At 47.9% G+C, this 70,226-nt stretch overlaps 4 protein-coding genes and 2 pseudogenes across 7 annotated transcripts; 1 reads left to right on the plus strand and 5 right to left on the minus strand.

Annotated features, from left to right (window-relative positions):
* Window positions 1-7,181: 7,181 nt before the first annotated feature.
* Window positions 7,182-8,055, minus strand: LOC136536025 (cytochrome b561, DM13 and DOMON domain-containing protein At5g54830-like; annotated as a pseudogene).
* Window positions 8,056-15,702: 7,647 nt separating this feature from the next.
* Window positions 15,703-17,302, minus strand: LOC136537786 (uncharacterized). Its single transcript, XM_066529752.1, has 2 exons — window positions 16,434-17,302; window positions 15,703-16,171 (listed from the first exon to the last, which is right to left on the minus strand). The coding sequence occupies exons 1-2, from the start codon at window positions 17,097-17,099 to the stop codon at window positions 16,052-16,054; spliced, it is 786 nt and encodes a 261-aa protein (XP_066385849.1). The 5' UTR covers window positions 17,100-17,302; the 3' UTR covers window positions 15,703-16,051.
* Window positions 17,303-18,320: 1,018 nt separating this feature from the next.
* On the minus strand, window positions 18,321-21,508 carry LOC136516001 (5'-adenylylsulfate reductase-like 5). 3 transcript variants are annotated; one of them, XM_066509431.1, is made up of 4 exons: window positions 21,195-21,508; window positions 19,793-19,974; window positions 19,545-19,669; window positions 18,321-19,100 (listed from the first exon to the last, which is right to left on the minus strand). In XM_066509431.1, exons 1-4 carry the CDS (start codon window positions 21,366-21,368, stop codon window positions 18,685-18,687), a joined length of 897 nt encoding a protein of 298 aa, XP_066365528.1. In that variant the 5' UTR covers window positions 21,369-21,508; the 3' UTR covers window positions 18,321-18,684. The 3 variants fall into 3 exon arrangements, with proteins under 3 accessions (XP_066365528.1, XP_066365530.1, XP_066365524.1); XM_066509433.1 differs by lacking the exon at window positions 21,195-21,508 and adding an exon at window positions 20,625-21,184 and having other exon boundaries at window positions 19,545-19,657; XM_066509427.1 differs by lacking the exon at window positions 21,195-21,508 and adding an exon at window positions 20,625-21,184.
* A 183-nt stretch (window positions 21,509-21,691) lies between these two features.
* LOC136516019 (uncharacterized) lies at window positions 21,692-26,884 on the plus strand. 2 transcript variants are annotated; one of them, XM_066509447.1, is made up of 11 exons: window positions 21,692-22,058; window positions 22,601-22,631; window positions 22,723-22,736; window positions 22,850-22,900; window positions 23,024-23,093; window positions 23,851-23,917; window positions 24,026-24,093; window positions 24,460-24,583; window positions 25,874-25,913; window positions 26,380-26,447; window positions 26,610-26,884. In XM_066509447.1, the coding sequence occupies exons 1-11, from the start codon at window positions 21,933-21,935 to the stop codon at window positions 26,614-26,616; spliced, it is 666 nt and encodes a 221-aa protein (XP_066365544.1). In that variant the 5' UTR covers window positions 21,692-21,932; the 3' UTR covers window positions 26,617-26,884. The 2 variants fall into 2 exon arrangements, with proteins under 2 accessions (XP_066365544.1, XP_066365539.1); XM_066509442.1 differs by having other exon boundaries at window positions 21,767-22,054.
* Window positions 26,885-27,617: 733 nt separating this feature from the next.
* Window positions 27,618-30,199, minus strand: LOC136537787 (protochlorophyllide-dependent translocon component 52, chloroplastic-like). The gene is made up of 6 exons (XM_066529753.1): window positions 29,362-30,199; window positions 29,143-29,242; window positions 28,840-28,983; window positions 28,538-28,729; window positions 28,219-28,406; window positions 27,618-28,139 (listed from the first exon to the last, which is right to left on the minus strand). Exons 1-6 carry the CDS (start codon window positions 30,054-30,056, stop codon window positions 27,881-27,883), a joined length of 1,578 nt encoding a protein of 525 aa, XP_066385850.1. The 5' UTR covers window positions 30,057-30,199; the 3' UTR covers window positions 27,618-27,880.
* Window positions 30,200-31,395: 1,196 nt separating this feature from the next.
* Window positions 31,396-33,308, minus strand: LOC136537788 (protochlorophyllide-dependent translocon component 52, chloroplastic-like; annotated as a pseudogene).
* Between the last annotated feature and the right edge of the window lie 36,918 nt (window positions 33,309-70,226).

Here is a 70,226-nt window from a genome sequence, read left to right on the forward strand (position 1 = left end):
GCAATATTTGATTTATTCATGCCTCAATTTCATGGAAAAAAACAACAAATTTCAATCGATTCTAGGCTCACAAATCCACACTCCCTAAGCCCAATTGGCCAATTTACAGTCCAATCTCCATTCTATATTCTCCAATGTTCCAAATCAAGTTCAGAAGTAAACACAAGCACTCACGACAAGACCCTGGAAGGATCTGACAATAATCTGAGATAAAATAGAGATGATTTTGGGGATAGGTGGGGAGGAGAAGGAGGAGAGGAGTTTAGGCTACGAGAGGAGATAGATCAATTGTTTTTCCTCAGTTCTTTTCAACCGGCGCACCGGACCTGCTAACAGATAAGCTCCATTGTACTAACCTCTCACCAACCCATTAACCAGTGGCGAATCCAGCCCGAGAAATGACCTAGGGCGAACTTGTATTATAAAATTTTGACTATAAGTAATCAAATCAATAATTAAGCACAAATTTGACAATACTAGTTTGTTATAGCGCTTCTTGCATAGTGGAATTGAAGATGTCTACCTAATCTGCAGACTGCAGCTTCATCTCCTCCATAACCCACAACGGCTTCATCTGCTCTCCCATCAATCACCAAATGACCAAAATTCCAAAATCCCTCAATCCAAATCCGAAAACCCTGCAGCAGCCTGTAGTGTGGAGCTGCAGGCCTGCAACCAGCAGCCAGCAGGGTCAGGGCCCGCTGGGTACTGGTGGCCGGCCGGTGGCTGGGCGCGTGGCTGGCGCGTGGTGTGGCCGCGTGGGGGCTGGCTAGCGGCCCAGCGGATGTGGCGCTGAGCCCTGGCCGCCTGGGAGCGCCCAGCGGCCGGCGGGAGGCGGGCTGGTGCGTGATCCGCCGGCCGGTGCGGAGGTGGCGAGAGCAAGGCGGTGAGCGGGGAGGGGGGCGGCCGGAAGAGGCGAGGCGAGGCGGGCAGGCGGCGAGCGGAGCCTGGAGTGCGGCTCAGCGTAGTCGAGCGACGAGCGGGTAGACAGGAGTTGCGCGATCGCCCAGTCGCCCTATCTGCGCCTGGTCTAGACTGGCGGCTGCTAAGCCAGAGACAGCCGCGGCCCAGTCCAACCAAGGCCCACGACACGGATGAGGCTGGCTCGGGGCCTTGCTGGCTTGTTGCGTGCAAGCGGCTTGTCAGTCGTCTTCACCGCGGCCGGCAACGGCGTTGTCCTCGCCTCCTCGTCCTCGCCACTCGCAACTCCAAGGGTGGGGATCGGGTGCCCAGCCAGGGCAGTAGTGGCGACCCAGGATTTGAGACCAGGGTAGTCCTAGTCAAAAAATTCCATGTGACGAACGATAAAAGTCAAAGAAAAAGTTCGAATAAAATGGCTATAAATTAACAAAATTGCGATAATACATTTTTAAAAGGTTCAAAACTTACATAAATAGGTTCGAAACTTGCACAAATAGATCACACATAAGATTATAATCCAATTTTTGTACCATTTTTCACAAAAAAGCTGTATTTCTCTTGAGCAAACTTGTGTATAAGTTGAAGACTCATGTTTGCCCAGTGATTTAGTTCTCAATTTTCCAATTATACCAGCCATTCGTAATAATTTTCCACTTTCTTACCAAACAAATAACAATAGAAGCAATATGTTGCATCCTTTTCTACGCTATATTCAATCCAGTGGTACTTATGAATCCAAATAAAACTAAAACGGCGATCTTTACCAAACAAATAACAATAGAAGCAATATGCTTCTGAAAAAGAAATGCAATATTTGATTTCTTCATGTCTCAACTTCCTGAAAAATGACAACAAATTTCATTTAATTCTAGGCTCACAGATGATAGATCCACAATTCCTAAGCCTTTACGGTCCCAATCTCCAATATCCAAACCCTAAGGCTTAACTGCATAAAAGAATGGGATTTGGGAGAAAGAAGTGGAGAAAACTCACAGAGCAGAGGCCACCAGGGGACGTGGCCGGGACGGCCGCTGGCCCGCTGCGTGCCTGCGTCGGCCGGGCCCGGCCCACCTGCTGGCCGCGGGCCGTTCTGGGAGAGACGAGGCGCAGGTTGCGCGCTAGCTGGCCGCGCGCTGCTGCCCCGGCGGGATGGGGCTGGCAGGCTGGCGTCGGGCGACCGCTGGCAAGGTGCCCAGGCGGGGGAGGCCGGTGGGGGTGAGCCGGTGAGGCGCCGGCGGCCAGGCGTCGGGAAGCCTCGCTGCCTCGGTCGTGCTCGCGCATGCGTCGGAGGGAAGGGCGGCAGGCTGCCTCGCTTGCGCTTGCGCTCGCGCTGGCCGCAGAGTGGGAGAGACGAGGAATGGGCCAGATTCTCATGGGCTGCACAGACTACTTAAAAAATATTTGGACTAAATTTTAGGGTAGTCCTGGACTACCTGCACTACCTGCTGGGCCGCCCCTGAGCCAGGGGACCTAGGGCGGCCGCCCTAGCTCGCCCTAGTGGTGGCTCCGTCTCTGCCATGAACAATACAAATCTTTAGTTTCGTCATAAACTCACCTGACAACTCACCAGGGACCGGAGTAGGCTAGAGAGGGGCCAGAGCACACGGCGAACTGGGACACTGGGCGCCCGCCAGCTATCCCGACCAGCTCCTTGGCGCGCCCGCCGCCGCCGGACTGGCGGAGCACGGCCACGCAGGGCCGCGGGGCGGCGTTGCGTCGGGGCTGCCGCTTGGCGAGGTGGGCAGCCGGCGGCAGGGGGCGAGCAGCCGGTGGGCGGTGGCCGACGGGGGATCTTGGCGCCGCTCGACCGGGGCTTGGCCGGGGGGGGGGCGGCGGTCGCCAGTATGGAGTCGCGGACTCGCAATCGTGGACTCACGTCTCGCGCGGGAGTGGCTGGTTGCTGCCTGGGCGGACCGCAGACGATGTTGCTGTTTGGGCCCAATTTTTTATGGGCTATGAAGTAGTAAACTTTTGCTGGCCCAGATTTCAGGGTAGTCCTAGGCCTATCTGAACTACCCACTGGGCCGCCACTGAGTGGAGTCGGGCCCGGTCGGCAGCCTCGAGGGCTCCGAGGGACCACGCTAGATTTTTCCTGTGCCGTATGATGGAACGCCTAACGGTCTAGATCGATGCTTCCATATGAAAATTGCATATTTATAAGGATTTACAAGAAGAAAGCTCAGAATCCGCTCCCGGCGAAATCTGCTTTAGGCAATCGTGGCCATCCGATGAAAGATTGGACGGACAGTAAAATTTGGGGCGATGTGGGTAGTGGTTCTAGGCGGAAGCTCTCCTTTGTCTTCTCAACTTGGAGGGATAAATTCACAAAACTAGTTCACTTTTACAAGGAGGGGATGAGAGATTGGGTTCTGGAGACATTTTGTCCAAAATAAATCTTTAGATAGTGGGAACTACTTAATATGTTGAACTAAGTGCCATATTATTAGCTACGGATGGAAACAAGGGTCGAGTGGGTTCAAGCAAAGTGCAGGACAGTATACAAACAGGGTCAATCTATGTATAGATACTTGACTCTGAGGAATGTTTCAAGCTACAATGCACAGGAAATTTGGAAATGCAAAATGCCCTTGGAGGTAAATATTTTTCCTATGGCAAACATTGCATGATAAGATCCAATCAGCCGCAGAAGAGAAGGGAAAAAATAATTGGCAGTGGGGTGAATTCTGTGCTCTATGTGGTAAGCTTGAAAGTGTAAATCACATATGTTTCATTGCTTCACAACATTCCAGTAGTCTTGCATCAAAGAAGAGTTCAACTTGGATGCAAACCCTAGGTCTCTGGAGGACATTATTCCTGACTAGATTTTGCTTCTAGAAGGCTATTCAAAAGAGATTCCTAAATAACCTCATAGTACGTGCAAAACTAAACGACATGCTTGAGACAACTCCTCGACCAGTGCTATAATTGTCAGGATTCTAACTTGTATCATGAAGCAAAAGCAAAACAAGCTAAAACATTCCCAGCAAAATGAGATTAGTCAACTTCCATCTCATCTTATTGCCCCTATCCTATTCCCATTCTGTTATGTGGCTGCTAGGATTGAGAGAAGAGAGTCGAGGGAGCGATGGCGGCTGACGCGCTACAGTACCGAGGAGCTATAGTACCGGCGGACGGGGGAACTGGATCTGCTGGATGGGGATGCCCTGGGACGGCGGCGGCGCGGCTAGGAACGAGGTCGTCGCAGTCCCGTCGTAGGGCATCCCATACTGGTATGAGATGACCGGCGCCGTGGTCGCGGCGAGGAAGGCCCTGATGTCCGCCACGGCCTGCCGTAATTCCAGGATTGCGGCCGTCATCTGCTCCGGGGTGGTGAGGACGAGGGCGGCGGGAGACGATGGCGCCGGGGCAGAGGGCGCGATCGCCCTTGAGGACGCCAGCGCGCCCAATGCCGGCCGGCGCGAATATGTGGCAGCAACGCCGACGAAGACGCTGGTGGCAGCGAGTGGACATTGATCGAACCACATGATCGAACCAGAGATCTTTGATACGGCTGCTAGGATTGAGAGAAGAGAGTCGAGGGGAGCGACGGCGGCTGCGAGCTACAGTACCCGCGAAGCTACAGTATCACGGTACTGTTCACGGCTAGGGTTGCGGAGGGTAAGAGAGCCGGCCGCGAGGCGTTTGCCCACGGCCGGACAAGAGGGAAGGGTTTTCCTTCTTAATTCTTGCCTGATTAGATTGATACATCTCCTTCCTCTATATAGAGAGGTTTACTTGACTCCTAAGCAAGGCTTACTTGACCCTAAGTAAGCGACCCTTATCTCTAATTAACCCTAACACTAATGGCTATACAGCCAACCCAGGCCCAATAAGCCCCTGACGTACTCTAACACATTCCATCTAACCTCGCCTCGAGATGTAATTGCTACCGACACTAAAAAACCCACAAACCTTACGAGAGGAAGATGGTCGTCGATTGAAGGAAATATATAATTTTGAATGGCAATGAAGGGATTGTTATAATTTTCAATGGCAATGAAGAATTTTCTCCATCAAATTAGCAGCAGGCCGGAGTGGACTCGGGCACTCAGCAATCATGGTAGTCGACGAGATGATGATTCCAACATGAGACAAACTGAAATGCAGGTCCCTTTCGTCAGCAACAGCCAGGATCAGTAGAAAGTGTGGCTAGGTCAAAAGTGCTAGGAATGGGTCCCGTCTAATAACAAATTAGATCTAGGGCAGGTTAACTATTTTGTCACAGTCCAAGATGCAGAGGCAAAAACTAGGAGCCAGTTTAAATCACCTAGAACTAAATTTTAGGTGGACTAAAGTATATATTTGGACTGAAGTTTAGGTGGCTAGAGTTTAGTCCAGTGCTATTTAGATATAACAAATAGTTTTCCTAGACAAAGACTCATATGCACCTCTTAGTCCATATTAGTTCATATTTACCAATTAATGAACAAATTGCTAGTTGGTTAAAAACAAAAATTACTCCACATGTTTGGATATCTAGAACAAAAGTTTAGTCCATAGTATCAAACAAGCCGTAACATGTCAGTGTACAACATTAAGGTAGAAAATAAGGTTCATAGTCGCCTCACCCTAACCCTGATTGCCTTTTATATAATGACTGAAATACCGACTGTCTTTTCGTTTAGGACCATTTTACTAGCTCCTAAGACATACATGTACAGTTGCCTTGGCTACAGGTGATCTCATATTGAACTGTATTATTGGAACTGATTCTAGGATGTGACATACTCCCTCAGTTCCAAATTATAAGTCGCTTTGATTTTTTTATCCATCTATTTTACTATGTATATAGACGTATTATTATATCTACTACTTATTCCGTTCCAAATTATAAGTTGCTTTGATTTTTTTGGTTCATCTATTTTGCTATTTATCTAGACATATTATTATATCCAGGTGCATTGCAAAATGGATGTACCAAAAAAGTCAAAGCGACTTATAATTTAGAACGGAGGGAGTAGATGCATAGCAAAATGGATGTACCAAAAAAAAGTCAAAACAACTTATAATTTGAAACGGATAGAGTACACATTATTGTTCAAGCACGGAAGCCTATTAGAGGATAGTCTCTAATGCAATCGACAGTCTAGAGATTAGAGACCCAAACACCAATATACAACATGTTGACCAATAGACAAGGTCAGAGATTCTTAAGAACAAAGGGGCTCAGGTAGCATGCTGCTGATTTTGCACCTTTCACCAGACATCACCTAACCTGGTTTCTTAACAAGGTGGCAAGCCAACCAACAAGTGATCCACATCTGACTGAGTGGCAACACCTAACAGAAACAATATACACCTAACATGAAGGTTGAGGTCGATATCACTGAATCCAATATAATAGGAACATAACAGCAAAAGGGGGTCTTAAAAAAAACAGCAAAAGGGAAATAGTAAGTACTAAGTTGCGTACCTGCTCTTTTTTGCTTGGAGCAGATGATAGCCAACTCAATGGTGGTTGTGGATGATTTCCAGGGTCAACAAACTGCAGCACGTTAGTAGTATAAGACAAGTGGGCAACTACTTTCGCCTGCGTGTCACAACAGCAAAAAAGGGAATCTGTTTTTTTGCCGATAAAAGGCAGGTATGAATAGTTTAGAAGTAAATGCATTTCTGGTAATTTGGCATGACATGTCATGGAATTAGATAGGTACACCAAGATGCAGCCAACATTGCCCCCCCTTCAATTGGTACCAAATATGCCCCATTGCATCATGTCGGTGTAGATGGCCACCGGTTACAATGGCCCTGTTCGCTTCTCTTATAATCCATACTTTTCAACTTGTTTTTTCAGCTGGAACAATGTTTTTCTCTCACAACCAATCAGCTGGAACAGTGTTTCGGCTTATTTTTTCAGCGAAGCGAACGGGGCCATTAAGAAGGCAAAAAAATTAGCACAAAGGATAACTGTAGCCTGTTGGATAGCTGATTTTACAAAATGAAGGAGCACTGTGATTTCGTTAGACGGTTGTTTCTAGTTCCAAGTCACATAATGTATATACACAACATATCACAAATAAATAATGTCAGATAGTACCATATGTGAAAATGCTTCAGAGTCGTGTGACATTTAAAGAAAAAAAAATGTGTATCCACTTTTCAGTTATTATAACTATACCAAAATTGTACAGATATACATGCATTTTTGCTAAGAAGTTAGGAGATTAAAGAAGGGAACCTAAACTCCAAAAGACAAAAGAAAAACCTACTCTATACCATGTGGTGTGATATACCTCTCGAGCAAGTCAAAGATAGAACTCTCACCAATCCTCCTTTATATCAACAAAAAATCTGAAACTGAAACTTCTTTTATCCTGAGATGTATATGCCGCTCGTTCTATCTATAAAGAATTTCAGTTAAAAAACTTTTATGTCCATATGTATGCAGAAAATTTTTTCTCATCTTTTAAGTGGCTGAAGCGGTACTTCCATTGCTTCAGGTGACGAATTAGACTCTATTTTACTGACTACCCTGTCAGATTGCAAAAGATCGACTGTATCATCTTCCTCAGTGCTGCCAAGCACCCATTTTCCTGAAACACCATCAGCACCTGCTGTTCTTCGCTTAATCGCCATATACTCAAGGTAAGCGGCTACCAAAGTAACGCTTATAACCCATAAGATCAGCCCACATGTAAGTCTCTTGATGGTCTTACTGCCATATCTGTGCCCAAGATGCTGCAAGCCACTAAAGAGCGCCACGGTACCAGCAACTGCAGCAGACCTCCCGGTCAGAACATGCAGATATTCCCAAACCACTCTGTTCCCAGGCGGAGACTATCCATTTTCTCTGTTCTATGCGGTCGAAGATAGGCATTTATTGGCTGCATAGATGCGAATGTCAATGCTACTGCGCCAATTCGAGCATGTCTGGATTTAAAAGAAAAACCTCGGAGCTCAGCGACTGCAAACAGATCGAACACCCAAGAACATGACAGCTATGCTTGAGTACTGCAGATAGGTGTGAGCTTGGAACTAGACCTCGCCTTTCAGATGTTTCAGGTATCTCGCAGCCATGATTCCCCCTGGCAGCAGAATAGTCCATGCCACAAACATCATAAACCCATGAACAGCAAGCACCGGGCGTAGGTCCTCCACTGCTTCAGCCAAGCCGCTCAGCAAAAGAATCCTGATAGGACGATATTAACACCTTCATGCAGGGGAAAGGTGGAGTGCAAGAACATAATCGACCCGACGACTCATCTAAAGGTCATCTGGGCCATGGGTGCTCAATGGTCACCTGGCCCCTTAAGTTTGAAGAACATGCACTTGGACACAAGCAAATTTGTTTTATTTTTGGGGTGCAAGTACATGTATTTTGATGAGAAATGTGTAGAGTGCGACTGTGTGGGCCCGTGAGCCATGTATGCACATCCCCTTTTTCTTGCACCTACTTCACTAGCTAGAACTAAAGCAATAACAAATAAAGATAGGGAAACACTTCTTAATTTTAAAGTGGAGTAGCTAGCACACTAACACCAGGGGTACAAACTTGGTTGTTCATGGAGAATAGGGGTCCCATGCATCTCAGGTTCTCAATAAATTAGTCGCCTAGCTAGAGCCAGCTACCATATATACTTGCATTGCCCTGGTAGGTGTTGCTCTGCTGCTGCTCTTCAGTTTCCAGTTCTCTGACAGAGTGTTATACTATGATTATGTAGACTCAGATTTGAAAGTACTTACTTCTCTACTAGTAGAGTCAAAGGTGAATGTACTTGGAGATTATTTTGTGAGTTGGGGTAACCAATAGGTGGAGTTTGACCTAAGCTTACTTTTCTTCCCTAATTAACCTTTTGCTAACATGATAGTATACCAATTGGAGGGTGGGAACTACCGTTCATAAGTTAGTTCCAAAAATGGAGAAGCTAGCAAGTAATCAAGACCTCCTCCTAGCTAGAGATATCTCTTCCTAGCTCTTGAACTTATCAGCCCGGTTTATCCGCCATGGTACAATGTTTTTCTCTCACAACAAATAGCATTAGCCGGCTTATCAGCCGCAAAAACCATCAGCCGAACAGCCCGATAGCAGCCTCTGTGCTTTGCTACTGCTACAAGGTTGTTACCTTACCTGTAGACATATAGCTAGCTAGTGATCAGTGACTACAAAACGCAAGCAAGCCTTCAGATGATCACTTGGCGATCGACACACCATGTTAGTCATATAGCTAGCTAGTGATCAGTGACTACCATATATACTTGCATAGAAGCATGCATCATGATGTCGTCCATTCGAGCTGGTTGCCACTTTGCTTTCTGACCCTGCTGGCAGTTTTGGCGTGTTACGTATATACCATCATGCATGCCCATGCAAAACGCATGGCTTTATTTGCATTGCCAGGAAATCTTTGTGCAGCTGGGGATCGCAGATAATGGTATCCAGAAAAAGTTAAGGGCAGGAGAATACTCTTTGGTGTGCTGATGATGGCAGCAAGATTGCGGCCGGGCTGGTATACAGCATGTCCCTTTTAGTTTATATTATTTGGCATATATATAAATAAAATCCTTCATCAGATAGAGAAATGATTGGTTGTGGGTAGTAGATATGGGCATTATAAATTCACAACAGGCGATCCTTTCTGATTTCTCCAGGGCAGAGAAGAACCCAACAAAACCACACGTACTACCATGAGATTAATAATTTACTTATTTGTTTACATAAAAAATCAAACTTAGCTTGCAGCTAATTTGTCAGTCTAAAGGCAAAATAGTACAAGAATTCCGCGTGAACATTTTAATCAGTTATGTTTTTTTATTATTTTATTGTCGTCTGGTGGGGGCATTCTGTTTGAAGCAAAATAAGGTTTGCTTGCTCCCGGTTTGGTGGCAATGATCGCAGGAAAAGGCAAAAGCGATCAAAAGGGCCGGCTTTACAGGAAAAAGCCTATCTATCAGTCCAGGATAAAAAGTCAGTCGCGCTAATGATGGCTTTGTTATGATCACTGACGGTGCACTTCCAGTAGTACCGCTGTGTAATATGAGCCTGTAAGGAGCGCGCCAGATGTAGGAAATCAAAGAGTGCGATCCTTTTCTTTTCTTTTCTTTTCTTTGGAAGATGGCAACTCAGCTGCTTAACTAGATGTCTGGATCCATGGAAATCGTCCTGTTTGCTTGCCGTACTTTTTCAGTCAACGGACAGTATTTTTCTTTCACAATAAATCAACCAATAGTACTTTCAGTCATGGCTTATCAACCAAACGAACAGCACAAATATCTCAAGGATCATGCATGGTTACACGAGCACTGTGATGCTCTCTATTGTCATAGCATGCATGTCCGAGGACTTTCACTGAAACGTGAGAAAGCCTTTCAGACACATGTACAGCAAGCGTGAATCGTCCCAAAATTAGTCCTAGGAAAACTGGAAGAGTGTTATTTTAACCTGTGGACTGGTTAGGTGGAGGCCATCATCTACAATAAAAATGTCATTTTTATCCCACTGATCTGTCTTGAATTCTGAAAAAGTGTCACTCTGACTAGTCACATTGTGTGTGGATGCTCCAAAATACCATGTCAAGTAGGAAAGAAAAAATAAAAGAGGTGACAAATGAAAAAGATTTTAAATTTAGGTGTCAAATAGAAAAACATGTCAACAAATAGGAAATTTTCTCGTACCTAAACTAGCCATCTCATCTGGAAGCTTTTGTTTTGTAATTTTGGGTAAAGTGACTACTGAACTCCTCACTCACACCTCAGCGCTAGCGGTCGTCAGTCAGGCAGTCAGCACTCAGCAGCAGCATGACTGCCCAGTCGTCCAGTACCAGTCCCAACTCCCAACCCTGACGCGGAGCCACCATGCTACGGCAACGCTAGCTGTCCCTACGCCGCGGCCACGGCCGGCCGCCACTCACCCTATCTATCACGCCCACGGCGTGGGAAGTCTGAACTGAACTCATCGTGCCGCCACACCACAGTGCACACAGCACAGCACAGCACAGTTCTGAGCATGCAGCAGGGGCACTGCACTGCCGCTTCGTTTTGCTTCTTCTGCACTTATCCCTAGTCACACACACACAAACACACACACACACACTCACGCTCGCCTTTGCTTCGATTGCAGCCAGCCAGCTCCACTCCTGGTCTCCTGCGCACGGACGACAGTCCAAGAACACCCGGCTCGATCAGGGGACAGGGAAATCAAAATGCTTTTTGCTCCATGTCATCTCCTGCTGCATTACCCACTCGTGCTGCTGGCTCCATGCGAGTGGTCGAGTTGGTTTGCAGAGCGTACTACTCCCTACTCCCTACCTGTACATGCCTGCCCTGCCAACAGCAGGAGGTCTATTGCACGTAGCGTCGCCTTTCGGCTGCGCTCGTCGTCGTCGTTGGTTGAATGCTTGCTTGGTCAGCAGCTAGCCGGCCAGCCGGCCGGTCTCCGCTTTCCCCAGCCGCCTCCCATTTCCATCCCATCCCCTGATCCCCTCCTCGTCACTACTCCTACCACCGTCGCGTCACCGTCACCTCGGTCTGCGCGCGTGCACGCACTCCATGCCTCGTTTCGTCAGTCGCCATGGATGAGGACGAGGAAGAATTGGGGATGCACGCCGTGCGCGTGCAATGCCTCGCCGCGCCTCTCCGGTCGCGTCCAACAGCAACGTGACGATTAGCAATTGGGAGAGATTGTTGCCGCTTGTATTGCAGCCTCGACGCGAGCAGTCCACCCGGATTCGACTTTCGGCTCTCTCGTATACGGTATACGCATGCAGATCCTACAACCTCATCATGGCGTGCTGCGTGCGTGAGCAGTAGTCCGCGTAGAGGAGCCTGGACCGGCGCCTCCGTCCTGCTGATACGGTGATACCCATCGATTAGCTAGGTGACCAGGCCAGATCCTCGTACATGCATGTAACCGATCCCAAATCTTCATGCTGATACCATCATAAATGTTCCACGTTTACGGTGATACCCATCGATTAGCAATTGGGAATGTAAATGTTCGAATCGGGAACGTGGACGTTCACGGATCGGAACGACATTACGGGAACAAGGAACGTGGCCATGTTCCACGTTTTCGGTTGATAATGGTTCAACGATATATGATAAGCTACGATATCTTCCTAGATGTGTTTGTGTATGCTATGTGTAGGTGGCGGTGTTTGGGTGTGATTGGTTGAGGTTCGTTGCAGAAAGTCCAAGTCGTTGGTCGTTTTTGTGGCAATGCAAGCTCAGCAACGATGACAACGACCGACTCTATCATGGATCTTTGTTGGGCGATATGAGTTGGTGTGATGATCTGAGGTTATTGTCCGAGCTGCCGTGCTACGTTTTTTCACCGGTTTCTTTCTAATAAACCGTACAGTCATAAGGTTTTAGGGCTCAGTTTCTCTCATAATCCGGGTTAATTAATTGAATAGCAGGAGAAGTTCCATGCCCTTTCTGAAGAAGAACGCTATATCGCACTGCACGCACGCGTTGGCGTGGCAGGGCAGGTCACGGTATATATAGAGCATGTAGGAGGGGTTTGCTAGCAAACATTTCACATGTGAAAAGCTTGTTGCGCCATGGAGAGCGGTGTGACCAATCTTGCATTCTTACAAAATCATATCCTTTCCATCCGGCTTGTTGTTGCGCTCGATTCGGCAAACATTTCGCATTTCACATGAGATTGCATTCCTAAATAAAACTAAACCGAGCACAGTCGACTTCTTCATGGCTTGATGCGATGGACCAACTGAATTCGTTGATCGTATAGTCGAGCGGAGCCGCCCGAACGAGTAATCATCCCATGCACCCGTCGTTAGACGACAGAGCTGCTTTAATTTCCCGTCGACCGATCTCCGCGATGGCGGTTTAAGCAAAGTTAGCATCAGTCGGTCGAATCTCGAATGGAAAGGGAGCCGGGGCTCCCGGCTACGCGGACGATGGATGGATGATCGGGACAGGCACACGTGGGGACCGCCATGGCTGCGGTCGACCGGCAACTAACCCTTTTCCTGCAGGCGCATGGCGCATGGCTCCAGGCGCACGCCTCGCGCCGCGCCTAGATTTGTCTTGCTCCCGCGGACTCGGGCGACGCCCCGGGGGATTCCTGCCTGCCTGGCCCCTTCGACCAAGGCTCCTGCACGAACCACCGCCGACTGGCAGGGCCGGCCGGCGGCGCTGGAGTTGCACACCCGGGCAGTCGGTGCAGGAAGGAACGTCACACTGAAACCTGGGCGCATCTCCACGGTTTTCTGACCATCTTTACGCGCCTCTTTCCCTGGAAATGAAATGAGGCTGTGTTTAGTTCGCGAATTTTGGGAGTTTGGTTATTGTAGCACTTTTGTTTTTATTTATCAATTATTATTTAATCATGGACTAATTAGATTTAAAACGTTCGTCTCGTAATTTCCAACCAAACTGTGCAATTAGTTTTTTTTTCTATATTTAATGCTCCATGCACGTATCGCAAAACTCGATGTAATAGCTACTGTAACACTTTTTGGGAAAGTTTTTAGGAACTAAACAAGCTCCTGCCAGTACAAACGATAGACAGGCACAGCATTCATTGCTCGCGCAACAGACCGCAGCTGCTCCTGCTCGGGCGCGGCTTTGGGTAGCGTTTAGTTTCCAAAAATTTTCGATTTCCCGTCACATCGAATCTTTAGACGCATGTATAAAGCATTAAATATAACTAAAAAATAAAACTAATTACACAGTTTAGACGAAATTCACGAGACGAATCTTTTAAGCCTAATTAGACTATGATTAGACACTAATTATCAAATAATAATAAAATGCTACAGTATCAAAAATTTCGCAACTAAACAAGCCTTGGTGTGCCCCGCATTGAAGGAGCAGCGCTGTCAGTTCGTTGAGCCGCCCCGCCAGCGCCAGCCGCCAGACCAGTTGTTGGATTTCTTCATTTCATCAGCTCAGCTCAGGCTATTCTTTTTGCTCAAAAAAAGAAAAAAAAAAAGCTCAGCTCAGGCTATTCAGCCTCATCAGCTGCTGAAGCCTCAAGGGAAGTAGGGAACGGGAGAGCGTAACCCCGACGGGAACCGGACGGAGCCCGCCCAGGGATGCCCTAGCGTAGAGTGCTAGTACTGCATGCTCCGCCACGCCATTGCCAGTCGTCCAGTCCCTTTTATTTATTTATTTTTGGAACCGCCATTACCAGTCTGTCACCTCATCACTCACTCGCCAGTTACAGTACTACGCCGCAGTGGACCGCCGCCGGCGCTGTAGCACTAGCACGCACCGCCAATATCAGGCCCTGTTTGATTCCAAAAAATTTCAAAATGTTACATCGAATCTTGCGGCATATGCATGAAGTACTAAATGTAGACGAAAAAAAACTAATTACACAGTCGGGTGAGAAATTACGAGACGAAACATTCAAACCTAATTAGTCTATAACTAAACACTAATTGTCAAATTAAAAAAAGTGCTACAGTAACAAAACCAAAAAATTTCGCATCCAAACGCGCCCTCAGTCTCCGCCTGTGTCTCACTCACTCAGCTAGGGTCCGGGTCCTGCTCCTGCCTGGCCTGGTCCTGTCTCACTCAACGCCAGAAGAAGATTCGTAACGACACTGTCGACGGAAGGGGGGAAATACAAATGGGCTTCATATGGGCCGTAATGGACGATGGGCCTTTAATTGAACCGGACCAGCAGCCTACGCCTATGGGCTTGCACACATGCAACTGTAAGGTCCAGCGAGAGGAGACCCGGAATGGACAGTCAAGGACAGAGACACGCACGGGTGAGGTGAATGCAAATGAAATGACTGTAAAAAAAATCCCAGCGGTGAATGGGCCCGTGGTCGAGTGATACAACAGTCTAGTGAGACTGCTCACCAAGTCCAGACTCTGTGCCGCACCTATTTTTTAGATTTTTTTTTCAAAAAATGCAGGGTACACTTACACTTACGCATTCGGACGCGCAATGGAGGCCAAAGAGCTTCTCAATATCTTCTTTACATGTGTATGGACGCGCACCTGTGTATGTGCGTGTGGTGTAAGTAGGGATGAAAACGGATCGGATACGGACGGATATCACCGATATTACATTTGTTTTCATATTTCTGTCCGGATTCGGATTCGAATACGGATAGTGTCAACTATGTCGGATATGATACGATTGGATATCGACATCATAAATATGCGATTTGAGTATTCGGATACGGATACGGTATCGAATGTTGAATATCCGGACTCGGATACGGACAGATCTCAACTCCTCTAAACGGATTCGGTTTCGAATACGGTCGGAAAATATCCGTACCGTTTTCGTGTAAGTGTGGATTGTATACGTCTGTACCGATAAAAAAAATCCAAGCGGCTATTCATCAGTTATTTTCGTTTTCACATTTGCCAGCTGTGTCGGGCCCACCTCCATGGACGGGTCCCAGCCATTGCTGTCGCGGAGCACTGTTCCAACATGGCTTTGCCTTCTCGCTTGTTCTCCTTATCGTCTGGCGGCAGCCGGCAGGGCAGGTGGATGCAAGTTTTTTTTTAATCACTCCTGTTTTTCTTTTTGACGTGTCGCCCTTCACAAGTCACATCCTTGGACGATTACCCTGACGTCTTTCTCTGATTTTTTCGACGGGGTTATTGGATCGAGTCATCGAGCGATGAGAAGAAGATCACTGTCGATCGGTGCCGTGAGGTGTGCTAACCGACAGGCCAACGGTCTATCAGGGCGAGCAGGTTCAGACATCCCGTGATTTTTCTCTTATGAGCTATGTAAACCGTATTTTTCTCTTCTAATAAATCAGTTTTAGTTGGCTTATCAGTTGTAGAACGGTTCGTGAACACTCTCGGTCACGCACTGACAAAAACCCTCAAGCCCTCCAACGAAAATCTGCCTCTGATATCTGTTTATATATATAACAATCTTACGAGTTGATGTTGATCTATACAGGTTTAGTAGTAGGAATATGAAATGCATGATACTAGAGTAGAGAATAGTACTGTACACCCTAGGGTCCCTGGCCAATATGAACAATTTACAAATAATATTATTCCCTCCATTCCAAATTATAAGTCATTTTAATTTGGTTAATTCATCAATTTTGCTATGTATCTAGATATAATATTATATCTAGATGCATAGCAAAATAAATGTATAAATAAAGATAACGTGACTTATAATTTAGAACGGAACGAGTAGATCTATCTAATGATGCGTGAAATTCCAAGTTTTGGCAGATCAAAACCCTTGGTAGTATCCACCGAACGATATGCTTGCCCGTGCAGATGATGCGCCTCCCATCACCGACGACATGGTCTGGTTCAGCCTGGAGGCCTGCTGCACAACCTGCTGAATCCTCTGCAGCACATCAAACAACCAAAACTCTGTCAGTCAGAATTCTCCAAGACTCTGTTCGGTCATAACCCAGTCTAAATCCAAAGATTCTTTTCAATATTTATGCAACAAGGGATAAGTGGAGCTACATTTAGGGACAAAAAAAACGAGTCAAGTTTAAGTGAGCAATATCTTAATCCAAGAACATGCCCTTGGGAATGTCCCAGATATATTAAACTGCTGAATTCCTAGCTAGAACATCAGGGAAGACGGAAGAGCCACGAACCTCATCGTCAGCATACATGTGCTGGAGCTGGATCTTGTGACCGTGCCTCTTCTGTAGTTGCTGCTGCTTGCCACCAAGCAGCAAGATGCAGAACGTGGCAGCTGCAACCCCGAACGAGCAGAGCGCGCCGACACCGTTCACTCTCAGGTTCCCCGTGCCGAAGCCAGTCTTGCTGACGCCTTCTTCTTCTTCTTCTTCTTCTTCTTCTTCTTCTTCTTCACACTGACTGACGCCATCAGGCGCAGCAGCTTCAACCAGCATGTCATCGTCGTCCTGATCGGCCACTTTGGCGGACTTGATCGTCTCCTCCTGCTCTTCCGCTTCGTAGACCAGTATATCGGTCACGAGCTCCTCCCGCTCTGGTTCGGCCGCCACGACGTCAATGTCCTTGTAGTCGGCGATCGGATCGCGCCCATAGACATCTTTTTCTGATGGTAGTAGCAGGAGTGGTTTCTTGGCTACCTCATCTAGGATGCAGTCGTAGGGAGGAGGGTGAGACGACGTAGGGCCGAAGTGGTCCATGTCGATCACGACCAGCTCGGCCCCGAGCAAGAGCTGGTCCTTACCACCGACAACGCCATGGCTGCCGAAGGAGCTCTTGTGGTCAGGCAGGAGGAGCTCCCAGTCGTCAAGGCTGATAGCATCCATGGAGACACCTCTGCTCATGAGCGAGTTGAGTTTGGATCAGGGATCTATATAGTAGGACGCTTGCAGCGATGATACCTAGAGTGGTCAAGAATGGATGCTTCACAGGAATTAACACGACTGGTGGCGTGGAAGGATACTTTCTTTTTTTCTGGAGGGAAACCACCGGTGGGAAGTGGAGAGTGGGAACAGGGACACTTGCTGCCTGCACCCGGGGAGGGAGATGGGCAGATGGCAAACCAATTTTGAAGAGTTTTTGTGTGTGTGTTTGGGCTTAGCCTTACTGCTAGGTGGCAAGAGTGAAAATGTCCTTTGAGGCCTACCACTGCCCACTGCGCACTGCTTCCTTCCTTCATTTTTACTCAAATCCCTTTTCATGTTTCTGACGATCCAGTCAGGACAAAAATGTGAAATGTTTGGTCTCCTTCATATTAAGAAAGAAGTACTCTTTATGGTATTGATTTAAAATCTACTGATAGCTACACAAAAATCAAATGGTTATAGTAAGAATTTATTGCTATTCTCCCAAAATAGTTGCTACCGATCTAAATACTGTGTCCAAGGAAAAGACTCAGCAGCGGCAAACAAAACCTATGGCAGTCTTATTTAGACTGCCTTAAAATAGTTCACAGTATTTTGTTTTCCAAACTAAAACTGATCCAGTGGTCCCAGAATTTCTGAGAATAACTATATGCTCTACTTCGTAGTCATAATTAGACAGCATAGCAAACTCATTAATCTTTCTCTATCAGCAGTTGTCTTGTAAGAATTAGGGTGCCACTGCCACCTAATCCAGATCCGCATCCATCCTTTTCAAGTTATGATGAGGAGCGTTTCCAGAATGTTTTATGCAAGTCAAATAAAATTCACAGAAAAGCTGATAACAGAGGCGAGTCAAGCAAAGGATACGATAAACGAAATAAACATGAACTGAGAAAGCAACATATGCACACCAGTTAAGACCAACAGGTACAGGAGACACCCGTACCGTAGTGAAGCTTCGGCAGAAATGAAGTAGAAATGTGACCATAGATACTAGATAGCAAATGATCATGCTGGAGAAGAATCATGCACGCAACAATGTAAACCTCAGAGAAAAATTTGTCAGAAGAAACAACAACATTCAATTGAAAAGAGAGCAATTCAGGTTTCACATGACCTTGTATCTTCCAAACATTATAGTGAATTAGTGACCTACAACTGAAGATAGGAACCGAGTTCCACAGAGTAGGGCCCAGCTTCAAGCTCTTCAAATTGGAGTATATAATAACAAAGTGAAACCAGGTTCTTTGATAGAGATTACATTGTAAACTACCAATACAGCACCACAAACAACAGAGAGAAATCCTAAAAAAAAACTACAAAGATGTTCATGATACATGGCCAAATAACTCTAGTTAATGGACAGGAAGATTAGGCGTTGCATCAGCAAATGCAAAGGTATTCCTAATACACAACAGCACATGATGTCCTCAAAATTTACATGCCTGTAAGCTTTCCCCCTTCCTGACTGCACAGAAACAGTGCTACATAGCAGGATGGGAAGCAAAGATTAAATAGTTTTGCACCATGTGAGCAGCTACCCTAACAAACATCTCCAAAATGGCTAAGCTTGTCTAGAAGATGATGGTTCACCCAGTGAAACAGAAGCAAAAGAAGAAGCCCAAGCTCGAGCATTACTTGCTCCCTTCCTCAAGTCTGTTGCCTTGTTGCTCAGTCTCAGCTTGCTCCAAAGCCTCCTCATATCAAGAACATTCAAGGCTCGTTCCAAGAGCTGGTTTGATCCCCTACGGATCCCTAGGTTCAAGTTTTGGACACGGACAACTAAGAAAGCTCTCAGATGAGACATGACAACAGGTATGAAGTGCGCTGCAACCTTCAGGATGATAAAAAGAACTGCAGCTAACAAATACGGCTCATCTTTAGCCATTTCACGCAGAGAACGATCCCATGGCATAACTGAGCTCAAGCTAACTGCGCTCTCTTGCTGGACAACATCAATATATGCAATTGGATCCAGACCTGCATCAGGAAGACACCCTTCAGAAATATGCTTTCAAGTACTATAAGCAAACAAGTGATATAATTATCCACAAGGCCACAAATGTAGCATGACCAATTGCCCCTTAAACTATTACCCCATGCCGCTGGTGTACACATAAGCATTAATCATTTAAAGACCTCAAAGGGTAGAACATCATAGTAAGATTGCAATTTTGGTGCATGGCCACATGGGGGTGTATTCATTCAAGGGTACAGACGATTCACCATTAGACAGCAGCAATAATTTCCAAGGTTAAGAACTAAAAAGCACTCAACCAATTATAATAGCAAAGCAATAATTATCCAAGTGACTGTATGCTCAATCATAAGATTTTCTCAAGTCTCAGATAAAGCATATTTGAAAGAATTCGTGATCATTTAATAAAGCTACATATGCATGAACAAGGTGAGCAACAATGGTACCTGTAGTCTCTTTATAGAAATCAACCAGAGAGTTAAGATCTTTTGAACCCCGATATCGAACCATCGTAGTCTCATTTACAAGAAGAATGGCTGGGAAACCACGGACTCCATATCTTGAAAACAAACTACAGTAAGCAGATGCAGTACAATGAGCTATATGAATCTACTGAACAAACAATATTTGTTCAAGCAGGGACAAACTGTCTCAATTCAACAGTCCAACACTAACGAGTTCAACATTCACAAACCTTGGTGTAGCAGAAGATTCTTCAACAGCAAAGTGATGTATCTGAGGGTACATCGTGCTGAGAGCTTCGAATATTGGTCGGAATTTGCTTGAAAATGGACACCATGCAGCATAAAAGAGAATAGAGTATGAAGCACCCCTCCTTCGAAGGTTCAACTCAGTATCAACAGCCTCTCCTCTCACCTTCAGCAGAAGACAAGGTATATTAAGGAGGAGTACAACTAAATAAAGAAACCACAACTTTCCAAATTTGCAATACAAACTATCCACATTCATTGCACTGCCAAAAAATTCAATTTATTAATCGATAAACAAGGCACTTCGTCAAGTGAAAATATGCCCAACAGCAGCTAAAAGTAAAGATGGTTCATTGATCTGCAGAAAATTTAGCACAATCAACACAAATTGCAGGGTGTCACCACAGAAGTCACTATTTCCCATTTCAGTGCCACAATTAACCAAAAGTTAAGTACACATAATTTAACCATTCTTCTGACAAATCCTATTCAAATTGCAATACAGCCTTTCAGCTCTGTAAATAGTTGCACATACTATCAGCACCAATCAAATATTGAAACATCGTAAAATATATGCCTCAAGTTTGGTGGAAACTTTCAAAATCCAAACAACCATCCCATATCCTAATCACTGCATGTCTGCATGCACAGGTAGGTTTTCATTTTCCTAAAATGTTTTACATATATCTATGGTGTATCGATAATAAACTAAAGTTTAATATTTAGAATCTTAGATATAATATACAGAAGAAACAACTAATACTCCCAGTGCCAAGCATCTGCACATAGAATATCCAGAAGTCAAACAACACTCACATATTTGGATCTAAGACCTGATTTCCAAATTTCAAACTCAGTCAAGCAAAAGTCTGCCTCACATATTCTTGATGATTCTCCTTCACCAGACCAATCTACTAGGCTGCACTTTCTAGCTCCACTAGCCTTCTTTTGTTTATTATATTGGTCAATTGCATTCATCAACATATTTTCCATGCCAGCAAAAGGTTCATTGGGAGACTGAATACCTTATTTGCCATGGTTTATTGCATAATTGTGCTCCAAAAGGTTACTATATCGTTTCATCAGATGTTAAAAAGCGAGGATTAGTTAGCAAGGCACAAGATTCGCACCCATCATGGTGCGAATATCTGTAGCCAAAATGAAAATCACAGCATCTTTGTCTGTCTCCCACTAATACCACTAATACCGCGCGGCTTAGCACGCAAATCGTATATATCGACGACCGATTAAAAGGAAAAACAGCGCGTCGCCACTAATTGCCGCGTTGACATGTAACGATTTTGACAGGACGAGGCCGCCACCGGCGAGAGACGCCGCGGTTTAGTCGCGGGCTGGTTTGGCTCGCCGATTAGGCGGTGGACCTACCTCGAGGGGCGGGGACGGCTCGATCCGGACGAAGGGGCAGCGGGATCCGACGGCGTCGAGGAACGGCGGCGCGCCCCTCCGCGCGCACGTGCCCGCGGCCGGCGACCCCGCGGCGGTGGCGCCGGCAACGGCAGCGATGAGGGCGACCGCAAGCGCGGCGGCGGCGCAGCTCATCTTCTCTCGCCTTCTCCCTCCCTCCCTCCTCTCTCTCTCTCTCTCTTTCTCTCTCCCTCTCTGTCGGTTCAACTTCTTCCGCTTCGGAATTTTCTCCGCGTGTGGAGGCTGGATTTAGCGAAAGCAAAAATCCGCGAGGTTATTTTGGGTGCGGGGGCGGGTGGTGGTGGCCAGTGGGGCACGCGTGCGTGCTGCCGCCTGGTTGGCTGGGGCGCTGCAGCTGGCGCCTGGCGGCTCACCTCGGGCAGGGGCAGGAGACAGCGGGGCCCACGACGGCAGCGCCGCAGCGGCTTCTTTCTGGGTTTGCGGGACCACCCAATCAGAAAAAAAGTGGCTAACAAATACGAAAATGACACAGTTCGTGGGCCTGAATCCGACCAAAATGTTGGGCTCGGCCCATGTGGTTCGCTGCACGGTCCTGTCTCTTCTCTCCTCTCCACGAAGGCGCAAGCGCAAGCGCAAAGGGGAGCAGCGCCGACTTTGCGATGCAGATCCTCCGGCGGAAGGTTCTGGAGGCTTCCCGCCGCCTCCCTCTCTTCTACACCGCGCACCGCGGCCGGGCCCATGCGGTGGCCACGCTCGCGGGCGCCGCCGCGCGGTGGGCCCCGCCCTCCGCCTCGGGCTCGCTTGCCGCTGCTCCGTGGGCTGCCACACAGCGCCGCGGCGCCAAGATGCTCGGCTCCGACGTACGTACGGATTCCCTTGCGACTCTCGACTTCCTCTAATTTTAATGTCTCGGGTTTAGCTAGGGTTTTAATGGCTTGGTGCGGTGAGCTGTTTTAGTTACACTTGTTCTATTTACTTCGCCACAGAAATGGTAAAGGTAACACGCTCATCATTTGTATGCGCCAGGATTGGTTAGTTGTTCTTTTGTTTTCAGGAGAATTTATTCAGTTCAGGCTGCAGAAAGATGTTATATGGAACGTTATGCAGGGCATAGCTGGGGCTTGGGAGTTTATTACAGTAGTCATCATCATACATCTATCGAGCTCACGCCGTGAGTTGAAATGTGCAAATTGTGTAATACATGACGAAGTAAAGGGCTGTCCTTCTGGAGTATGTAAATCACTACAGCTACAGCTAGCTATTAGTAGGATGGCTTACAGCCTTACCCAAGGGTAAAAAATGCTTGTGCAGAAATGATCGTTTTATGTAATTACTAACATATGTCCTCTGTCTTTTTTGAAGCATTATGCGCCGATTAACTCTGGGTCTGTCTTCATATATTGTAGGTGAAACTTGGAAATGTAATACAAAGAAGAGGTGTGAGCTTACATCTCTTGTGTTTTACTTTTTCTTTCAAGTATCATTGACTGTTACTTACTCATCCCTTTGGCCAACCTTAAAATTCAAGGTCGCATTTATCAGGTACAGAATTTCTTCTTGTATTATGCATCCATTGGTAGTTACTGTTTTGATGGAGTTACCTGTGTTCATTACAAGAACAAGCACTGTATGGTTTCCTGACTTGCTCTGTTCAGGTAATAAAAGCACAACATTCGCATCAAGGAAGAGGAGGAGCCACAATACAGGTCATTCATTTTATTTGTTCCATAGTTTATTTCCTGCAGCAATTGGCGCCACATACTTCACTCTCACGATTTCAAGTAGTCAATATTTATTCTGTTTTATTTTGAACACTTTGACTATTGCAGGTCGAACTGAGGGATGTTGACACTGGAAACAAAATAACAGAAAGATTTCGTACTGATGAGGCCCTTGAGAGTATGATTTGTTTTTCTTTTTCTTACATAAAAGTATAAAACACGACTTTAACAGCTAAGATGTAGCCATACAAGCCTTTATGTTGTAGCCTAACTGCCTCCATGCATGTAACCATCCCCCTACCTGGGCAGTCCTTTCTTCTGATTACAATTTATTGTTCTAGTGTCTTACATAGCAATCATGTGCAAAGCCAATTTTAGGCAGTCTCATAACCTATGGAACATGATTGAGCAAACTAAATTGAATTCATGACTATAATTATGATGTAGAACATGGTATATATTGATCAAGCAGTTGGTAGTCTTAGGACCAATATCTCAACAGCCTCTCCAGAATTTTCTATTGCATAAATGCTGCAATTAATTTGATGGACATGATTGTATTATTTTTGCACATAAGTACACTATATTAATAGTATTGGAGAAAATACAAAAGGGTACAGTACCTATATGTAACCGAGTTTTATGAGAGGTCATCTAAAACTATCTGGTTCCACTTCCACCTGAATCCTGGCTACATTTGAGCCTTCCTGTTTAGCCAACTTCCCTACACAGCCTGAGCTGATAGCCTTGTATTGGCCTGGCCATCATTGGCATTGGGTAAGGGGATAATAAACACTGTCTGCCAACAGTATTCAGTTAGGTGTCAGTTTAAATATTTGATAACGTGTTTGCTTCATTTTTTCCAGTTTTAAAATTAAACAATCATGCATATAATGCTAGTCTAATTATTAAATGCTCTCTCTGAACACACTCAGGAGTTTTTGTTGAGGAGAAATCATTCACATATCTGTATCAGGAAGGAGATACTGTGACGCTTATGGAGTAGGTTTCATTTCTTTCTTATCATTATCTATTCACACGCTAAGCTGTGATGATGCCAATATTTGTTTTTAAATTGTGCTCTATAATCTGGTGTCTCTTTTTTGCCAGGCCTGAAACATTTGAGCAACTTGAAGTTTCAAAGGAACTGTTTGGCAAAGCTGCTGCATACCTGAAAGGTTCAACTGAGTACTAATTAAGAATAATGAATTTTGATGGTTTACAGAAATAAAAATGTGCTTATGTTTTTGTATTTGTACAGTAAGCTATTTATTTCTCTTATGACTCTTTTCCTCATATACGAAAGCTGATGGTGCTGTAGCAGCACCATAAGGCTGATATTTACTAATGTAGAAATGTTTACGGTTTTTATAGTTGCCTTGTAATATTGGGCTTAACTTTTCATAGTTTCCAGCCGTAGCAGCTCGCCAACTTATGAAGATTTGCAGTGTCAATGTTCATTTCGTCTTCTCAGTTTGGAATTTAGTTTATAATGTGTTTGTTAAAATCCTTACACCCTACTCTCTTTTTTCTTGCTTTAATAGATGAAATGAAGGTGAATCTACAATACTTTGATGGCCGGCCAATGTCTGCTACAGTTCCTCAGCGAGTGACTTGCACTGTTGTTGAAGCACAGCCAAATACAAAAGGGCTAACTGCTCAACCTCAGTAAGTTTTTGTATTATTTCATCATCCATTTATTCTTAATAAGTTAATGCTGTATAATGAGTAGTGATAAAAAACTGTTTAATGTGAGCTTTCTAGTTGGCAGGTATATGCACAAAGAAATTTGCTTTGAGATAGAGACTTGAAAGTCATGAGAATATGCACATGTCAAGTAGCTACAGGCAGTGGAATGCTGGATTGTGGAAGTAGGCTAGTTTTCGTCAATCAGAACTTGCAAAAGCAAGTCTGTAGGTGACATCTTACATATTTAGTTCAGAATTGTCTAAATTAGCTCCTCCATCTTTTACCTGTGTCAAATTCCACTGTCACATCTTACATTGACCCACATATGTATAGAGGTTTCTTTGGCCCCAAACCTCTGCTGAACGGTAATGAATAACATAATTGTGCAGAGTTTGTGACTGCCTAAATCATGATGGAGTAAATTTTAGCTTCCTAAATCATTCTTTATATTCAAACGATACATGTAATCTTGAGGTTTGGTTGACTTAATATAGTACGATACATTTGAGTTTTGAGAGCCAAGACTAATTAGCACTGTCATTAAGTCATTATTATGTTGTACTTAGAAGTTTAGAACACATGTTTTATTAACGCTGGTACTGCGATACTGCTTAATTTATGTATACACTGTGCATAAGCACAATGCATATTTTCCTTATGTTCGGGTAACCCCCTAAAGCGCCTCCCCCCCCCACCCCCACCCCAAAAAAAAAATTGACTTATGTTCGGGTAACCCCCTAAACTAACATTTGGTTTGATTTACTCCCCCCAAACTATTTCAGTCGGTACAATTTACTCCTTAACAATACTTTTTATCCACATACAAGTTGAGTTTAGTTTCAAAATTTATGAGGTGATAGCAGGCATCATAATTTATGTTAAGAAAATATATTATAAATTTTTCATCATCATGTTTCATACAATGTTGTATCTGTAGTGTTAATTTATTATTTGATGTCCTAACTTATCAAAACTATGATAAAAAATTATGATTTTTCAACATAAATTATGATGTCTACTATCGCCTCATGGAATTTGAAATTTGAACTCAACTTGTACATAGAGAAACAAAGTAATCTTGTTAATGGGTAATTTGGACCAAGTGAAATAGTTGGGGGAGTAAATCAAACCACTTGGGGTGGGGGGGTGTTGCGGTGAGTAATTTGGACTTTCCTGTTTTACTAATACCTGCTTCATAACCTCTTACAGTCAGATGTCCAAGCCTCAGTATTATACAGTTAACTAAGCACATGCTTGTTATAAATGCAGGTATAAAAGGGTCGTGCTGGATAATGGTCTTACCGTTCTTGTAAGTTACTGCCCACCATTCTGTAGTGTTTCCTTACCTAGAATTATTATTATTATACACACTTTGTTGATCTAGTGCTGTTCTCTTTGTGAAACTATGGGGCAGAGTGCTGTTCTCTTTATATGTACAGAAACAGAACTGATTTGTAGTTGATGAATTGGCACAGCTTTGCACTTTTCTATATTTTCATTTAAAGTTTACGCACATAAGCCTTATTCTCATGATTCATTTACCTCTTGCCCTTTTTGTTCTTTTGTCGACTAAATTTTGTTGCCACCATAGACCTGGTTGGTTCACTTGCTTGTTTTCATTAATGTGGCACCTTCGTTGTACCTGAATATAAGTTACTTCTGTCTTGAAACTTCTCTGGATGTTTAACGTATTCATAATGATTGAAAATTTATAAACATGGACCTAGTATATTTGAGCTATTTCTTACTAACATTACCTTTTGCCTTCATATTAGGCACCACCTTTTATTGAAGCGGGTGAGAAGATTGTAATCAGTACCGTCGATGATTCTTATATGACGAGGTATGTCATGGTCTGATCATTTTCTTGCTATATCATTAAAAGAATTAAAAGAATACTGTTAAACTTTTATAATCTGCATTGATTTGTAATTGCGATGTGCCTGTCACTTTTGATATTTAAATTCTCGATAACTGATTAAGGCTTTTTTTTTTTGCATTTCAGGGCGTAAAGGATATCGTGGATGACGTTTTGTTCTCCCAAATGGGAATTGAGTACAATTTAGTTACAAGGATAAGTTTTCACTCGTGCAGTTGCCATAAACAGTCAACCCTTGGCCGACACCAACCAAGAACTTAGTTCTTAGCTAATAGCCACACATTTTGTACTCACAGGTCTTCTCATTTTGTTCCTCATTTGAAATATTTATGCAACAGAATCCAATCATGGCAAACCATGGAATCTTTTTTAGGAACAGAGATAAGAGAAGCTATTGGCCATGTTCGCTTCTTTTATAATCCGTACTTTTTAACTTGTTTTTTTTTTCTTCAGTCGGAACAATGTTTTTCTCTCACAACAACAAATCAGCTGGAACAGTTTTTCGGCTTGTTTTTTCAGCGAAGCGAACGGGCTATTTTGGTATAGATATGTTGCAATCATATAAATAAGATCTATAGTTTTTTAGCCAGGAAATACTGTTTTACTGTTTACCGACAGTGTTCGCATCCTACCCGTCCGTTCGTCGTTACATCCCGTTCGTCCATTCGTTCATCAAGTCGCTGCAGCCGTCCTTCCTAGAATCTTCTAGATGAACCCGCCCTTATCCCTTCCTCCACCTACGCCTGTCTCGGAAACCACATCGACTTCCAAATAAATATATATATATATATATATATATATATATATATATATATATATATATATATATATTCCCTTGTATGGCTTACTGTTATGCCGAACAACCCATGGGGTTTGATTGTCTGGATTTCATCATGCAAATAATGCTGTGTTTAGTTGTAGGAATTTGTATTTTGTGGCTACTGTAGCACGTTCGTTTTTATTTGGTAAATAGTGTTTAAACATAGACTAATTAGGCTCAAAACGTTCGTCTCGTAATTTCCCACCAAACTGTGCAATTAGTTTTTCTTTTCGTCTACATTTAATGCTCCATGCACGGACCGCAAACATTCGATGTGACAGGTACTGTAGCAACTTTTTGAAAGTTAAGGTGAAACTAAACAAGGGCTAAATACGAAGTTTTGACTGTTGATTACTATCTTACATATGAATTCATATTCAGTACTTCGCAGCAGAATATCAGGTCCTATCGCCAGCCGACACTGCAAGAACACACTTTACAATGAAGATAACTTATTTATTATATACAGTTGCTACCGTATCAAAAAACTTGTGGGCTTCCTAACGTTTCTAATTTGCATTTACAGTAAAAACAACAATCTCCTAGCAACAAAAACCACAGGTATTCCTGAACTTCATCACTTGTAGGCGTGGATGTAATCTTGGAAGTAGAAGTTCTTCTGGATGAAGTTGGCAAGCCAGCGGGACGCAGCGAAGCATAGCACGGCCGCCGACACGACGGCGGCCCTCTGAACAGTCGAGGTGACCAGCGTTCCCTTGGTGACGGCAAGAAACCCGACGATGGCGACCGAGGCGACCTGCAGGGCAACCTCGAGCGCCTTCATGGCCTTCAGCGCGGCGCTGCAGCTTGTGCACTGCGCCACGTGTGACCAGTACCTGTCATGGGCATCACAGTTCAATTCCTTGGCGACCGTATGATGTTTCAGGCCAGTGTGAAGATTACTAGCTTGTTTACCTCTCCATGAGCTGATCCTTGGTAGGTGTTGGTGGCAGCTGATCGATTTGTGGGGTTGCCCAGCCGATCTGATTCTTGGAGAATTTTCTGAACCAGTTCCTGAAGGCGACCACCATGCTGTCCGCCGACGTTGGCACATAGCAAGCTTTCTGCCAGTTATCGAGCCCTGCTGCGGCAAATTTACGCTCCTAACAAAAGGAATTCAGCAGACAAGAGTTACAAAAGCCTGAATCACTAAGCTTTGAGTATGAGATAGATCGAGTAGAGTATAATCTGGATGTTTGTTGTGCCTGACACTGACAGAACTTGAGTTATGTACCTCAACGTGGAGGAGGAAAATGTCTGAATCCAATACAAGATTCTGGCCGACGTGGTACAGCCACCGTGGTGTGATGTGGTGGAGCCAGACCCCAATGTTCCTCGGGAACGCCCAGATCACCCTGCTCCTGCCAGGACCGACCGGAATGCAGAAGAACACCAGCATGACCCGAGGCACCTTCTTCTTCTTGTTCTGACCGACCACCAAGAGGCAAGAACAGTGAACAGTGCTGGTATGTTAAGATTGTTCGACGAATTCCTTCCGGTATCACTTGCATTGACAAAGAGGGAGGGGATTCACACCTCTTGTGGAAACGGTGCGGCCAACGACGTGCAGGGCGCGATGAACTGGAAGTAGCCCCGCTCCTGCGGCGACACAAACCCTTGTATGTTTGCCTGCTCGATCTTCATCTTGGCTGGACCGCCACCCTCTTTATCATACTCAACTGTGAAGAAAAATAAACAACTCCTATCAGCTATGCAGCATGCCAAGCAACAAGCATTGTCAGCAACTGAGTAAGCCCAACGAATTGTATGGACTGGCAGAACAACTTCATTAGCAATGCTAAACATAAGAGAAGATACTCGTGTTAGATCAGGGACATATCTTCCAGGATCTTCCTTCTTGCGGATGCCACGTATGATCCCCTTGTGTGCATACGGGACATGGGCAGGATCCAGAAGGTTCTCAATCAAAATGTCATACCTGCAATGCAACCGTGCCACAAACTATGACTGAACTGCAAATGTTCAAATGTGCAATGCAGGCATGCAGCTGGGTAGATCCTGGGATCAAAACTCAGGAAAAAAAAATGGATCCTTTACCCGTAAGGGAGGTCTCTGATGCCATAGACGGTGACGAACTCCGGGTCGTCGATCTCAGGGATGAGCGGCGGCCGCTTCCTCTGCAGCACGTCCTTGTACTCGGGGTCGGCCCTCGGGTAGAACCACAGGATGTTGCTCTGCACCACGCAGGGGTACGACGCCACGCAAGCCTTGGGGTTCGTGTGCACCGGCGGGCCGAGGGCGGGTGCCTGGGGGATGAACTTGCAGGCGCCGGCGCCGTCAAAGCACCAGCCGTGGTAGACGCACTGGAGGCGGCCCTTGTCGTCGATCCGGCCCTCGGAGAGCGGCGCGAGGCGGTGCGGGCAGGCGTCGTCGAACACGCGCCACTCGCCGGCGCCGCGGTCGTACCAGGCCACGACGCTGAGCCCCAGCACCGTCTTGCCGTGCGGCGCGCGCGGGTCGAGGTCGCACACGGGGGCGAATGGGTACCACTGGTCCAGCCAGTCGAACCGCTCCTTCCCGGACGGCGACGGCTCCTCCTGCTCGGTCCGCGGCGTCTCGGTCGCCACGGCGGACACGGACAGCCGCGCGGCGCGGCGTTGCAGCCGCCTCGGCACGGGGCGCGCGCCGCCGCTTACGTTTAGCCTCCTGGAGCTCAATGGCGCGGTGGCCGCGGCCAGCGGGAGCGGCGGGCGCGATGCGCGAGGGAGCTGCAGGAGGGAGAGGGGGTCCATCGCACGGCGACGGCCGGCGGCGAGCGCGGTGGAAACCCGGGGCAAACTCGTGGCTGTGGTTTGGCGGGAGTCGTGGCGTCGCGGGGACGGGGACGGGGCTCCTGTGGGCCGGTAGCACGTAGCAGTTGGATAAGGCGATTCAGCAGTTCACAATCACCTGCACCTGCCCCACGGAAATGGTAGAAAAAAAATCGCAGCCAATAATGCACACAGCACACATATGGCCTTTCAAAAAAAAAATGATGCACACAGCACAAAATTCCACGATAATTGTGATTTTGCCTAGGAATGCAAGCGAGCCTATCTAGACTTAATTTTTATGAATTTTCATGTAAAATTAAGTCTATTTGCGAGTTGACTGACAGGTCCGCTTGCATTCTAATTTTTCCCACAACCAGAGTCAGCTAGACACAAGATGACCTTATTCAAACACCTAGCACAAAACAGCACAGATTGCCGACAAATAGGTCACAATAAAACTGGAATTGCAAAAACAACTTTGATGTATCATGCCCGGGTGAAAAAGGTCCCTTCTTGTTTCAAAAGAAAGGGCCCCTTCTATGTCTGTATCTTGTAAGCACGTTGTAGGAAGAAGAAATGAGTGTTTTAGAGGAATTCTACACTAGACAAAAGACGTGGTAAGAATTGAGCAAAATATTCCTTCCCCACACCTAGATTTTTAGTTACGTCATTTCTACCTATAAATTGCATCAAAATTGGAGTAATAATTGACATATATCAGGTGGGGAATCTCTCCCCCTTCTTTTTTTGTTCTGCCTTTGTACATAAACATAAAATTGACATAGTACAAGTCAAGTTTAAATTCAACATAAGTTGACGAATTGAAATTGGGGTGTAGGAAAGAATATCTTCACCCGGATTTTACATGCTATTTAGGTAGAAGAAAAAGAAAAGGAAAGGAAAGGAAAACAAAAGGCTCTTACATGCATGCTATTTAGGTAGAAGAAAAAGTAAAAAAAACTCTTCCATGCATTCTATTTATAGGTAGAGAAGAAAAAGGAAAGGAAAGGGAAACAAAAGAACTCATGTTTTTTTTTTTGAGCAAAAACAAAAAGAACTCATGTGCGAGAGAGACGATTTTTATCGAAGTAGACAAATTCCAAGGCCCAAAAGGCCCGAGAGAACAAAACACCACACAGCCTATTAACGGCCCCAAAAAGGTCAAAACCGAACCCAGCTCGTTAACGGTCCAAAAAGGCTCTCTCATTTTGTGCAAAAGGAAAAAAGGACGATCTGTGTCAAAGTCAGAGTCTCGAAGGCCACAAGCTCCAGCAACAAAACCGCAGGATCCCCGTCCTCCAGAACGCGTGACGTCACGTCACTTGTAAGCATGCGAGTAATCCTGGAAGAAGTTCCTCTGGATGAAGCTCGCGAGCCAGCGCGACGCGGCGAAGCACAGCACGGCGGCAGACACGAGCACGGCTCTCCGGGCAGGCGACGACGCGAGCAGCGCCGACTCCCTGGCCACGGCGAGGAAGCCGATCGACGGCGGCGACCGACGCGACCTGCAAGGCGGCCTCGGCCGCCCTCATGGCCCTGAGCGCCGCGCCGCAGCTCGCGCACTGCGCCACGTGCGACCAGTACCTATCCATGAGCCTGTCCTTGGTGGCCGTCGGCGGCAGCCAGCCGGGCTGTGGGGTCGCCCAGCCGACCTGGTTCTTGCTGTGCTTCCTGAACCAGCTCCTGAAGGCGACGACGCCGGCACGTAGCACCTGCTCTGCCAGTTCTCGTGGCCCATCGCGGCAAACTTGCGCTCCTGCAACTCCAACATGTTAGAGCTGACACTGACACGCAGCGAGTGTTGCATAGGACGTTCAGACATTTCGCTAGCTTTATTTCAGCTACCTCGACATGGAGTATGTAGGCATCCCAGCACACGGTTCTGGCCGATGTGGTAGACCCACCGTGGCACGACCATGTCCAGCCACACCCCGAAGTTCCTCGGGAACGCCCAGATGAGCCTGCTCCGGCCAGGACCCACCGGGATGCAGAAGACGACGAGCATGAACCGAGGCGCCTTCTTCTTGCCCGGCTTTGGCTGCAGAGCCAACGGAACAAAACAACGGCGTTCTGTTGGGTTCCTTGCAGCTTCTCCACCTGCATTGCATCGACGATGGCAGAGCGGGTGCGGTGCGTACCTGCTGGCTAGTCCCTGAGCGTGCAGGGCGCCATGAACTTCCAGTGGCCGCGTTCCATGGACGCCAGGAACCCGTCTATGCTCGCCTCCTCTATCTTCAGCTTGATCGGGCCGCCGCCTTCTCGGTCGTGCTCGACTGTGAAGAAACGCAGCGCTACCACTCAGCGGCACTCAATGTTCTTCGTTCGTTCTAAGACTGGAAAATGAACCTCCTTTTCCTGAAAATTCAGGGTAGTTTGCATTGCCAAAGATGATGAGAGATCAGGGACGTATCTCCTGGGATCTTCAGCTTTGCACAGTTGGCGGATCAGGCCCTTGTGTGCATATGGGACATGAGAAGGATCCATCAGGTTCTCTGCCAAGATATCGTACCTGCCATGTACTGTGAATTTGCAATGTCATGCAGGAAGCATTTGTCCATCAGGTTCTATACTCATAAGATTTGTTGTTTGTTTACCCATAGCAGAGGTCTCTGATACCGTAGGCGGTGACGAAGGACGGGTCGTCGATCTCCTTGATGTACGGCGGCCGCTTCCGCCGCAGCACGTCCCTGTGCTCGGCCTCCGTCCTCGGGTAGAACCACAGGATCTTGTTCTGCACCACGCAGGGGTAGGACGCCACGCACGCCCTGCTGCTCTCGTGCACGCGCCGGCGCCGTCGAAGCACCATCCGTGGTACGCGCACTGGAGCCGTCCCTTGCCGTCGATGCGGCCCTAGGAGAGCGGCGCGAGGCGGTGCGGGCAGGCGTCCTGGAAGACGCGCCACTCGCCGGCGCCACAGTCGTACCAGGCCACGACGCTGAGCCCCAGCACCGTCTTGCCGTGCGGCGCGCCGGGGTCGAGGTCGCACACGGGGGCGAACGGGTACCACTGGTCCAGCCAGTCGAACGCGCCCTCCTCCTCACCGGGCGCCGACGCGGACGGCGCGTCCTCGGCCGCCACGGCGGACACCGACGACAGCCGGAGCTGGGCTGGCGCCTGCAGCCAGGTGCCGCTTAGCGGCCTCCTGGAATTTGGTAACGGCACGGCGGCGGCGGGTAGCGGAGGGCGCCCGGTGCGCGACGGGAGCAGGAGGTGGAGGGCGAGTGGCTCCATTGCCGAACCCCTACGACTGCCAGTAGAAGTAGTGAAGCGGCGCGGGAGTGGTTTGAGCGAACTTTTTCATTTGATATTTATAATAAACAAAAATGCTAAAGTAGTATTATAAAGAGTATTCCCAAAACAAAAATTCAGAAACTAGCCTTCTAGGTCATGCAAGGGGCCGTAGCGTGACTAATTAAACATGCTAGCATGTGTTGCAAATAATTTCTATACACGTCGCAGACATGGCATGACAGTCCGGCGATCGTAGATGGCGTCACTGGTTAGCTGAGTCATGCTACTATAAGAGCAAGACTAATAATATAGCCGGCTTGCTGGCTGTAAGTCTTCTCTCAGCCCATTCATATAGTGGATAACTTTTTACAGTTAATACATGGTACACTTGTCTTTCTCACAGACTTTCTTGGTTCTTGTGCCCAAGCCGGCTGTAACCTTACAGCCCGTTTCTCCTCTCTCTCCTCCCCTCTCTCCTCCACCTCAGCATTTAGTCGGCTTACAACCTGCTATTATACTTGCTCTAAATGGCGTGACTAGACATAGCTGACACATTGGGTGGTTTTTATTCTTTTAGCTCTTTTGTTTAGCATGATCCCTTTTATTTGAATCTGGCTTACAACTCTTGTACTTTGAAATTAATTTTTTTTTCCATAATGTTACATTTGAGTTTTTAAGCTGTTTAGCCACAAAATGGCCTCAAGATCAGAAAAAATATAAAAATTCATGGTTAGAAATGGTGGTATTTTTTCATGTAATTTACTAGCATACGTGTTTAAGTGAAATCTAAAGTTTCTTTAGAAACCAAATGCTTTAAAATTATTTTAAAATTGAAATTAAATTTAAAAGCAAAAGAGACCTTTGTAGACTTGGTATTGTTGTCTAATTATGATGTTGGGATATTTAAGCGAGAGGTTGAAAAGTCAGACCTAGTTTGAAATCAGTCGAGGACATGACAAACTAAATTTAGAGAAGTTAATTAAGTAGCCATGTTGACCTAGGTCTTACATTGATTTTTGCATAATCAATTTTCCAATTGGTAGCATGGAAGTTATAGTAAAAGTGATATACTTCAACACATATGTTTACCTTTTTTGAGGGGAACACATATGTTTACCTAGTATGGAATCAAGTTAATAGTTTAGATTTGAAGCGTTAGTATGGATTTGAAGTAACAATTTATCTGGCATAGATAAGTAGGGTAGGAGTTAAAGCATGTCCACACATATGTTGGGAAGTTACATGACAAAATAAATTTAGATGAATTTTCAGGATTTTTAGAGGCCATTTCGGGGCTAAACAGCTAATAAACAAACTTAAAAATAATTTTATGGGAAGAATTTTAATTTCAAAACTACAAGAGTTGTGATGCCAGATCAAACAAAATGGGCCATGCATAGCTTTTAACATCTACTTGAAAAAGTTAAAGATTTTTTATTATCCATAGGTTCTTTGTTTTGGATAGAAAAAAAAACCGCGCTAAACAAACGCCCATGAATTAAGGGGCGCACATCTATCACGGCATTCCCTATGGTATAATTCAACTCTCCAGTCAAGCTATTTGCGGTGGCATGACTCAATCAGGAGTCATGTTGGTGGTTTGTGTTCATTCAAAATCCTATACTAATGTATATGGTGTGACCGTAGTGACGCGTCCTGACACAGAACCTGGATCATGCTCTATTTAGTATGTTCATTAATGTTCTTGGGGTTAAAGTAAAATAAAACAGTGAGAGCGTGGACGCGGTCGGCAGCTCGCGGCGGCGGCAGCCGCATGCCCGCATCTATCGAGTCGCGCCGCGATCGGGCAAGGGCGCCAGCGGCCGGCGGATCAGCAGCTACAGCCGTGGGGCCTGTTCGTTTGAATTTATTAGCCGGTTTATCAACTAGAGTCTATAGTATTTTTCTTTCATACCAAAACAGCTTCACCGGTTTATCAGCCGGCTTTAATACCACGATGGTGTGGGGTGATGTGTCCGTGTGTTGTGTGCCTCAGTGCCTCCCATTCCAAAGCCCGTGCTACTGTGCTAGACTGCTGGCAACCGGTCATTGCTTGCACGTGTTTTTAGTTCCGGGCGCACGTGTCACCGTCGTTACCGATACTGGCAGTTTGGCAGCAGCATCGGCAGAAAGGAAACTGCATCCGCAAGACCGCGATGTTGTTGTCGCTGCCGCTGAGGTTCAGGTAGGGAGTGAGGAGATGGCGCGGCGTTGGGTGACCACACGATACGTGGTTGGATCTGATGAAGCCAAGTAGTCTCGTACGACTCACGAGGGACGTTGGATGACCACATGACATGCCATGTGATTTTCCTCCTTCCTCTGCATAACATTTTTTTTCTGTATATAAGATTGCGTTTCTTTTTATCAAGATAGATGAAGCATGATTAAAAAGAAACAACTCAAAAGGACATCTAATTGAGCCACAATTTCACGCATTTAGCGCCACTTACATAACGTAACAACATTGTTCTGTGATGTAGGAAAGATCGAGATGGTATCAAGAAAAATAATGTAAGAATTGAAAGACAGGTAGATCGTCAATCTTCTCTTAGTGACGAGAATGATATCTGCTTACAAGTTATTTTTGTCTTAATCATACTTTTAGGGTAGTTATTGGGGCCACCAATTATAGTCAAGGCTTAGTCAATACTCCCTCCGTCCCATTGAAACTGTCATTTTAGACTATGGGTCCCACATGAAGAAAGCTACAGGTTAGAACCTTTATCTCTTCCCTTCATCCGCATCCACCTAGCGCAGAGGCAGAGCGCCCATCCCACAGGCAAATCGACCCACGCGGAGGTGGATCCTCCCTAACCATCGCTCCGCCAAGATCCATGTACAGTCATGGCCGATCGAGATCCACCTGCAGTCATCGCCAAGGGGATGTGTGCTTCTAGCCGCCAATGTCAAGCAGGCGCGCCCTCTCTCCTCTTCTCCTCCACTAGTGCCCCTTCCTCCTCTTCTCCTCCGCCAGTAGGAGGTGCAAGGCTTGGCATGGTAGGCACACCGATAACCTGGATCTAGATGCAAACGGGGAGGAGAGCGAGAGAAATAATGTATACGTTTTTTTTTGTCTTTTTTCTTCTTTATTGGCTTCCATGTCCAATGCTAGAACAATCATAATTTTGAGACAGACGGAGTAGCTATTAAGTCCCCAAGATTCAGTCAAGTCATTGACAGAGCCAAGATTAATCCTAATTCTCCCCCTTGATCGAGAGCTTAAGTGATCTTCATAGTATTAGTCCCACTTTCAATAGAGTAGCATACCAAGATGAAAAATCATAATGGACCACGCATACTATTGGATCTAACATGGCCCTGTTCGGCTTACCCCATATCTGGTTGGTTCGGCTTCTTTTTTTAGCTGGAATAGTATTTTTCTCTCACAACAATTCAGCCGGAACAGTGTTTTTCAGCCAAGTTTCAGACCAGCGAACGGGACCATAGTAACACACTCTACGTCAAGTAGGACAATAACTTACGCTAACTAGACTTTTTCCTTCAAAGAAAAAGAAAATAAGACCAAGAAAATGGAGAGATGTCGAATAGTCCTGTTCGCTTGAACTTATCAGCCGCAGAAACTATTAGATATGACTAAAATTAAAAGACAACAGCTTAAGTTTATCAGGATTTAAGACATTTTGCACACATTCAAAACACTTGATCCCATTTCCCACCCCTATCACAACTTGCAATCTCCTATAAATATTAAATAGTCGTCATAGCAAGGAATTGAACATCATATCCATGATTTCCCCAAGAGTACAATAAGTGTATAGCTCAGTTGTATGAATGAACGAAATCCTGAAAAATAGAAGTTCTTCTCGACGTAGTAAGTAGCAAGCCACCGAGATGCCATGAAGCACAACACAGCTGCAGTCACAACCACGGCTCTCTGAACAGCCGACGTGAGCAAGGAACCCGATGACGGCGACCGACGCGACCTGCAGCGCGACCTCGAGCGCCCTCATGGCCCTCAGCGCCGCGCTGCAGCTCGTGCACTGCGCCACGTGTGACCAGTACCTGCCCCCAAGAATTGCCGGCCGTCGAGTTACGAACGAATCTCACAATGAAGTGTCGCGTCTACGGTGTCTGTCTGGTGCTCCAGGGCGTCCCGGCCTACAACATGTACGGCACAGGGCTGTTTAGATTCGTCGACTAAAATTTACGAGGTGTTATGTATGGATGTTATATAGCATGTTCGAATACTAATAAAAAAATAAATCACAGAATCCGTCGGTACTCTACGAGACGAATTTATTAAGTCTAATTAAACTGCTATTAGCATATGTTTACTGTAGCACCACAAAACTAATTCTGTGTGGAGAAACAAAATATCTCTCGTGCGAATAGATTTTTTTTGAATTTCGAAATAAAGGTTCTTGTCTTGTGGGGAACGATGCACAAATTTTTGGAATCCGGTACCAACATGTATAATCCCCCATAACTACGTTTTCTTTCAGGCCTTTCAACCAATCAATACGACCTCATAGGGCAGCTTTTGCTAAAACTCGAGCAGTTTCTTAAAAACTTGCTTCAGATATAAGACTAATTAAGCTTAAAAGATTCGTCTCGCAAATTAGTCGCAAACTGTACAATTAGTTTCGTAATTAGTCTATATTTAATACTCTAAACATATGTCTAAATATTCGATGGGACAACGACTAAAGTTTAAAAGGAAAAACCAAACACCCCCTATTTACACGTGAAGGCATGATTTCGTATTTACACGTGAAGGCATGATTTACACATGTACTGCATTTTTGTTCAAAGAAACAGAATGCCATTTCATACCACGCACACGATATATATTGTTAAAGTTTGGGACACGTACGGCCTCTACTTTCTACAGTACGGTTGGCAGCTGTGTAGTGTAGCTTCTCGAGCGGAGCAACATCAAGATGGCGACCATCGCGATGGAGGACGAGCTGAGGCTTGCCGTGTTCTGCTTCGCTCGACTGGGTACATGGGAACCTGGTGGTCGCCGACCCTACGGTCACCCGTCTCCGTTTGGTGGCCTTCAACCCTGGCGCATCTGCGGCCATGGAGGGCTCGCGGCGAGGGACGCGAGGGCTGGTGGTGAGGTGCCCGCGCTCGGAGGCGGCCGGAGGTGCGGTGGTCGCAGCAGCTGGTGGTGCGAAGTGCAGGGCGCGCACGGCGGCGCTGGGCAGGAGCGTGGCTCCAGCAGCCTCGCCTTCGGGCCCGCCATCATCTTCACGGCGACGCCGGGCAGGAGCGCGGCTCATGCAGCCTCGCCTTCGGGCCCCGCCAACACCCTCACCGACCTGGAGAGGGAGCACAACCACCAAGCCCTCCTCGACGGCGACGTCCTCGACGAAGCGCACGATACCGACGGCGATGCGGCCGACGAGTTCTCCGGGGGCGGTCCTCAGAGCTTCTCTCCGTGGCCCAATTTTTTTATAATTTGGCCCTTTTTGAAAAAAATTTAAGTTAAGAGGCTTAAACTCATCTTTGGACCCTGGGGGTCGGCGTCAGGACTCATGGCGCCGAGGTAACACGTCTCAGTGCCGCAGATCTTGGCTTCGAAGTGCCTGGCCGTGCACAGCAGAGCATCCTAGGTGGCGTTCACGTGTCCGGTACCTCGGCGCCAAAATACATGGCGCCGAGCTCGGCGCCAGAATACATGGCGCCGAGCTCGGCGCCACAGATCTTGACGCTGAGCTCGGCGCCACAGATCTTGGCGCCGACCTCGGCGCCATGTATTCTGGCGCCGAGCATGGATTCAAAACCCATAGCCAAGTTTCCCTTGCCGAGGCTGCTCTTATTTCTTCCTCCTCCCTCTCGGTTTCTTCCTCTCCCTAACCCGCCCAATCTCTTGAATCGACGAATTTGACCTTGGATAATTGGATTTGATCCATACATCTTCGCGAGCAAGGTATCCTCTCTCCCCTTATCAAATTTTATGCATTGATTTGGTATATATTACGTCTATTTTGCAACCCTAGATACATTATTACCTAATGTTTGAAGTGATTTTTTATTTTTTGTATTATATAACGGTAGGATGCCAAGGCGTGGTAAAGCTAGTAAGCTAAGGTAATCTCTTATCATCGTGTTATATTATGTTTTCATTTATGTGCAACAAATGGAAAAACCCTAGGTTTAGGGTTTAATGTTCATTGCTTTCGGTTCTTAGAATAAATTTGGTTCAATTGTAGTTATGGCCGGATGACCGGAAATGCCTTTGACCCGTTGCCTCTGCCTAGTGGTGTACCAGTGCCCATGTGCTTTTGCGGCTATCCTTGCGAGGTAGCCAAGTCCGATGAAGAGGACATGCATAGGCAGAGGTATTGGATGTGTGTCAATTTTGCGTTTGAGCCTACACTTTGTCAGTACCGCATTAACAAGATGGTGAGAAATTGATGTTGTTTAATATTTATTCTATGTCAAATGAAGTCTTGCATGATTTATTTGTTTTGTAACAATTGCATTTGTTGCGGACCTCTCCACCGCTCTGTGATTTTGAGCAGTGAATCGACACTGAAATCAAGTCGGAAGACAAGGAGTGGATGCAGAACTGTTACGGTGGGAGGCAGAGGACAAGGAGATGATGGAGAAGAGACACAGAGAGGAGACTCTAGAAAAGGAGCACAAGGAAGAGGAGGAAAGGAGGCGTGTTGCTTCGCATAGGGAGGAGAGGGAGAGGAAGCTTGAACGTGCGCAGCGAGCGAAGGTAGCGATGGAGGAGAATCCCAATGCCCAGAGGAAAAGAATGTGGCCTCGTTGCACTCAATAGTCTTCATAACTTGCTAGTTCTATGGTATATTCATGAACAATATTGTCTAATCTTGGACTTTGTATTGTGTTGTCATGTAATGCACTTTTAGTTTGTCGTCATGTACTTCAAATATTGTTATGTTGCTTAATGTGCTCTAGTATTGGACCTTTCATAGTGTTGTTGATTTTATTATTTGTTATCATAATATTGAGTTTAATATTGCATAGGTAGTGAAACGAGCTCACGTAGTGCAAATAAAACGTAACGAAGTAGTGGATTACCTAATTCAACACACACAACACATGAAATGGTATGTGATAATATGTACCAAACTAGGTTACAGAGGTCCTGGACTAAACCTAACATGCCTTAGGTAATTGAAGCAAACAACAAGCACATGAAATGGCATGTGCGAACATGTGCCAAACAAGGATACATATTTCCTTCGACTAACCCTAACATGCCTTAGGTGATTAAACTAAAAAAACAAACACATGGATGTGGCCGTTAAAAAGATTAGTTTGTCCTAGTAGTGTGGCCACATAGTAAATTATGTTGCACCTTCTCCAGAGTATCCTCCCATTGTTGGTGGTAGTGGTGGCAGGGGTGGCGGCGGAGGACCCTTGTTCCTGTGATTAGGGCAGGTGCAATATGGATCATTGCAGAGTGCCTCCTATGAACTGGCACCATTGTTGTCGTCTTCCTGTTCGTCGTCCTTGTAACCACTGCTAACTTCCCTTTCTAGATCGAAGATACGGTCCTGCAGGTAGTAGATGTACTCCACATGCGGATAAATAGGTCGAGGATCGACTCACCTAGTGAACCCACAGTTTTCTTTAGCCAAGGAAGACTACAATAAGTATGTCATGTAAGTTGTATAGAAGAGGAACATATTGAAGAAACAAATAGTAATAGCAATTACCCATGCTCATGGGCATTTTAAGAAACGACGATCTCCATCTATTCCCTCGGTGAACATCTACACTAGGCAGTCCTCACCATGCATGCATTTTGGCCACTCTTCTTTCCATTCATCGTATCTTCTCTGTGGTGTCTCTTTGGTAAAATCACTTTTGCTCTCAACTAGGAACCTCTCATAAAGAGCTTCATCAAAGAAATCGGGACAAAGAGAACCCTCCCACATAATGGTAGTTTCCTTCCCCTTTCCTCTCCCTCTAGACGACCCTCCAGACATTAGTACTACAACAAAAGAAAATACTGAGGAGTGCTCTTCTTCCTTGTTGTGTGTGTGAATAAGAGGGAGTGAGGGGTTATTTATAGGTTAAGAGGAGGAATGGAGGCCTCTCAATATGCCATGTCAGCGATCCGTGTGCCTCTTCACCTCAGCCCTTGGATCAAACAGTAATAAGATGGATGGTGGAGATGGAGTGGAGTTGTGCTTCATTGCATGCCTTCCTATCTTGAGCAAACCGTCATTCCTATAGGTGTACTATTGCCTGAAAAGCCTAGATTCGTTCACTGTTACTAAAAAGTCTAGATTCATCTGTAAAGCGTCTGTATGATACGATTGGACTATACACATTCTAATGAATTTAAATTTAATATGTGTACTACATTTGTACCTATACGTAAACATGCATGTGAAACATTAGTTATTTTCACCTAACTAAGCGGCCAATGGCATGTACGTGAATTATGCCCAAGTCTACCATATTTGCCACATTGGTTCTGCCCGGGGTCAGTAAGAAAGGGGGTTGCTCTCCCTCGCCTCATTCTATCGGAAACCTGGTCCATGACCATCTTGTGCCTCATCCTCTTTTGGGTTCCATGTTTGTCCGCAATGTATTTCGGCCCAGTGTAAGGTGGCCACTGACCCTCGTTTAGGAAAGGCTCGAAACGGGGAGACCAAGTCTGTACAAGGCTAACAACACTAAACTCCCATGATATCTGGGTCTCGTAGGCAAAGTTGTGATGCTGAGATGCTGCAACATCATGAGAACAAGGAAAGTGGTACTGCCTGGTTTTCCCACATCCGCATGAGAAATTACTAAGTACCACAATATAACTCCTTGATAGCCAGACCTCACCATCGGACGTTGTACCACCCCTTTCTATGACCTGGTACTTGCCGGTGCTGTGGTCAAAGCAATCGATGTCATGTGTGGCAACCCTTTCCTTTGCCTTGTCAAGATGCTTCTTAGGTTTAGGTGCCCATTTCTGATTATTACTCTATAGTGCCATTGCTTGAGCGTGTCTCTCATTAAACCATGCAACTAGCCTATAAAAGGTGAATGATACAATGGCATTGACGGGCATGGCACGTATACCCTTGAGCACACTATTAAACGACTCCACCATGTTGCTAGTCTGAAACTCGTACCTCCATCCACCATCGTCGTAGGCTCTTATCCATTTCTTAGGTTCTCTCATCAATCCTCTCAGCCACTGCCTACCTTCTGCGTTTGTTGCCATTTTTAGCTACTCCAACTTCTCCTCGAAGAACAGCACCTCAAGCATGTGAGCAACCTCCTCGAATAGAGGAAAGTTGTTCTTCGTACCATCCTTCCGAAGTAAATTCTTGGCAAGGTGTCGAGTGCACCAATGGTGGTGCAAAGGTGCATACCCCGGAATCTGCTCCTGTACGACACTGAGTATGCCCTGGTGTCTATCAGATATGACACCTACCTCCCTATGAGGGCCAACGACATGGATCCTAACAAGCTGCCAGAACCATCCCCAGCTATCTTTGTTCTCCCTCTCTACCAAAGCGAAAGCCAAAGGAACCAATACATTGTCTATGTCACACGAAATGGCTACCAAATGTGTGCCCATGTACTTGCCAAGCAGAAAAGTACCATCAATGAATAACATTGGATGACAGTGCCTGAAGGCCTCAACGCACTAGGGAAAGCACTAGAATGCACGAAAGAATATTTGCCTCCCGTCCTTCCATTCATTCGGCTTCAGGATATACACGTAATGCATGCCAAGATTTGTTGCTTTCATTGCATTGAACATTGTTGGCAACTGCTCGTACCCCTCCTAGTCCCCATATATCATCTTCCATGCCCGTTGCTTTGACCTCCATGCTTTCCCATACTTTATGTCATACTTAAATATCTTCTTAGTCATCTCCATAATTGTCCTGACCTTCAAGTTGGGCTGACCCTTCAAAGTTGTGTATAACTTTCTGGCAATGAGGGTAGAGGTCAACTGTCGGTGCAGAAAGTGACCAACACGTAAATATTTATAGTTTTGCCATACGTTATGATTGGATGTGGCCTAGCACTCAATGACACAGGGTTTATACTGGTTTAGGCAACATGCCTTACGTCTAGTTTGAGTCGGTCGGTGACTTTATTCTTGAGCCCAGGTGCTCAAAGTTTGCAGTGGGGTTATAAACAAGAAGAAGAAAGATGGGAGGTACAAGAGGTCTGGTCAGACTCTGGTCTGAAGGGCCAAGAGTGACCGCGGGCGATTTAGGTAAAAAATTGCATGGGGTTTTTTTGTCAGTAGGCGTGTGCGCGTGCACCTTGGTCGAGACAGAGTTGTTTTAACTAGGTGGGCGCTGCTGAGGTAGTTTAGGGATTGGGCGGGACAAGCTGATGGATCCTAGCGTCGAGCGCAGCCGAAGGATCAGGTGACGTAGACTCATGGACTCGTCGTGCGCAACCGAGGTAGTTTAGGGATTGGGCGAGACGAGCTCATGGATCTTAGCATTGAATGTAGCCGAGGGATCGGGCGAGGTGGACTCATGGAGCTGTCGTGCGTAGCCGAGGTAATTTAGGGATCAGGTGAGATGAGCTCGCGGATCTTAGCATCGGGCGTAGCTGAGGGATCGAGCGAGGTGGACTCATGGACCCATCGTGCGCTGCCACGATAGTTTAGGTATCGAGCGAGACAAGCTCACGGATCCTAGCGTTGGGCGCAGCCGAGGGATCGGGCAAGGTGGACTTCGTGGACCCGTCATGCACCGCCGAGGTAGTTTTAGGGATCGGGCGAGACAAGCTCACGGATCCTAGCGTTGGGCGCAGTCGAGGGATCAGGCGAGGTAGACTCACGGACCCATTGTGCATAGCCGAGGCAGTTTAGGGATCGAGCGAGATGAGCTCGTAGATCCTAGCATCGAGCACAGCTGAGGGATCAGGCGAGGCAGACTCGTAGACCCGTCATGTGCTGTCGAGGCAGTTTTAGGGATCGAGCGAGACAAGCTTGCAAATCCTAGTGTCAGGCACAGCCGAGGGATCGGGCAAGGTGGCCTCGCGGACCCGTCATGCCTAGCTGAGGCAGTTTAGGGATCGAGCGAGACAAGCTCGTGGATCTTGGAATCGGGCATAGCTAAGAGATTGGGCGAGGCGAACTCACAGACCTATTGTGCGTAGCCAAGGTAGTTTTAGGGATCGGGTGAGATGAGCTCGTGGATCCTGGCATCAGGCGTAGCCGAGGGATTGGGAGAGGTGGACTCGTGGACCCATCGTGTGTAGCTGAGGTAGTTTAGGGATTAGGCAAGACGAGCTCATGGATCCTGGCATCGGGCGAGGTGGACTCGTGGACCCATCGTGCGCAGCCAAGGCAGTTTTAGGGATCAGACGAGACAAGCTTATGGATCCTAGTGTTGGGTGCAGCCGAGGGATCGGGCGAGGTGGACTCGTGGACCCATCATGATCCTAGCATCGGGCGTGCTGAGGGATCGGGCGAGTTGGAGTCATGGATCCAGGCATCGGGTGCGTCGTGGGATCGGGCAAGTCGGAGTCGTGGACCCAAGTGCATCCAAGGTGTTTGGGTGTCTTGAGCCCTTGAGCCCCGTTGGGCTTGGTAGGGGTCAGTCGAGTTTTGTGTGTTACCCTGTCCATGGCTTCTTGCAACCGGAGGGGCTGAGCTAATGTCGCTTGCCTCGATGGCTCGAGTGATGCGCTTGGTGAGCTCGCTAACGGGTACGTTCGAGTGAAGTTCGGGTTTGTCATTCATGACGGAGTTGGCATAGCCCTGATGTGGCACTCCATTGCTCCTTAACCTGCAACCCGACATATGCCTTGGTCATTCTAGAGACCGACCTAGGTGGCCCGCTGGCCTCCCCTCGATGGAGATTCTATGGGTTTGGCGAGAGGTTAGGATCGAACGAGAAGGTTGAGATGACCCTGTCTGCTTTGAGGTAGACTGGGCGAGGGCCACTCATGGCTCATCTGTGTTTTCTCCCCTGGCTCTATTTGATGTGAGGCAGCCTCAAGCCCTTTGTTGGCCGGCCTTCGAACCTCGATCGGTTGTTGCTCATGTTGAATGAGGCAACTATCGCTTCGTGATGCAACACGGAGCGTTGTGATGCATTTAACTACACATGCGATGCCTCGGATGTATGGAATGAATGAATGCGTGTATAGATGAATGAATGATTATATAAAGAAATAGTGGGGGTTGGTGATGTTACCTTGATGGCTTGAGTGATAGGGTTTGAGGAGCTCCAATCAGAAATGTCCGACTAGGATCCATGCTCGTCATTCATGACAGAGTTGGCATGGCCCACATGAGGTGTCCCCCTACTCCTTACCTATCTCTTGGTGTTTGCCTGAGCCATTCGATTGACTCAGGAAGCCCGATGGTCTCTCCTAGGCGGATATCCCGTAATTGGGCCTTTCCAAGTCCCACCTAGGAAGGCGGAGGGCCGCCTATGCGTGGTGGCGCTTTGTTTCTTGCACCCGGCGTGTGGTAGTGGTGGGGCATACCTAGGCCATGTCCTGTCTAATCAGGTGCCATTCCATCGGGCAGGGTGCATCCCATCGGTCCGGGCGTGTCCCGTCGTTTCCCATCCGCATTGAATGGGGGAAGGGAGAGGGTTTTTTGCCCCAATCCCTCGCGTTTTCCCAACTATTGTGCCTTCTCTTTAAATAGGGGAAGGGAGAGGGCTTCTCGCTGCAATCCTTTGCCTATTCTCCAACTGTTGCCTCTCCTCCTTCTTCCTTCTCACCAAGAGTGCCTATGTGCCACGGCGGTTCCTAAGTGAGAGAGAGGGTAAGCGAGGGGGAGGACTCACAGATCCGTTCATGAATCCTGTGCGCAATGTTGAGCTAGAGGCCGCCTGAGGCGGTGCTGGCCGCCCTCACCGAGAAGGAGTGGCTTCCACTGAAAGAAGTGGCGCGCGTCTGTGAGGCCTTCTTCGAGGTGGAGCTGTACGTAGACTCTTTCCGGTGGATCTTCACTGGGCAAGCCTTGTAGGAGGGGAAGTCACCCAGGACCACACTGGTGGAAGGTTTCGTGCCTACAGCTACTTAGGTCGGCCAGTTCATAGAGTTTGATGAGACATCCTCTAGCCACGTTGGCCATACCTCGGCGGGTAGCATCCCTATACAGGAGCTACCTTGGCTGCATGAGAAGGTCTAGAGCTCCATGCTCTTCTACTAAGCATCTATGGGTGCAACGCCCTTGAGGTACCCATTGCGCTCACCGAAGTCGAGGGAGCAGAACTAGGCGAGGCCCTTGCTGTGGTGTTTATTTCTATCAGCATGTGTCGTGGCCTTACCTTTGGCATTGGCCGATGCCATCAAGTGACCACAGTAGCATTTGGAGTAGAAGTAGTCAGCAAATGTAATCGTTAAGTTCATGGAGGAGGCCCCATGTGAATAGTTTTTGTATCAATGAATACATCAGTTCTGCTTTGTGATAGAATCACTATCCGTTCCTTGTTTTTTATCCTAGCATAGCTTTGTTTTTATCCTTTCTTTTTCGCACTTGCCTGTTCATTCCGTAGGCTGCAACTTTAAGAACCCGGACGTGGCCTGCGAGGCTTGGCTGCTCGTAACCATAGGTCGTGGTGGGGTGCACTCAGTCGGGAGTAAAAACAAAGTTACATAGGGTAATCAAAGGAATGAAAAGTCCTTTCGTTCGGCCAAAAAGTTTTTACCATGTGATAGTAAAAAAGAGAGGTGGTTTTTAGTATTGTACCCTCATGGAGCCCTCGAGCGACCTAGGCTAAAAGTGTTGAAGCTGGGGTGCTTTACAGGAGCAAGTGTTGAATAAAAGCGGTAAGACCGAATTTAGGGGAAAAACGACATAGTTGTTCAATGTTCCAAGTGTTTGTGAGAACGTTGCCGTTGTCGTCCCTCAATTGGTAGGCGCCTAGTTGGATCACCTTAGTCACTGTATAGGGACCTTCCCATGGTGGAGAGAGTTTGTGTTTCTCCTTTGTTGACTAGGTCCTCCAGAGTATGAGATCACCAACTTTGAGGATCCTCCCCCTGATCTTCCTTTCATGGTACCTGCAGAGAGTTTGCTGGTAGTGAGTGGAGCAGATGACGATCGTCTCATGGGCCTCCTCGAGTAGGTCAACTGCGTCTTGCTTGAAGCGACCTGATTTCCACGAAAGGAAATCCGTAGAGTTGAAGTGTAATAAGACCGTTGTAGATCATATTACCCAAATTTCTAGTTGAATATCACATCCATACAACGATAATATCAGAGTACAAATAGTGCAGAATTACATAATTTATTACATCTTTGCATTGGCGGAATCAAAGTAGCATTCATTCAGAATAGCTTGAAGATAAGATCACCAAACTCGAGCGTAGGCACGAACCCCTCAACCGTCAAACTCCTCGGAGCTATACTCCTCAGTAGAACCTGTGTGCCAAAATTTATCAGTATGATTTGTACTGACCACTCCCACCCTATGAGCATTGCTTTGTGGAAATTGGATGCAAGTTGGATATAATCAAAAGGAACCTATAAGGCTGGGATTTCCTATGTATTAGCTTATCAAGTACATAATAATAGTTGGTCAAGTTTTAACACCATTCCCACACACATTCCACCCCATTCCCTTTCTAGAGCCAGGTTTCGATCCTAGGATCAATATACCATCATCTCCACACCATCACCATACCACCTTCAATCACCATACCACCTTTAATCACCATACCATCTTCAATCACCATACCATCGCTCAGTCGACAGGCCAACTCCCTCTCGACACTATCTCAAGGCCCGTAGCCCCTGGCTACGATCGACACTCTCTCACTGGGGAAGAAGAGAAGGACTCATCTCACTATCTAGTTTAAGCTAAACCCAGGAAAGGTCCATAGCTGACAAGTCAGCATATGTATCGATCGATCAACTAAATACTCTGCAGAGGTTTTACATACCACAAGATTAGCCATCCTCGGAGCCATGTATCTCCTAGGTAGAATTCTGGTCGCTTGCTAGCCTAGAACAATGCCACCCTACCTCTCAGCCCTAGAACATCCCAAGTCTAGTCTGGGATGGCTGATACTATGAGTCGTAGACAGAGCCAGGGCCCTCCAGATGCCAAGAGCTAGGTCCACAAGGCCTCCTGAAGTCTCGGAAGGGTGTGGGGGAAACCATGCTCCCCGTACCTCCTTGCACACGTTCACCTAGCAGTAGTGGCATCGTCTGCCAAGTAGTCCGACCATCCCACGCCATATAGGGCAAGTGGGATGTAAAGGATTCCCGGTGAGTCTGAGTACTAGTAAGTCCTTAGGGATGACCAAGCCAGAATGTCTTCATCAGGGTTTCCATTTACCGTGCCACCATAGCACCTCTACCCCGGCCTCCACCTCTCCGAGGTTCACACCCAAGGCCACCACCAATGACCATTTACCCGCCACAGGTATTCCATATCCAAGTGCCCAGGTAGCACCACATGGCAAGACTTGCCCCAGGCTCATCGTATACTCCAACTTAGTCAACACAACCCTCACCCTCCACGCACCCAAGTCACACACGCAGCACTCTCCCCATAGTTCAGATAACGCTAGTTTCCACCATGCATCAATGCAGTACAAGCGTAGTAGAAGTAACAAGTAATGAAATATAGCAGTAAGCGTGTGACTAGTCTAACAGCAGGGTGAGCAGGGGTAAGGTTGCGTCAAGGTAAAGGCCATCAAGAAAGTAAAGCAAGGTCCTATCATAGTTAGATCATAACAATAAAGTAAATCAATAGCAGTTCTATATTAGCCATGCGTAATAGGTGCTACGAGGTTGGGTGGGATGTGGCACCTTTAGTGCAGTCGTCTCCGTACTCTTCACGGTACTCTCGGTCCTCGTCCGTCTGGTTCTCCTCCGAGTCTACAAACGATCGCATTATAGTCGCGTTAGCGACGTCTATAGAATAGCACAAAGAAGCAATGAAAATTCAAAAGAGCCAAAATGCACCCAAACATGGGTTCATTGCGTAGAGCTTGATTTTAGATGAATTTTGGTCCTGGTCTTGTATTTTTCTGAGGTCGTATGAATTAGTTATGTATTTCTAAAGATTACATTAAGGCTGATTAATTCATGGCGGACACGTGTCACACTGTGACTGGTTCATGTGGCATGTAGGGATACAGCTGGTGTGGTGGTCGGAGTGGTCACTAAAGTGGTCGGAAAGGTTGCAGCGGTGGTCGAAGATGTCACCGAGGTGGTCGGTGAGACCACCATCGTGGTCGGAAGGCTGGCCGACGTGGTCGGAGAGCTTTGCCGACGTGGTCGGTGAGATCGCGGAGGTGGTCGGAGTGGTCGCTGAAGTGGTTGGAAAGGTTGCAGTGGTGGTCGAAGATGTCACCGAGGTGGTCGGTGAGAGCACCGTCGTGGTCGGAGAGCTTTGCCGACGTGGTCGGTGAGATCACGGAGGTGGTCAAAGTGGTCACCGAGGTGGTCGGTGAGATCACCGTCATGGTCGGAAGGCTGGCCGAGGTGGTCGGAGAGCTTTGCCGATGTCCCCGACGCTGGCGTGGTCTCATCATCGGCATGACATCAGCATGGCGCCATCCGAGCTAAACTGCGGCTGATAGGTGGGTCCGGGGTCAAACGGTGTCTGACAGGTGAGGCGCGGTTCATGGTGAACCCACCTGCATTGGTCCATAGACTGCAGAGCTGGTCTATGAAGGACTTGGTCCACTTACTCCTTCCCAGTGTTCGATTCACGTGCACCAAGTGCACGGACGTGTGGTCGGCGAGGGGAAAATCCCAATCTTCTTCCCCGTCGTGCTCCCACCGGTGGTGAGCTCATCGGCGAGCCCCTCCAGCGGCGTGGGTGTGCAACTAAGGTGGGCAAAAGCTTGGCCATGCCATAGCGGGTGTCCTGGCAAAGTTGACGTGGTGGTCGGGTGGCTCTAGTTGGCTGGCCACGGTGAACGACGACGTGGGTTCGTCGGCGTGCATGGTTAGGGCTATAGTGGTAGCGAGAGTCCAGTTGGAGGAGCGGGTGAGCTCTATGGTGCTTCTACGACCATGGTAGGTGTGTTGAAGGAGCTCCTGGTGCTCCTAGTGGCTCTGGCCATGGTAGTGGGGCAAAGCGTAGGCGGTGACGCTCCGACGAGGTGCGGTGCGGCAATGTGGGGCTTCGGTGAGCTTCATTCTCGGCTAAGGTGAGCGCGGTGTGTCTCTCGTCATGGCAGAGCCAGTCAGGATGTCAATGTTGCCTTTACCGCGATGTAAAAGATGCGGTGGTCATGCCATGGTTGTGCTCTGGCCATGGTGAGCGCGTGCGTGCGTGCGATGTGTTTGCCTGGCATAAGCAGAGCGCTCAGCGCTGGTGTTCCTGAGCAGAGGGCTCGGCTTCGCCCCCTTTCTCCCCTTTGCTTTGTGTTTCCGTTTGGCTCAACAAGAGGGTCGTGGTGGTCCTTCTATGCTACCAGTTGTCTAAGCCGGAGCAAGAGCTTGTGCTCTGACGTGGTCCCTTCATGGCATCTGAGAGGCTAGGTGTGGTCATGCCGGTGTTCCCGAGCTGCTAGGGGTCGGTGAGGTCAGGCCTTGGGCTGGTGCGCGTGTGGTGCGTGCGCAGCATGTCTAGGAGCGGGAATGCTCCGCCTCTGCGTTTCCCAGGCACGGGGACGTAGTGGCGTTCATGGTGAGTACGGTGAGTGGCGAACGACGTGGCTCACCATAGGGCTCGTGGCGGTAGGATGGCGGTGCAATGGCAAGGCGAGGCCGTGATGAGGCGATGCAGTGCCGTGCCGAGCAGCTACGTCGCCGCAGCCGATCGGGGCGGTGCTCCTAGCTCCGGTGAGGTCCGGTTCCACAGCGGCTTCCTTCCTCCTTGTTTCTTCCTCTTCCCTCTCTCTCGGCTTGAAGCAGTGTGGTGCTGTGCCACCAGCAGCAGCGGTGAACAGGTTGAGGGTTAGGGCTCGCGGGCGTTGGCTTTTATAGCTGAGCTCCAAGGGCTCCAATGGTGGATGGTGATCGGGCGGTGGTGATGTGTGCAGCGCATCCGACGGTTCGCGTGCGGTAGCGTAGGCGCGGCGCAAGGGGAACAGGGTCATGTGATGTGCGTGACCCCCTGGCCCACACCTGCCACACTGGTTGGCCCCCGGTCGAGGAAGAGGTTGGCATGGGGAGGAAGATGATCCTGTTGCTGGGGTGGCTGATGCGTGGGGTCTAGTTTGCCAGCTTGTCCTGATGCGGCGACGTGCGGTGCATGGCGGCTGATGGGTGGGTCTAGTTTGTCAGCGGCTGCACGCGTGAAAGGGCAGGCAAGGCTTGGCTGGGCTAACTGGGCCAGTCAAGGCAGGCTGGGCTGAGCTGCTGCCTCCCTCCTTTTCCTTTCTCTTTTATTTCTTTTCTATTTTGTTTGCCTTTCTCTTTCATCTGTTACCAATTTGGTTAGGGTTCGATTTATTTAGTTAATCATCACATAACGCAAAAGAATCCAAATCACAAGTGGGATTAAGGATGCATGCATGATTTATTTATTTAGGAATTTAATTACACATGTGGCATAAAACCAAGCTATGCTCATGATTTTAACCTAGTTGGGTCACATCCAATCCAAAACTAGGGTTTGGCTTCTACATGTGTCACTCAACATCACACAGGGTTAACAACAAAAATTTTGTAGTTGTGATTTTTGGTGTGTGGATTTTTGGGTTGTTACAGTCTTACCCCCTTAACAAAATCTCGTCCCCGAGATTATAGCGTAACATACTCTTCGAAGAGATAAGGATATTGTAGCCAGAGGTCAGACTCTTTCTCCCATGTTGCTTCTCTCTCAGTGTGGTTGCTCCATTGGATCTTGCACATAGGAATAGTTTTGCTTTGGGTTTCTTTGGTGTCTCTTTCCAGAATTCTGATAGGATGCTCTTTATACTCAAGTGTGTCTTGAATGTCAAGTGTATTAGTTGGAACTACTTCATCGGGCACTCTCAAACACTTGCGTAGCTGTGAGACATGGAATACGGGATGTACACCCATCAATTCCTCGGGTAGCTCAAGTTTGTAGGCGAGCTTTCCAATCCTCTTGCAAATCTTGTATGGGCCAACAAATCTAGGGGCAAGCTTTCCTTTCACATGGAATCTGACAGTTCCACGTAGCGGGGATACCTTGAGATAGACAAAGTCTCCCACATTGAACTCAAGTTATCTTCTTCTTTTGTCAGCATAGCTCTTGTATCGACTTTGAGCAACTCCTTCTTCGGCATCTTGAATCTTAGCCGAGTCAAAGAATGATCTTTCCCCCGGTTGAGATCACATCAAAGGTGTCTTACAAGGTCTGCCATACAGAGCTTCAAACGGCGACGTCTTGATGCTGGCTTGGTAACTGTTGTTGTAAGAGAACTCTGCATAGGGTAGGCATTTCTCCCAATCAGAGACATAATTCAGCACACTAGCATGGAGCATGTCTTCTAAGATCTGATTTACTCGTTCAGTTTGTCCATCGGTCTATGGGTGGTAAGCAGTACTGAAATTAAGTTTGGTCCCAATGGACTTGTGTAGAGCTTCCTAGAATTAGGACACAAACTGAGGACCACGATCAGATATAATACTAGAGGGAGCTCCATGCAGTCTGAGAATATGCTCAACATATAGATCTGCTAATTTTTCGGCATTGGTCTTGGTCTTAACTGGTACAAAATGAGCAATCTTGGTCAAACGATCAACAATCACCTAGATGGAATCATTGCCTTTCTATGAACAGGGCAATCCAACTATAAAATCCATAGATATGCTCTCCCATTTCCACTCAGGAACATCAAGAGGCTTCAGCAATCCTGCAGGCCTTTGATGTTCAGCCTTGACTCTATTACAGGTGTCACATCGTGCCACATGTCCTGCAATGTATGCCTTCATGCCTTTCCACCAAAAGTGTTTCTTCAAGTCTTGATACATCTTTGATCCTCTAGGGTGAATACAGTACTTAGAATCATGAGATTCTGATAGAATTTCCTCTTGTAGTGCTAGATCGAAAGGGACACAAATTCTATCCTTGAACCAGATGGTTCCTTGTTCATCTTCTTGGTGGTTGGTCTTGTAGCCTAGTTTCATCAGACCACGAAGATATTCAATCTCTTCACAACTTTTCTGAGCTTGATGGAGACGATCTGTGAGATCATACTATATGCAGAGCTCATTCAACAAGTCTTGCGGTAGTATCTCAAGTTGGAAATCATCAATCTCTTTCTTGAGCTTTGGTGGTACGGATTCAGTGATCAAGGTATGACAGTAACTCTTGCGACTGAGAGCATCTACGACTACATTAGCTTTTTCTGGATGATAGTGAATTTCTAGGTCATAGTCCTTGATCAACTCTAGCCATCGGCGTTGCCTCATATTTAGGTCTTCCTGAGTGAAAAAGTACTTCAAGCTCTTGTGATCCGTATAGATATCACACTTGTTGCCTATCAAGTAGTATCTCCAGATCTTCAAGGCATGCACAACTGCTGCTAACTCAAGATCATGAGTAGGGTAACGATTCTCGTGTTCTTTCAACTATCGAGATGCATATGCTATCACTCTTCCATCTTGCATCAATACACAACCAAGTCCTTAACGGGATGCATCACAATAGACCACGAATTCTTTGCTGATATCAGGCAATGCTAGCACAGGGGTTGTGGTAAGCTTCTGTTTCAATTTCTAGAAGCCTTGTTCGCACTTGGACGTCCATTCAAACTCCTTGGTCTTCTTTAGAAGGTTGGTCATCGAGCGGGCTACCTTGGAAAAGTTCTCGATGAATCGGCGATAATATCCAGCCAATCCTAAGAAACTTCTGACTTCAGTCACGTTACAGGGTTGATCCCACTCTTTCACAGCTTCAATCTTGGCTGGGTCAACTATGACACCTTCAGCTAATAGTACATGGCCTAGGAAGGCAACTTCCTGTAGCCAAAACTCACATTTGCTGAACTTTGCATAGAGCTGATGTTGGGCTAGTTTCTCAAGCACAGCTCTCAGATGATGTTCATGTTCTTTGGCGGTGGGTGAATAAACAAGGATGTCATCAATGAATACTACCATGAACTTATCCAGTTCATCCATGAAAACCTTATTCATCATGTTCATGAAGTATGCAGGAGCATTCGTGAGTCCAAAGGACACCACAGTGAACTCATACTGCCCATACCTAGTCATGAAAGCTATCTTCGGGATGTCACTCTCTCGAATCTTCATCTGATGATAGCCAGATCTGAGATCAATCTTGGAGAAATACTTGGCACCTCGAAGCTGATCAAGCAGATCATCAATCCTTGGTAGGGGGTACTTGTTCTCGATGGTGACTGTGTTCAAGTTCCGGTAATCAATGCACATTCTCATCGAGCCATCCTTCTTCTTAACAAATAGAACAGGGGATCCCCAGGGTGAAGCACTGGGTCTAATATATCCCTTCGAGATGAGCTCATCAAGCTATTTCTTGAGCTCGGCCAGTTCATCAACTGACATGCGATAGGGTCTCTTGGCAATGGGTCCTGTTCCCGGCAAAAGATCAATGATGAACTCTACATCACGGTCTGGGGGCATACCCGGTAATTCTTTAGGGAATACATCAGGGTAGTCTCTGACCACAGGCACATCATGAACTGTCTTCTCCTCTTTTTGTGATTCTAAACCGGCTTTAAGGGCACCTAGGATAGAAGTGGACTTTCCGGACTGAGGTTCACACCTAATAACTTGGCCTGATGGGTGGGTCACTTGGACGTATCTAGGTGAACATGATATGATACCTTGGTGAATGGTTAGCCAATCCATACCTAAGATAACATCTAGGTTTGTGGAAGGTAACAGGGTTAGGTTGGCTTTAAAGGTAAGACCCTCAATGGTAAGACTCACTCCCTTACAGATGTAGGTGCACTTTAGGTCTCCTAAAGGTGAGCTGGTGATGATAGGCTTTCCACGCGGGGTTACCGGCAGGTCATGTTCTCGTGCAAATTTGGATGATATGTAAGAACAAGTTGCTCCAGAGTCAAATAGAACTAACGCAGTATTGCCATTAACTAAAAACATACTGTACACAACATCAGGGGCAGCCTGTGCTTCCTCGACGTCCAGATGGTTGAGACGTCCACGAGTAGCAGATCCCTTGAACTGAGACTTCTGAGCGGCTGAGTTCTGTGGGCATTCAGCGGCTTTGTGACCTGGCTGGCCACAAGCGAAGCAGGTGAAAGGTGTACTGCCTGTAGGGGTTGGTGCAGTGAAAGGTCCTAATATGGCTAGAGGGGGGGTGAATAGCCTATTTAAGAATCTACAAATCAACTAGAGCAATTTGATTAGTATGACAAATAGCGTAATACAAACTTGCTCTAGCTCTACAAGGATTGCAAGCCACCTATCCAACAATTCTAGTTGCAATGATTACTTAGGCACCCAAACTTGCTATGTAACTACTCACTAAGAGCTCTCAATCTTGCTACTCTAAAGAGCTCAACTAGATGAATGACAATAATAAAGTAAGCTCTCAATTCTAATTATACTAAAGAGCTTGTATCAACTAGTTTGCAAGAATGTAAATAGGTGAGTAGGGTGATTATACCGCCATGTAGGGGATGAACCAATCACAAGATGAAGATTAAGCCAATCACCGGAAGAATGCAAATGACAAGAGACAACCGATCGAGGTTCACGTGCTTGCCAACACGCTAGTCCCCGTTGTGTCGACCAACACTTGGTGGTTCGGCGGCTAAGAGGTGTTTCACAAACCTCGTCCACATGATAGGACACCGCAAGAACCGACGCACAAGTAAGGTAACTCAATGACACGAGCAATTTACTAGAGTTACCTTTCGGCACTTCGCTGGGGAAGGTGCAACTCCCCTCACAATCACCGAAGGCGGCCACAAACAATCACCAACTCGTGCCGATCCTCCACCGCTGCACTGAGCCGTCTAGGTGGTGGCAACCACCAAGAGTAACAAGCGAAATCCATAGTGTAACATGAATACCAAGTGCCTCTAGATGCAATCACTCAAGCAATGCACTTAGATTCTCTCCCAATCTCACAAAGATGATGAATCAATGATGGAGATGAGTGGGAGGACTTTGGCTAAGCTCATAAGGTTGCTATGTTAATGAAAATGTGCAAGAGAGTGAGCTTGAGCCGGCCATGGGGCTTAAATAGAAGCCCCCACGAAATAGAGCCGTTGTACCCCTTCACTGGGTAAAACGCGCTCTGACCGGACGCTCCGGTCATACTGACCGGACTCTGGACACAACGTCCGGTCCATAGATGTAAGCCACATGTCATTTTGAGTTAAACTTGAGCCGCTAGATCACAACGGCTATTAACTGACCGGACGATCCGGCAAAACTGACCGGACCCTGAACCACCAGCGTCCGGTCGTTTACAGTAAGGGTCCAAATCCGGTTTTCTTCGATCGGACGCGTCCGGTCCACCTTGACCGGACACAAACCAGTGTCCGGTGCTAAACCCTAGTCACTGTGTTGCTATGTTAGTTTGACCGGACGTAGAAACCAGCGTCCGGTGCATCTTAGGTCCAGCGTCCGATGCAACACCAAAACTGGTGATCTCTCTGCCACACCTTACCGGACATGCCGGTCCACCCAAGATCAGCGTCCGGTCACTCACAGTGACCACCAATTTTTCTGTCTAGGGTGCCGGTGGCACCATCGGACTATTCACACTCTACGGGCGGACACTCCACCAGTGGAGTTTCTTGCCCTTGCACCTAAACTTCACCACCCTTGATCAAATGTGCTAACCACCAAGTGTATCACCTTGTGCACATGTGTTAGCGTATTTTCACAAACATTTTCAAGGGTGTTAGCACTCCACTAGATCCTAAATGCATATGCAATGAGTTAGAGCATCTAGTGGCAGTTTGATAACCGCATTCCGATACGAGTTTCACCCCTCTTAATAGTATGGCTATCAATCCTAAATGTGATCACACTCACTAAGTGTCTTGATCACCAAAACAAAATGGCTCCTATATTTTATACCTTTGCCTTGAGCCTTTTATTTTTCTCTTTCTTCTTTTCCAAGTTTAAGCATTTGACCATCACCATGCCATCACCATTGTCATGATCTTCGCCATTGCTTCATCACTTGGAGTAGTGCTACCTATCTCATAATCATCTTGATAAACTAGGTTAGCACTTAGGGTTTCATCAATTAACCAAAACCAAACTAGAGCTTTCACATGGGTGCCTTCTAGTTTCCAGTGCTTGGTGCGGAGCGGTTCTATGCTGGGCGTTCATTCACCGAGCAGGAACGGGTGTAATGATCCTGAGCAGGGTGGAAGTATTTGGTGGTGTAGCCTCCACTACCCCTACTCGATCTAGGGTTGTCATCCCTGTTGTGGTGAGAGCGTTCCCTTGATGGTGCATCTCTGTGGAACCTCTTGCGATCATGACCACGGAAGGACTCCTCAGGCTTACGCTTCCTCTCCTTGTACTCCTCTCTAGCTTTAGCACGATCTTTCTCGATCTGGATGCAGCGATCCACCAGAGCACGCAATGTGTTACTCTCAATACCGCCAAACTTCAGCTTGATGTGCGGGTTAAGTCCCTTGCGGTAATAGTACAGCTTCTCCTTCTCAGACTTCACAACATAGGAAGGTGCATAGCGAAGAAGATTGGTGAAACGAGTAGTGTACTCAGTCACCCTGTCGTTTCCCATCTTGATATTGCGGAACTCCTCAGCTTTGGCCTCCATGATACCCTTAGGAATGTGATACTCAGTGAAGGCTTCGGTGAACTCTTCCCATGAGATGTTGGTAGGGTCCTCATGGGAATCACTGAAATTGTCCCACCAGGCTCGTGCTGCACCTATGAGCTGGTGTGCGGCTACTCCAACACACTCATCATCGGTGAAAGTAGTGAGGTCAAGCTTCTTCTCCATCTCCTTGAGCTAGTCATCGGCCACAAGCGGGTCAGGGTCAGTGCCATCATAGGTAGGTGGCCTTAGCTTTAGGAATCCTTCCAGCTTCCTTTGGAAGTCATTCTACTGACCTCCCTGGCGATGGTTTGCCCCATTAACAAGAGCTGCAAGAAGTTGGGTCTGTTGTGCCATCACTTCTACCAGGTTTGGCGGTGGTGGTGGAGGAAGGTTCTCCTCAGGTGGTGGGGTATTCTCTAGGTTGAAGGGTATCCCTCCACGTCCACGGCCACGGTTGTTGCCACCACGCCCCCCATTTGGTTCAACTGGTTCAGGGGTGGGCGCATGTCCACGGTTCATTAAGCGATTAGATTAGCGGTTCGGCATCTGCAACACGGATCATAGGAATTTTTAGTGTTTGTGCCATAAGTGCTTATAATTCAATATGATTACATGATTTTGATGATTTTAAAGAAAATCATTTATACTATCCAACACTCATTACAAAGAAGCAATAAGATCTATAAGATGCAATAAGATCCAAAACATTCATTACATGGGTTTTATTACATAGCATCATCCCCAGTAGCTACACTTGAAGACGTGCGAGAATTGTACTACGCATAATGTCTCATAATACATCTCATAAGGGGTACATCATGGGGTACAACTTACAGAAGCTACTGACATGACTTATGACCATGCAGGGTCATTCTACTCTAACTCGTACACCGCAGCTGGGATACGACTGTTCTCGATCTCGATCTCCTCGTCAAACTTGTGAAGTCGGGACACGTACTTCAAGGCCTCAGCGAGCTCCTCAGTAGGCTTGGCTCTAGGTAGGGTAGGGCAGGCGTCTAGGTTAAGGCGAGTCAGGGCTAACTCAAACTCCTCTATCCTAGGCTTTGTCTTGCTGTGAATCTCCTTGGGTAACTGATCCCACATTCCCTTCATCTCCCTGAGGCGCTTCCTATCGGACTTCTGCCAAGCCTGCCATGTCCTCTCACACTTGTCCTGTAGGTACTCGGTCTGCCTGAGTGACTCGATCAGGTGACCCTGGTTACGAACGACCTTCTTCCTGAACTCCTCTAGCTCTTGAGTCATGGTCTTGTTCCGAGATTGGATTTTCAGCATGTCAATCCCCTTGGACCTTTCTCTGTCTCCTCTACGGTTGAACTCGGCCTTCTTGTCGTCCAACTCTCTCTACAACTCCAAGACCTTGCTATTGAGGTAGCAGTTTCTATTGCCTAGGTCGGCGGCTTTGTCCTGTAAGTCAGCGACCTCGGTTCTATGGACTTCCTCATGACGGTTGAGCTTGTCCTGTAGCTTGGCGACTGTCTCAAGTAGACTAGCTTGCTCCTGTGCTCCCTGCGAGTCTCGCTCCTGGTACTCCCATAGAAGGGCCTGGTCCTAATGTCTCCTCTGCTCCAGCTGGGTCATGTACCTATCCTGCTCCAGTAGGTGAATAGCTAAGACACGAAGGCATCTATCCTCCTTGGCAAAGATAAATCTGTCGGCTGCGAAGCTCTGCTCACTAGGGGTAAGGCTGATCTCAAGGGCCTAGGGAAGTAGACAGAACTCTGTCGTCTTCAGGTGTTCATAGTGGTCCCTCATCACTCTGCGAAGTGCCTTGTGTGAGCTAGCTTGCAGTCCCTCCTTGACTATGTCCTCTATAGTCAACTCAGTGAAAGCTAGGACAGATGGTAAGGTAGTGCCAGCTAGAAACTCGACTAAGGTGACAATCGGTCCTTCGATTCCTCCTTCCTGAGCTGGCTTCCCAGTGCAGGTGACCTTGACAAGCTCATCGGGGACACCTAACATGACGAGAACTCAGCAGAGGGTCTATGCAAAACCCCCGAGCTCACGTAGGTCGAAGGTAAGCTTGGCGTGGTCTAGAGGTAGCGGTCCTAGAGGCGGCCAGTCGACGTTCGTTGCCATCTGCATGTTTTTAAGGGACAGGTGTTAGCAGGTCCATAATAGATAAGCCTTGCATAAAAGTAAATGCAGGGTTGGTATATAACCGAAAGAGGGGTTGTTCACGTCCTATTCTATCGTCCATTTCTGAGGGTTTCGTCCTATGGTCAAATATGTCTCTGATACCAACTGAAGCGACCTGATTTCCACGAAGGGAAATCCGTAGAGTCGAAGTGTAATAAGACCGTTGTAGATCATATTACCCAAATTTCCAGTTGAATATCACATCCATACAACAATAATATCAGAGTACAAATAGTACGGAATTTCATAATTTATTACATCGCCGCATTGGCGGAATCAAAGTGGCATTCATTCAGAACAGCTTGAAGATAAGATCGCCAAACTCGAGCGTAGGCATGAACCCCTCAACCGTCAAACTCCTCGGAGCTATACTCCTCAGTAGAACCTGTGTGCCAAAATTTATCAGTATGATTTGTACTGGCCACTCCCAACCTATGAGCATTGCTTTGTGGAAATTGGATGCAAGTTGGATATAATCAAAAGGAACCTATAAGGCTGGGGTTTCCTATGTATTAGCTTATCAAGTACATAATAATAGTTGGTCAAGTTTTAACACCATTCCCACACACATTCCACCCCATTCCCTTTCCAGAGCCAGGTTTCGATCCTGGGATCGATATACCATCATCTCCACACCATCACCATACCACCTTCAATCACCATACCACCTTCAATCACCATACCATCTTCAATCACCATACCATCACTCAGTCGGCAGGCCAACTCCCTCTCGGCACTGTCTCAAGGCCCGTAGCCCCTGGCTACGACCGACACTCTCTCACTGGGGAAGAAGAGAAGGACTCATCTCACTATCTAGTTTAAGCTAAACCCAGGAAAGGTCCATAGCTGACAAGTCAGCATATGTATCGATCGATCAACCAAACACTCTACAGAGGTTTTACATACCACAAGATTAGCCATCCTCGGAGCCATGTATCTCCTAGGCAGAATTCCGGTCGCTTACTAGCCTAGAATGATGCCACCCTACCTCTCAGCCCTAGAACATCCCAAGTCTAGTCTGGGATGGCTGATACTGTGAGTCGTAGACAGAGCCAGGGCCCTCTAGATGCCAAGAGCCAGGTCCACAAGGCCTCCTAAAGTCTCAGAAGGGTGTGGGGGAAACCGCACGCCCCGTACCTCCTTGCACATGTTTGCCTAGCAGTAGTGGCATCGTCTACCAAGTAGTCCGACCGTCCCGCACCATATAGGGCGAGTGGGATGTAAAGAATTCCTGGTGAGTCTGAGTACTAGTAAGTCCTTAGGGATGACCAAGCCAGAATGTCTTCATCAGGGTTTCCATTTACCGTGCCACCACAGCACCTCTACCCCGGGCTCCACCTCTCTGAGGTTCACACCCAAGGCCACCTCCAATTACCATTTACCCACCACAGGTATTCCATATCCAAGTGCCCAGGTAGCACCACATGGCAAGACTTGCCCTAGGCTCGTCGTATACTCCAACTTGGTCGACACAACCCTCACCCTCCATGCACCCAAGTCACACACGTAGCACTCTCCCCATAGTTCAGATAATGCTAGTTTCCACCATGCATCAATGTAGTACAAGCATAGTAGAACTAACAAGTAATGAAATATAGCAGCAAGCATGTGACTAGTCTAACAGCAGGGTGAGCAGGGGTAAGGTTGCGTCAAGGTAAAGGCCATCAAGAAAGCATACTACCATGCAAGTCCTATCATAGTGAGATCATAACAATAAAGTAAAGCAACAGCAGTTCTATATTAGCCATGTGTAATAGGTGCTACGAGGTTGGGTGGGATGTGGCACCTTCAGTGCAGTCGTCTCCGTACTCCTCACGGTACTCTTGGTCCTCGTTCGTCTAGTTCTCCTCTGAGTCTACAAACGATCGCATTATAGTTGTGTTAGCGACGTCTATAGAATAGCACAAAGAAGCAATGAAAATTCAAAAGAGCCAAAATGCACCTAAACATGGGTTTATTGCGTAGAGCTTGAATTTAGATGAATTTTGGTCCTAGTCTTGTATTTTTCTAAGGTCATATGAATTAGTTATGTATTTTCGAAGATTAAATTAAGGCTGATTAATTCATGGCTGACACGTGTCACACTGTGACTGGTTCATGTGGCATGTAGGGATACAGCTTGTGTGGTGGTTGGAGTGGTCGCCGAAGTGGTCGGAAAGGTTGCAGCGGTGGTCGAAGATGTCACCGAGGTGGTCGGTGAGATCACCATCGTGGTCGGAGAGCTTTGCCGACGTGGTCGGTGAGATCGCGGAGGTGGTCGGAGTGGTCGCCGAAGTGGTCGGAAAGGTTGCAGCGGTGGTCGAAAATGTCACCGAGGTGGTCGGTGAGATCACCGTCGTGGTCGGAAGGCTGGCCGACGTGGTCGGAGAGCTTTGCCGACGTGGTCGGTGAGATCGTGGAGGTGGTCAGAGTGGTCACCGAGGGGGTCGGTGAGATCACCGTCATGGTTGGAACGCTGGCCGAGGTGGTTGGAGAGCTTTACCGACGTCCCCGATGCTGGCGTGGTCTCATCATCGGCATGACGTTAGCATGGCGCCATCCAAGCTAAACTACGGCTGATAGGTGGGTCCGAGGTCAAACGGTGTTTGACAAGTGAGGCATGGTTCATGGTGAACCCGCCTGCGTTGGTCCATAGACCGCAGAGCTGGTCTATGAAGGACTTGGTCCACTTACTCCTTCGCAGTGTTCGATTCACGTGCACCAAGTGCACGGACGTGTGGCCAGCGAGGGGAAAATCCCAATCTTCTTCCCTATCGTGCTCCCACCGATGGTGAGCTCATCGGTGAGCCCCTCCAGCAGCATGGGTGTGCAACTAAGGTGGGCAAAAGCTTGGCCATGCCATAACGGGTGTCCTGGCGAAGTTGACGTGGTGGTCGGGCGGCTCCAGTTGGCTGGCCGCGGTGAACGGCGGCGTGGGTTCATCGGCGTGCATGGTCAGGGCTGTAGTGGTAGCGAGAGCCCAGTTGGAGGAGCGGGTGAACTCCATGGTGCTTCTATGACCATGGTAGGTGTGTTGAAGGAACTCCTGGTGCTCCTAGTGGCTCTGGCCATGGTGGTGGGGCAAAGCAAAGGCGGTGGCGCTCCAACGAGGTGCGGTGCGGTAACGCGGGGCTCCGGTGAGCTTCATTCTTGGCTAAGGTGAGCGCGGTGTGTCTCCTGTCATGGTGGAGCCAGTCAGGATGTCAACGTTGCCTTTACCGCGACATAAAAGACACGGTGGTCTCGCCATGGTTGTGCTCTAGCCATGGTGAGCGCGTGCGTGCGTGCGATGTGTTTGCCTGGCATAAGCAGAGCGCTCGGCGCTGGCATTCCCGAGCAGAGGGCTCGGCTTCACCCCCTTTCTCCCCTTTGCTTTGCATTTCCATTTGGCTCAACAAGAGGGTCGTGGTGGTCCTTCTATGCTACAGGTTGTCTAAGCCAGAGCAAGAGCTCGTGCTCCAACGTGGTCCCTTCATGGCGTCTGAGAGGCTAGGTGTGGTCGTGCCGGTGTTCTCGAGCTGCTAGGGGTTGGTGAGGTCAGGCCTTGGGCTAGTGCGCGTGTGGTGTGTGCGCAGCGTGTCTAGGAGCGGGAATGCTCTGCCTCTGTGTTTCCTAGGCGCGGGGACGCAGTGGCATTCATGGCGAGTACGGCGAGTGGCGAACGACGTGGCTCACCGTAGGGCTTGTGGTGGTAGGATGGCGGTGCAGTGGTGAGGCAAGGCTATGATGAGGCGATGCAGTGCCGTGCCGATCGGGGCGGCGCTCCTAGCTCCGGCGAGGTCCGGTTCCACAGCGGCTTCCTTCCTCCTCCTTGCTTCTTCCTCTTCCCTCTCTCTCGGCTTGAAGCGGTGTGGTGCTGTGCCACCAGCGGCGGCAGCGAACGGGCTGAGGGTTAGGGCTCGCAGGCATTGGCTTTTATAGCCGAGCTCTAAGGGCTCCAATGGTGGACGGTGATCGAGCGGCGATGATGTGTGTGGCGCATCCGACGGTTCGCGTGTGGTAGCGTAGGCATGGCGCAAGGGGAATAGGGTCATGCGATGTGCATGACCCCCTGGCCCGCACCTACCACACTGGTCAGCCCCCGATTGAGGAAGAGGTTGGCATGGGGAGGAAGATGATCCTATTGCTGGGGTGGTTGGCGCGTGGGGTCCGGTTTGCTAGCTTGTCCTGATGCGGCGGCGTGCGGTGCATGGCGGCTGACGGGCGGGTCCGGTTTGTCAGCGGCTGCATGCATGAAAGGGCAGGCGAGGCTTGGCTAGGCTAACTGGGCCGGTCGAGGCAGGCTAGGCTGAGCTGCTGCCTCCCTCCTTTTCCTTTCTCTTTTATTTCTTTTCTATTTTGTTTGCCTTTCTCTTTCATTTGTTGCTAATTTGGTTAGGGTTCGATTTATTTAGTTAATCATCACATAACGCAAAAGAATCCAAATCACAAGTGGGATTAAGGATGCATGCATGATTTATTTATTTAGGAATTTAATTACACATGTGGCATAAAACCAAGCTATGCTCATGATTTTAACCTAGTTGGGTCACATCCAATCCAAAACTAGGGTTTGGCTTCTACATGTGTCACTCAACATCATACAGGGTTAACAACAAAAATTTTGTAGTTGTGATTTTTGGTGTGTGGATTTTTGGGTTGTTACATTGCTGAGCCTCCATGGCTCAGTCGCGATCGAAAGCCTTCACTCTTGGGGCGCCATGGTCAAGGTCGGAGGGCAGCACTGCTTTAGCTCCGTAGGCTAGGAAGAAGGGTGTGAACCCTGTGGATTGGTTTGGGGTCGTTCTTAGGCTTTAGAGGATCGTGGGGACCTCTACAACCCATCGCCCGGTGTACTTGCTGAGTCGGTCGAAGATGCTTGGTTTAAGTCCTTGGAGGACCATGTCATTGGCACGCTCGACCCGAGCGTTAGTACGTGGATGTCCGATCGAGGCCCAGTCGATCCTAATGCCATATTCATCACTGAAGTCTAGGAACTTCTTCTCTGTGAAGTGTGTTCCATGGTCAGTGATGATACAGTTAGGAACGCCGAACTAGTAGATGATGTCGAGGAAGAATTTGACCGCCTCTTTCGAGCGGATGTTGGTGATGGGCTTGGCCTCTATCCACTTGGTGAATTTGTCGATCGCTACGAGCAGGTGATTAAAACCACTCGGGCCCTTTTTGAGGGGTCCTACCATGTCAAGGCCCTAGACCGCGAATGGCCAGGTGATGATGATGGTTTGAAGCTCCTGTACCAGCAAATGGTTTTGCCGAGCATAGAACTGGCATCCGTCACACCTGTGGACGACCTCCTCTACAACTCATAGCGCGGTGGGCCAGTAAAAACCTTGGTGAAAGGCTTTTTTGACCAGTGACCTTGGGGCCACATGATGTCCACAGATTCCGGCACAGAGCTCGAGGAGGAGCTGCTTCCTCTGGTTGGTAGGGATGCACTTCATGAGCACCCCCGATGGACTCTGTTTATAGAGTTCATCACCGAGCGCGATGAAAGTCTTGGCGCGTCGAGCCATCCATCGGGCTTTTGTCCTTTTGGGTGGGAGAACCTCCTCGAGGAGGTAGGCGAGTAGCGGCGCTCGCCAGTCGGTTCGATCGAGTGCCAACACGGCGACGTCGGCGGGCGATGTCATCATGGAGGTACTAGGGATGGAGCCCCTGAGTGCTGGCTTGGCATCGGGGTTGGAGCCCCCGGGCGCTGGCTTGGCATTGGGGTGTATCTGGATTAGACCTTCTAGGATATGGGCGGATGGCTCATGGACATCGTTGATGACAACCCCGCTTGGAGATGGATCCCGCATGGCGGCCAATTTTGTAAGAAAATCGGTGGCATCATTGTCCTTTCGGGGGATGTGATGCAGCTCGATCCCCTAGAATTTGTCCTCAAGCTTGTGCACCTCTTGGTAGTTTGCTGCCATGAGGGGGCTTTTGCAGGAGGACTCCTTCATGACCTAATTGACAACTAGCTCTGAGTCGCCACGAACATAGAGTCATGTAGCACCAAGCTCGATGGCGATGCGTAGTCCATTGATGAGGGCCTCATACTCTGTGGTGTTGTTTGAGGCTAAAAAGTGGAGGCGGATGGTGTAGTGCAGCCTACTCCTGTCTGGGGAGATCAGAACCACTCCAGCCCCTAAGCCGGGTGCCATGACAGACCCATCAAAGTACATTGTCTAGTACTCGTGGGTGACGTCTGGCATCGGTAGCTAGACTTCCATCCCTTCGGCAACAAGATCTGCGAGAGCCTTAGACTTAATAGTGGTATAGGGGATATACCTGATGTCATGGCCCATGAGTTCGAGTGCCCACTTGGAGATCCATCCTATGGTGTTGTGGTTGCGGACGATGTCTCCGAGCGGGTATGAAGTGGTGACCGTGACTTCGTGGTTGGTGAAGTAGTGCAGGAGTTTCTAGGTCGCCATCAGTACGCCGTATAGGAGTTTCTGCACCTAGGGGTACCAGACCTTGGGGTCGGTGAGTACCTCCCCAATGAAGTATATGGGTTGCTAGACCTTAAGGTGGTGTCCTGGCTCCTCCCTTTCGACAACTAGGGCGGTGCTCACCACATGGTTGCTCGCTACGACATAGAGGAGGAGGGGTTCTCCCTGTTCGGGAGCGACGAGGATTGGGGCCAATGTCAATGATGCTTTGAAGCTCTTCAGAGCCTGCTAAGCTTCCTCGGTCTAGACGAAGGCGTCCATCTTTTTGAGGAGCTTGTAGAGTGGCATTCCCCTCTCGCCGAGCCGAAGATGAATTGGCTCAGAGCAGCCAGATAGCCGGTGAGCCTTTGTACGCCCTAGACATTGCATATAGTACCCATGTTTGAGATGGCCATGATCTTTTCAGGGTTGGCCTTGATGCCATGCTCAAACACGATGTATCCAAGCAGCTTCCCCTTTGGAACCCCGAAAACACATTTTTTGGGATTCAGTTTGATGTTGAACCTTCGAAGGTTCAAGAATGTCGCGGCCAAGTTTGCGATCAGGTCGCAAGCTTGAGCCATTTTGACCACTATGTCGTCGACATAGACAACAATGGTTGGTTTTGGCCGGTCGACCTGATCAGGTTGGTCGAGCGGGTCAATTTGGTTGGCGAAGCATTGCTGCATGCACCGTTGATAGGTGGCGCCAGCGTTCTTCAGACTGAAAGGCATGGCTATGTAGCAGTACAAACCATACGTGGTGATAAATGAGGTTGCGAGCTGATTGTATTCTTTCATCGCAATCTGGTGATAGCCTGAGTAGGCATCTAGAAAGGAGAGGATCTGACAATGTGAGGTAGAGTCGACTATCTGGTCTATGCACGGTAAAGGAAAGTGATCCTTTAAACACGCTTTGTTGTGGCCAGTATAGTCAATGCACATTCTCCATTTCTCGATCTTCTTAACAAGAATAGGATTGGTGAGCCAGTTGGAGTGGTATACCTCTCTGATAAATCTAGCTGTTAGGAGTTTGGTGATCTCTTCGCCTATGGACCAGTCGAAACGACGCAGGCATTGCTTGACGGGCTTCAAGCCTAGGATGTGGCACAGCGTGTGCTCGGCGACCTCCCACAATATGCCCGACATGTCAGAAGGCTTCCATGCGAAGACATCACTATTGGCGTGCAGGAAGTCGACGAGCTCGCATTCCTATTTGGCCGGGAGTTGGGTCTCGATCCACACCATCTTGGTTGGGTCAGTGGGGTCAATCCCCACTGCCTTGGTTTCCTCAAGTGGGTGGAAGGCCATTGAGGAGGTCGGTTTGTTGCAGTTTGGGACTGCTGGGGTCGATGATTCCCTGAGCCGTGGGAGCTCAAACGAGTTGACGACCGCAGTGGCAAGCTCAAAATGCTCACGGTCGCATGTGAAGGCATGTGAGAAGGCGCTACCCACAGTGATGACGCTGTTTGGTCCTGGCATCTTCAGCTTGAGGTAGGTGTAGTTGGGGATAGCCATGTACTTGGCGTAACATGGCCGCCCTAGGATGGTGTGGTAGGACCCTAGGAAGTCCACCACCACAAAGGTGAGAACATCCGAGCAAAAGTTGGCTCGATTGCCAAACATGACGGGCAGGTCAATCTGCCCGAGCGGGTACACCTACGCTCCTAGGATCATGCCATTGAAGGAGAGTCCACCGGGTGGAGTTCCGACCGGGGGATGCGCATGGCGTCGACGTAGAGGATGTTGAGGCTGCTGCCTCCATCCATTAGCACCTTGGAGAGGCGCTTCTTGTAGACAATGGGGTCGATGACGAACAGGTAGCATCTTGGTCTAGCGATGTGGGAGGGATGGTCCATCTGATCGAAGGTGATTGAAGATTTCGACCAGCTAAGGAAGGAGGGGATGGCCAGTAGCGTACCTTGTGCTAGTGGTTGGACCAGATGGCGTCGGATCCCTTGAAGATCATGATGCATTCCTCAGGGTTAGGGAAGTTGTCCCCGTCCTTGCCCGTCGTGCCTCCCTTCTTGGCCGCCGCCTCTTTGCTGTCTCCTTCATTCGGACCACTGGCCTATCGCAGGAAACGTTTGAGGAGCTCATAGTCCTTATAGAGGTGTTTGACAGAGTAGGCGTGGTTGGTGCATGGACTATCCATGAGCTTGTTGAAGTTGTCAGGCAGGCCCTATTGGGGCTGCTTGCCCGTGCGATCAGATACGGCGACCAATGTGGTGTTGTTCGGTCAGCGCTAATCCTTTTTGTTCTTCTTGCCCCTCTACGTGGAGGGGCCCTCGTCTTGATCCTTGTTCTTGGCCTCCGTTGAAGACCGCTCCGACCGCCTCCTCATCAGAGGCATGGTTTGTGGCAACATCGAGCAGGTCATGGGTGGTAGGGGCTTCAGACACCCAATCTTGTGGATCAGGGACTCATAGGTTGTCCCGGAGAGGAATGCGCTGATGATGTCCGCATCAATGACATCAGAGAGGGAGTTGCATCGTTGGGAGAACCTGTAGATGTAATCTCATAGGGACTCGCTGGGCTCCTACTGGTAGCTCTTGAGGTCCCAGGAGTTACTAGGGTGGACATATGTCCCCTGGAAATTTCCGACAAAGATCCCCTTGAGGTCCGCCCAGTCATGGATGCTGTCGTGCAGGAGGAATTCAAGCCATGCTCGAACATGTTCCCCTACATAGATGGGGAGATATTGAATGATGAAATGGTCATCATCCACCCCTCTGGCTTGGCAGGTGAGCTGGAAATCTTTGAGCCATATACAAGGGTTCGTCTCCCTAGTGTACTTGGCAATGTTGGTGGGTGGTCCCCTAGTGTTGCCTACCCTCATTGTCGCCCGATGGATGTCATCATCATGCTAGGCCTGATGTCGGTTGCTGATGATGCTGTGAGCGTCTTGGCTTAGATTGAGCCATTCATGTACCGGTGGTCAGTGTGGAGCAGGTGTTGGGTTAGACCGCAACACAGCTATGGCCTCCTATGCCGCATTTGGCAGCTGTAGCGGTGAGCGGATGGAGCAATCCATATGGTGCGTCCCCATTCCCCTAGTGGAGAGAGAGGGCACGAGTCGGAGTCGCGACGTGAAACTTTTCGCCTATTGAACGGTGGTGGCTTCCACCAGCGCCCAGAGGTTCTGGTGGACCGCCTGCTCCTGGTGGTCGACGGGCTCGAGAATGCAGCACAGAAGCATTGCTAAAGCGGTGATGTTCTGGCTAGCCTGGGCGAACTATGGGGGGTCATTCCCCTCATCCATGATGTCACACTGGAACTAGCGGGCGTGACCCTAGGCACCACTTGCCGGGTTATGCGCATGGGGCGCAATGTGCTGCACTGAGCGCGCCGATGCAAGCAATGGATGGTTCTGCCACCGTTGTCATAGCTCCTTAGTGTGGTCTTGCATGAGCATGAGGGCACCTACACGAGGGTCTGGAGGGATGTGAGTCTACAAGAACTCCGCTACCACTGGTGGCTATCCCAGAGCATCCGTCATAGCGCACTCCCAGGACAGACGGTGGCTAGGTGCCACATCGCCAATGCTAGAGCCATCGCTCTCCACCTCAACATCTAGGAGTTCATATAAACAGGTGGGAGCATAGCTCACCATCCCCATGAATTTGGATGTGAGAGGAGGTGATGTTAGCATTTTTGAAGCCCCCAGGCGTACGTGTCTGTGGGGGACGCGAGGCCGTTGGGGAACTGGTCATACGGTGGTTACGGTGCGGACAACGTGGTCCCTTCGGGTAATTGGTGGAAGATAGTAAATAACGAGTAAGTAAC

This window comes from Miscanthus floridulus, chromosome 2 (genome assembly GCF_019320115.1).
Source record: "Miscanthus floridulus cultivar M001 chromosome 2, ASM1932011v1, whole genome shotgun sequence".
NCBI lineage: Eukaryota > Viridiplantae > Streptophyta > Magnoliopsida > Poales > Poaceae > Miscanthus > Miscanthus floridulus.

Coding starts and splice junctions, on each gene's coding strand:
- LOC136537786 (XM_066529752.1), bottom strand. CDS start 17,099: ATGAGCAGAGGTGTCTCCATGGATGCTATCAGCCTTGACGACTGGGAG. Junction 16,172..16,433: donor ACATGTATGCTGACGATGAG/GTTCGTGGCTCT, acceptor GATGTGCTGCAG/AGGATTCAGCAGGTTGTGCA.
- LOC136516001 (XM_066509427.1), bottom strand. CDS start 20,801: ATGGAAAATATGTTGATGAATGCAATTGACCAATATAATAAACAAAAG. Junction 19,670..19,792: donor GAATCTTCTGCTACACCAAG/GTTTGTGAATGT, acceptor TGCTTACTGTAG/TTTGTTTTCAAGATATGGAG. Junction 19,101..19,544: donor TTTCTATAAAGAGACTACAG/GTACCATTGTTG, acceptor TTCCTGATGCAG/GTCTGGATCCAATTGCATAT.
- LOC136516019 (XM_066509442.1), top strand. CDS start 21,767: ATGTGGTTCGCTGCACGGTCCTGTCTCTTCTCTCCTCTCCACGAAGGC. Junction 22,901..23,023: donor GAGGAGGAGCCACAATACAG/GTCATTCATTTT, acceptor TGACTATTGCAG/GTCGAACTGAGGGATGTTGA. Junction 24,094..24,459: donor AGCTGCTGCATACCTGAAAG/GTTCAACTGAGT, acceptor TTGCTTTAATAG/ATGAAATGAAGGTGAATCTA.
- LOC136537787 (XM_066529753.1), bottom strand. CDS start 30,056: ATGGACCCCCTCTCCCTCCTGCAGCTCCCTCGCGCATCGCGCCCGCCG. Junction 28,984..29,142: donor AGAAGGAAGATCCTGGAAGA/TATGTCCCTGAT, acceptor TTTTTCTTCACA/GTTGAGTATGATAAAGAGGG. Junction 28,407..28,537: donor TTTTCCTCCTCCACGTTGAG/GTACATAACTCA, acceptor TCCTTTTGTTAG/GAGCGTAAATTTGCCGCAGC.